General features: G+C 29.5%; 4 non-coding genes across 4 annotated transcripts; all 4 read left to right on the forward strand.

Moving 5' to 3' along the window:
- Window positions 1-16,164: 16,164 nt before the first annotated feature.
- Trnah-gug (transfer RNA histidin (anticodon GUG)) lies at window positions 16,165-16,236 on the forward strand. The gene has a single exon. It is a non-coding gene; the product is annotated as a tRNA-His (tRNA).
- A 7,252-nt stretch (window positions 16,237-23,488) lies between these two features.
- On the forward strand, window positions 23,489-23,560 carry Trnah-gug (transfer RNA histidin (anticodon GUG)). The gene has a single exon. It is a non-coding gene; the product is annotated as a tRNA-His (tRNA).
- A 3,107-nt stretch (window positions 23,561-26,667) lies between these two features.
- Window positions 26,668-26,739, forward strand: Trnah-gug (transfer RNA histidin (anticodon GUG)). Its single transcript has one exon. It is a non-coding gene; the product is annotated as a tRNA-His (tRNA).
- Window positions 26,740-49,384: 22,645 nt separating this feature from the next.
- Trnah-gug (transfer RNA histidin (anticodon GUG)) lies at window positions 49,385-49,456 on the forward strand. The gene has a single exon. It is a non-coding gene; the product is annotated as a tRNA-His (tRNA).
- Window positions 49,457-72,089: the final 22,633 nt, after the last annotated feature.

The raw sequence follows: 72,089 nt of genomic DNA on the forward strand, positions 1-72,089 counted from the left end.
AATTTTTATCTTTATGTATCGATTCACATGTTTTATCCTCAAACTAATTGCTCTTTTATGTTTGATTATATTATTTTCAATATATAAAACTAGGGTTTCAAACCTTATGGGTAGACATATAAAAATCTGTGTACATATAGTATCTTCATGTAGAATTTATTCGTTTTCTTATCAAAATTATTTAGATGCATCGAATCAGAGATTTCAAAACGGTTTGTATATCCTTTGCTGTTGAGCCATAAAATAGATTTGTCATAGTTAATTGCTATCCAAGAGCACACACGTGTATCACGTGACAAAAAGTCGGGTTATGAAGGTTTTATCAAATATATAAACAATTACACTTTTCCTTTTGCTAACAGTACATCTTTTGATATTTTAGATTCAGTCAACATTTATCTATTTTCATGTATTTAATTTGTAAAAGGGTAAACCGAAGTTTAGAATAAGAATGTCGTTTTTTCCCTTTTAATTAACGCACAATGGCTTTTCTGGCTTCATATTTCATATTTTGTGTATCCATATTACTTAATGTTGTTTAGATATGGTCTTCACCTGACACCTAATCATAGTAGAAAATTGTTCTGAGTTCTATTTTGATACATCTTTGAAACTGGATGTTGTTGTGTACAATGTTAAGGTTAAGCAATTTAACGTCAATTCAAGTTTTTTTTTTGCATCAGCTTAGAGTTACTGTTAATATTCAAATATTGTCAATCGTTGACATAATTTTATAAGTCCAATTTGCCATGGTAAATGCAAGCATTGCATGCATTTTTACACAGAATAAAATAGGTAAAAAATAGGAGAGATCGAAACATGAAACACATAAACGTGTAATCTTTTCGGATAAATTAACAATTTTAGATGATTTTTATTTTTGAAAGTGCTGAAAATATGGGTTGAATTTGTAAAAAATTGAATGGCAAAAAGAATCCGGCAGCTACTTAAATATATGAATTTTTAATCTTTTTTGTTTTTTTCTTATCCTTGAAAATGGATAAATAAATATTCTTTATTGTCTCGAGTGCATGTATATAATTATACGATTCGAACACAATTAAATGTATTTAGTTTTTGGTCAATTTTGAGTGTTCTCTTACAACTGCAAAAATAATTATGAATATTGTAGTGCAAAAATATATATGACAAACGTGTCGAAAAAAACGTCATAGAAATATATTTTATAGAAACAGTAGCACAATTTTTATTTATTTTTTGCAATTACAAGTAATATGTTGGCCTTTTATACATTCTTAAAACTTTGTCGTTTTGATCAGCACCAAAAACAACATTAAACTGCATTAAAAGGTAAAAATAGTATGGTTAAAATTGTCATTGGATTTCAAATGCATGCATTTTTTTGTTTTTTTTAACTGTTGTTTTCCATTACAACACAAATATGAGTTTTGAAATGACTTTTGGGTTCATATAACAAACCGAAACATTACAGATGACGCAATACCTGTAGCAATAATTAGATAAGTATTCATACTAAGCCTTAAATAATAGAAATGAAACGTTAACTATTTGCTATAACTTTGAAATAATCAAATCATAATGATATTGATGTTTTAATGGAAAATTAAAAAAATAACTGAAATAAAGAAGTTCATACGTAATATGACATTTTCAATTTGATGGCTAGGTTTTGATATTATTGCTTATTCGTCTCTGACAATAAGCGATGCTATTACATTTTGTTTTGCTTTCATAAATAAGTTTGCATTGTATAATAAACTAAAATAAATGTTGATGTTTCATGTAAGACATTAGATCTTATTATTTCAAGTACAAAATAAACGAAGCACATTTCATTTATTTTGTATGAAAGCAGTTGAACCTATATTGTATGGAGAAACACTGAGTTTTAAAACAGAATTTAATAATGAGGCAACATGACTTAACATGTAATAATAGGTGACACATACTGTTCAATGCATTATGATTCCATTGACAGCGTAGTTTTAAAGTATACCTATAGTTACGGTCGGTAAAATAGAGAGGTTTGTGGTATGAGCACCACTGTTGTCATTGTTTTTCACATTCATATTGTATGTTAATGGATATGTCATAGTATTTGCAACAATATGGTTTAGACACGGATGAAAAGCAGTTCAAATACCCTGTCTGTGTCACGTTTTTGTATTATATCAAAAAGAATTGAATTGATGAAATTGTAAGATATATACAGTTTTTGTATTCTTAAAAGTTGGTATAATTATTTAAAAAGTGCATAAACATTCCCAATACGTGCACAACATATTATAATAAATAATAAAACATAAAATAATCAATTATGTTTCGTTGTGTTTTGTCAAGTAAAACAAATCGATGCAATAAAATAGTTCACTTGGTTATATCACGAGGTCGTTTTCTTGAGTATTGTCATTTTTTCCTTATTTGTAAATTAAACCTATTTGTTCCAGATTTGTGGCTTCATTCTATACTTTCTATAATGAAATTTATGCCCCGAAGGAGGATAAAAGCAGTTTTTAAGTCCTTTATTTATGGCCAATATCATTACTCGACACAGAGGTGAAAGTATTTATGGAGATCTAGAATATTGAATCATTGTTACATTTTTGTTCGTTAATTAACTACAAAAGAAATACGTGATGTGATTTGGTCTTAACTGAAATGGACAATAGAAAATGACACAATATTCTATGTACTTTTATAATTGGAACAAAGATCAGTTAATCATTTTGTGTTTCTATAATAATTTTTTTTATTTAAGTTGATATATTTTAAAATCTCTTTTCTTGACTTTTTTTCTTAGTATCAAATCATTTTAAAACTGGGTTTAGGAATCGTATCAAACACAAATGTAACTTTTGTTGTTAAATTCTAACAAAAAGAAAACATTTTAAATCAATTTTTTTTCTGCCTAGTATGTATCAGCCTTTACAAACACAAAGGCCGTCAAGAACGAAACAATTCAACTGATTAATAAAAAAGGTTTATCGACATGACATATTTCTATTAAAAAGAGATTTTTAAATCATTGATTAAGATCCATATGAAACATAGAGTAACTTATTATTATCATTGATTGTGTGAACAAATTTTGTAATTTGACATGTTTCAGGCATGCTTAATAGGAATGTTCATTAAGTAAGAAGTTATATTAACCGAAGTGTAAAATACAGATATCATAAACTTTTGTTCGTGAGTTTAATTTTAAGGTACATAGTATAACATTCTCAGTTCATGTTTTTTGTCAGTATATCAATTCAGAGGAGAAAGCCATGGTCGTATGGTAATGAGCTCTTTGCGTTGAAACTGTGACAACCTAGGATCGAATCTTATCCTTAAGTTTAACAACTTTTTTTCTACGTTGGTTTCAAATCTCGGGTTTTTCATGGGTAATTGTAGATTCTGTGTCAGTTCCTGACCGATCATTTACCTGAGATCTGAGTATGAGCTTGGAGAATTTCCTTATATGCTTGACCCATTGTCACAGTGTTAACAGACGCTGTGGATTTATTCAGATACACATATATGAGTGGAGAATTTTCTTCCTCTTTTCTTGCTTAATTAATTTGTTTTGTCTTTTAATGTATACTGTTCAGGTACTACTTTATGCCAGTAATCATCCGCCGAATTTATACGTGCCATTGGGTGTTCAATTATAATAGACGAAAAAGGAAGATCTTATTTTTTTCACACATGAATATATTTAACGGAGTCTTTTTCAAGCAAATTAATATTTTCTGGTATGCACAAATACTTATCAATTTCAGTACTGAATGGTTTGACTTGATATTAATCTGTTACAAAAATATACAAGTTCAATTAAACGTTGGAAAACTAATAACTAATCATAAAGAATTTGAGACTATTCCACATTTTACAGGGACAACATAACTGTTTGCCATCCACAAGACATAATGGAAAGTGATTTATTTCTAAAAATTAGCGATTACGTTTCTGAACGGAACGTTTGTTACGGTTCATTATCATTTAGATATTTGATCGTTTAATTTGCGTCCTAAAATATGCCACAGGGAAATTATTGGTTAGAGTTTCATCACGTATCTTCTTAAATAGTTAGACTAAACAAAAATATATTCTTATTTATACCAAACACACGTTATGGTGAATTAAAATTCTGGACACTCATCCTTTGATCATGGTATAGTGGCATACAGCTTGATTTAGTAGAACACCTAATGATCAAATGTAACGCTAGAAAATTGTTTTATTTTCATGAAGCCCATGGCCTTTACATCCAGTAATCAATCGCTTTGATGCTGGCATTTAAGTCACACACCAACAAATCACATTTTCTTGAGGTTAAATGACTTCTTCCGTTTTGTGTCCCTACGGACCGTAACTACAAGTAACTACCCTTGGAAGTGGCTGTCTCTACAAAAATTCTTAAAAATTGCAATCACTCAAAATAAGGATATATCGTCTTTTTAGGGCCCATTATGACCCAGAAATAGTTTTATTATTATTACTCAAATGCTTTTCAAATTTATTTACAGTTACAGTTTTATAAAAGTAACTCATTGGCCAATTACTTGGACCCTCTTTTGCTCCCGTTGCTTTCACCTATAATGACAGTGATTTGATATTTTGTATGGAAGTCAAACTATGATCTTCTTTACAATTTTCTTCTTTAACGAAACAAAAGTACTTATTAAGCACTAATTTTTTCAGGTGATAACGGTCCAACATGACTTAAAACCATTATTTAAACGTTATAAAACTCGTGTATGCATTTTTAAAGAAGAAAATATTCAATCGTTGCTAATGTATATTGTGCCTTTAAGAAAATAAAGCTGACAAAGAAAGTTTATACGTAGCTTTTAAGTTATAGCTACAATGAAGTAAAGTCATCATGTTGTTTAATAGCTATGATCAAATTTAAGAAGATATCCGAATTTGTTCCTTGCCTGAGATATGGTGTTATGTATCACGAAGAGTTTTAAATGTCGCTCTCAGCCACAATCAGGTTATTATAAGAATCAGTATAACGTGATTGAGAATGCTGGCGGACTAGTGTGACATAAATACAAGTAGGAATATGTAATTAGTTTTCTCCGACTTAACTTAAACTTATTTAAAGAACTGTTAACCTATTTTTCATGAGACAATATCTGTTGGTATTTTAGATAAATAAATGGATTATTTTGTAATTTTACGGGTATATGTATTAAATAATTTTGTTCATTTCTCCAAATTTAATGTAACTAGATGCGTTTTCAAATACAATGTTGGTATGAAAATAGTTCTTAAATTTAACTTGCCAATATTTTAACAGTTAACAGTAACTTGTTATGTTCTCTTACCGCAAAAGAAATCGGAATGTATTGTCAATTTTAAATTATATACACAAACGAGTTGTATAATTGAAACCTACACAGTTATGTTAATAAGACAGATCCCTGACTTTAAACATTTTACTTACACGCAATTTAAAAACGTTAAATAATGTTTATCGAAACCTTGATGATTAAGGCGTTAAGAAATGTGTATACAGGAACATTGTTTCCCATTTCATAAAATACAAGTTCAACCATTTCATAACATACAAGTTCAACTGAGACATTTAAAAAGCTACCATCGTTCAGTAATTTTCTTTAATTTCAATACAACTTGCTGCTGAGTCAAACGCCTGTCATTATATATAGAATAGTGTGTATTAATTAGCATTTACAAATTTGAATAGGCCCAGAACGGCACAACTGTTCGACCAATTTGATTTAGTAAATGCGTACTTATAAACACTATCCAATTTAGTGTTTGAAATGATTTTTATAAATGATTTAATAGACTATGTAGACTTTCCAAATTTATTCGATGTACCAAAGCAAGTGTGTTATGATTCATTTGAAACACTGCAATTTTGTCACAGGATAATGAAAACTGATATGCATGTCACAGACAGATAATTATAATTGTTTAAGTTTTGTCACAAAAAAAAATTAAAAGTGTTGTTAAAGTCAGTCTTTTGAGTGAAAATGATATGTGATCTAAAACTTGCACAATTAGTAATTTTTTAATGATATACAGCTGAAAGTGTTATAAATTTTTGAAATGCGTTATAAAAAGTTCCATTTGTTTGTTTTTGTGTATTTGTTTTAGTTGTCTTTTTATCAATAGCGATAAGGGCATATGTTTTCAGTACAATAGTAACTTACAAATAAGACATTTAATACATTGAGGTTTGACTTAAAATTATTAATCATATTTTTGCAAATAATACACTATTATATGCAGTTTTAAATGATTTGTCGTATAAATGTATATAATTCAAAAGAAATATACGTTATGTGGCATAAATATTTAAACAGTTGTGACAAAAAAGTTCAGCTGTGCCGTAACAGCGACTGTCACAACCAATGCCGTGACCAGGATTCGAACCTGGGTTGTCGCGGCCACAACGCGAAGTACTAACGATACGATCACGGCTATCACCGCTGAACTGACAGATTTGGTCTAACCTCTTTATTTCTACTTATAATAGCCATATCTTAACATTGTAAAGTACTTGAGACACTCACTATAGCATTGTACTGATAAGTGGTCTAGAACGCAGATTAAATGATAATTATTCTTTTTAAGATATTTGGCATTGTTAATTTGGTTTGTAAGTGATAAATTAAATCATTTATTAAAAGGTATAAAATATTTGAAATTTATTTATAGGATATATTTTACAATCAGTTGAGTTTTCATCTTTTATAATTCCAATGACATTATTACTCCTTAAATTGTTGTGTTAAATTGTACAACATAACAACATGGATAACGGAAGGAAAATTTCAATCAGAACATTATCTTTTGAACTGTTACTGCATACGCTGTTACAGTTTTTTTTATGCCATTCTGCTACAAATCCTTATGAAAACAATGATCTTAATGAGTGTATGGGACAACACAAAACGTTTCAAATTTGACCAAAGATCGATGAACACCCATGTCCATTTAGGATAAATTGTAGAATTGTATAGTCAGCATCAACTTTATTTTTATTTTAATATTGTGTTATTACATAGCATGATTATTGTATGAAATAAAGACGAAACAAAAAATGGACCAAAAGTGTTTAAATACGTATGCATCTAAGCACGTAAAAATTTATTTAACGATTTATCTTATATGTCCGAAATAAGGTTTTTATAAGAATAAGTCAGAATAATGCGATTAAGAATAGATTTCATTTGTTCCTCATGAAGTTGTATGGCACAAATAGGAACAGCATAGGGAAATGTTAATGATTAAGCAGACTTTTGATACTTAATTACAAACATGAGAAACTACCTACTGGTTTTGTAAAATTTAAAATAAAAAATTTGAAATTTTCTAATGTTTGATTCTTTATAACGATCTAGAAAATCACTTTACATGCATTTCCATGCTTCTATTGTTGACAATTGGTCAAATATAAAACCTTTTTTGTTGTGACATTGACTCATTGTCATCTTTGTTTTCATAAGAATTTGTAGCAGAATGCCATAAGGGACATTGATAACATTAAATTGCAGCTCAAAAATTGAAATTGATGTTATGACATGTATGAGTAAAACTTTCCTTCCGTTACTCATGTTGTTCAATTAAAAACGTAAAAAAATCATTGAAAGTAGCAGTTGTGTATAAAAGATTTAGACTCAGTTGATGTGAAATATTTCTTTTTAAAAACTTTTACACAATTTAAAACTATTTAATAAATAATATAATTCATCACATACAGACCAAATTAGCAATGCCAAATATCTTAAAAAAAGAATAATTATCATTTAAACTGTGTTCTAGACCTCTTACATGTATCAGTTCAATGGTATATTCATTGTCTCAAGTACTTTATTGTGAAATCTGACTTAAGTTTAGATCTATTTATTTATTTTATGTAGATATGATCACGACCGTATATGTTTCTTTTTCTTTATAATTCGGATTTCCCGAGAAACCCCTTTTTAGCCATGCAATCAAACCAGGTTTTACATAAGCATTAGAAAAAGTATCGAAATAATGTTATCCGTGGAAGTGAAGCAAATTGATGATTTTTGTTAAAAAATGGTTTTAAGTATTTTTTTTTACAAATTAACTTGAAATGATTGAGTCATTCTTTTATGGACAAGATTGTTTTGCCAGTTTACATGCAACGCCATGTTTGTTCTCGGAAAACTATCTACTCTGTATTGGTTTTACCAGGATTGAAAATAGAAACCACATCGCTTTATAAATTATGAAAGTTCTCCGATGATTGGCTGTGTGTAAGGTCACCAGAAATGATTTTGTATTTTGTCACGGTCAGATCTAAAAGCGGAGCGTTATTTAGAGTTCATTTAAATCAGATTCAGATGTGGTTATAAAGAGGTTATGAACTCTGTCAGTTCAGCAGTGATAGCCGTGATCGTATAGTGGCTAGTACTTCGCGTTGTGGCCGTGACAACCCAGGTTCGAATCCTGGTCACGGCATTTGTCAAACTATTTAATAACATTTATGCAATAAAAGAGATATCATATGTACATGTATATTAATTTGGCTGATCAATTGAGATTGCATTTATATAGAAAACACTGCACTTTTTGTTCTTTTCATCTATTTTCTTTAAGAGACAGTTACATTTAGTTTCAAATTTTGTAATTGGAAAGAAAGCTACAAAGAAATTCAGAATACTCTATGTTAAAGCAAAAATATTGATGAATTATTTGTAGACAAACCTCAATATATTAAATTTCTAATTCTTGTAATGCAGCATTATTTGTTACCATTACACACTGTGGAAGGTTTTTCCATACTTTACTTGTCTTTATAATTTACATTATAAATATAATGCGGACAAACTTTTAACTCCAAGAATCCATCATTCGTATACACTACGGAAACTGCATATTATATATTGCATGTCACTAATTCTTTTATCTAAATACACAATTATAAAATGAAAAAAAAACAACTAACAATCTTCTTTGTAATAACTTAATGTTTAGATATTACTTCATGGGTCATTGCAACTGCAAGCTGAGAACAAATAAATCATGCGCATAAAATATTGGTACATTGCATCCATCAACCCTCATACCATATTTAAATAGAAGATAATATATATGTCTCGACATATTTAATCGCGTACCTTTTAGCTATCCATACATACAATTAATTTATCAGTTATTTCTTTTTTAACGAACACCACGGATGGTCACATGAATCCATGTTTACCAGTCGCATGTTATTATCATAACATTTAACAGTTAAAATAACATGCGACAAATTACTTAAGAACACAACTGGTTGCATTCTGATTTAGAAAAAGCCCACATTCCTGATAGACATAAGTAACAAAAAAGCAACTTAAATATTAAAACATCATTTAACTATCGTCTTTACAAAAATATCACATAATGACACAAATGTGTTTCGTAGGAAGTCAGAGATATGTGGAAGCAGTTAATTTGTATTGCTGTGATTATTCATTGTAATAAATAGCAGGAAGATTGGACAAATATGTTCCAAAAAGCGGTAAAAGGAAAAATGGTTTCGGAAGTCTACGCTTTACAGTTAGCAGCCACGATAGAGGATGTGATACTTTCTTTCCCAGGATGCTAATTCATTTTTTTTCTATTATTGCGATATTTAAATAAAAAGTTGAGCTGTGCCGAAACAGTGACTGTCACAACCCATGCCGTGACCAGGATTCGAACCTTGGTTGTCGCGGCCACAACGCGAAGTACTAAGCACTATACGATCACAGCTATCACCACTGAACTGGGAGGTTTGGTTTAAGTTTTAACCTCTTTATTTCTACTTATAATAGCCATATCTTAAAATTGTAAAGAACTTGAGGCACTCACTATAGCGTTGTACTGATAGGTGGTCTAGAACGCAGTTTTCGTGATAATTAGTCTTTTTAAGATATTTCGCATTGTTAATTAGGTTTGTAAGTGATAAATTATATCATTTATTAAAAGGTAATAAATGTTTAAAATTTATTTACAGGACATATTATACAATCAATTGAGTTTTCATCTTTTATATTGTTTGGTTTTATTAACCTGTCAATTACATACTGATTACACGGTCGATGCACACAGTATATTAATCTTCGGTAGATGTTCGGTAAGGTCCGTGAGATGTACGCTGTACGATGGAATTTAATTTACTTTGCATCTCTAAACTAAGTGTACTCAGCGTTATAGCGCAATAGGGTAAATCACGAGTTTATAATCTAAGTGCCACACGTGTTTTAAGTTCGAGGCCGCGTTGGTCCATGTTTTTTTTCTTATTAATACTTACAACATTATTGAATCTATATATGATTATTGTATGTTGTTCGTTTTGTTTGATTATGTTTTACTTAATTTTGTTATGTATATACACTTTTTAAGTAACATGTTTTTAAAGAATTCATGTTTAAAATTAAAACGGATTAAAATCAATAAATATCTTTTCAATGCCGTGAAACACACTACAAATCTGTTCCATTAAAATATACTGCAAAAATAAAGAAAGAGTACTAAAACAATGGCAACAGTAAGGATCAAACCACAGACCTCTCAATTATCAAGCATTCTCTTTACCGACTGTCCTATTGTGAATTAACGAAAACCTTCACATTAAGCTGGCGTGACTTTCAATCCATGACTAATATAAGCCACATTAATTCTCGTAAACTACACGGACCAAACCGAAGTGGGATCGAATATTTAAATGAGTCCTATGATGTATTCATAATTGACAGGTCAATAAAATCAGACTATAATTCAAATGACATTATATTCCTTACATTTGTGTGTTAAATTGTACAACATAACAACATGGATAACAGAAGAAAAAAAATCAATCAGAACATTATCTTTTAACCTGTAACTGCATATGAAATCATAGTTCATCATGACATTCTGCTGCAAACCATATGAAAACAATGATCTCAATGAGTGTATGTTACAACACAACACGATTCAAATTTGACCAATTATCGATGAAAACCAATGTCCATTTAGGATACATTGTAGAATCGTACAGTCAGCAAGCACTATAGAAACTGTGATACACCCCAAGGACGCTAAATCAACTTTATTTTTATTATTGTGTTTTCACATAGCATGAATATTGTATAAAATAAAGACGAAACATAAAATGGACCAGAAGTGCTCAAATATGTATGCATCTAAGTACGTAAAATTTGATATGTCCGAATAAGGTTTCTATAAGAATAAGTCAGGGTAATGCGATTAAGAATAGTTTTCATTTGTTCCTTGTGAAGTTGTATGACACAAATAAGAAAAGCTTAGGGATATGTAAATGATTAAGCAGGCATTCGATATTTAATGAATATTTCAGTTAACAAAAATGAGAAACTAACTATTGGTTTTGTAAAATATAAAATCATTTTTTTTAACTTTCTAATGTTTGATTCTTTGCAACGATCTAGAAAATCACTTTACATGCATTTCCATGCTTCTTTTGTTGACAATTGGTCAAATATAAAACAAAACTTTTTTCGTTGTTACATTGACTCATTGCCATCTTTGTTTGTAAGGGGATGTGTAGCAGAATGTCATAAGGAACTATGATAACATATTAAAGTGTAGCTCAAAAAGTTAACATTTATGTTATGATTAAAGCTTCACTTCATGTTGATCAATTTAAAACGTAATAATTTCATTAAAAGTAGTAGTTATTTATAAAAGATTGAGACTCAGTTAATGTGAAATCTTTCCTTTTAATGAATTTTACACATTTTAAAACTATTTAATAAATAATATAATTCATCACTTACAGACCAAATTAGCAATGCCAAATATCTAAATAAGAATAATTAATATTTAAACTGTGTTCTAGACATCTTATCAGTTTAATGGTATATTCATTGTCTCAAGTACTTTATTGTGAAATCTGACTTAAGTTCATATCTATTTGTTTATTGTATCATAGTTTGGGGACCTTTCTGTTGAAAAAGTGTCAGAGTTAAATCGTATACATATACATGCACAGTGCGGTAACTGGAGTGCAGGTATCAGTTACCCGCACTCCAGATCATGCCCGTTGATTGGCTCATTTTTGCTGGGGTTTACATATTGTGACGGCAGAGAAAGGGAAAGCGGCAGAAATATCATATTCAGATGCTCGATCATTGGTTACTTTTTCCCGGGGTTTAAAATTGTGACAACAGGGAACGTGTTTTTATGTTTGACTATAATACAAAAGAGAAAGAACACCAAAACACTCGGCAATCTTATTTATACTCGGGGGCTACGCCCCCTCGTACAAATCAGATAGCCTCGTGTTTCGGTGCTCTTTCTATTACTTATATCTAGATATGATCACGACCGTATATGTTTCATTTTCATTATAATTCCAATTTCCCGAGAAACCTCTTTTTAGCAGTGCAATCAAACCGGGTTCTACATAAGCATTAGAAAAAGTATCGAAATACCGTTATCCGTGGAAGTTAAGCAAATTTTTGATTTGTGTTACAAAAAATGTTTAAAGTATTTTTTTTACAAATTAAGTTGAAATGATATAGTCAACTTTTTATGGGCGAATTATTTTGCCAGTTTACCTGCAACGCAATGTTTGTTCTCGAACCTTACTGAATAATAAAAAACGCTAAAACGTGTCGTGATTTAGCACAAGTAACATATTGGCAGTAACAAAGGTTATCATAAGAACTCCGGGTCATATTTTGAGTTATCACAAGAACTCTAGGACATTTGAAAACTCGGGTATAAATGTGTTTGCCGGGGCATTACGTTTGCAATTTTGCATCATAATTAGGAACTTATGTATGGCAAGGATGAAGACTTGAAATAAACAGGTCAATACTTGCGAAATGGCAAATAATTTGAACATTTTACTCAAAACTACCAGATTTTAAGCAAGAGGCGATGAAAAATGGACTATGAATTAGTTTTTGACACAAAATACAATATGTAAGGCAAGCTTAATCATTGAAGATTAATTTAGCACCTAAAACTCACTTTGTGTTTTTGCAGTATATACAATAGTTTTCCGACGAACTTCGTGACAGTTATCACAAGAACTCCTTAACAAGTTATCATAAGAACTCCATCCCTCGTGTAACACTTCCTCCCCCGTGGTTTAGTTTCCGAAAATTCTGTCTTGAAAAATGTTGCATTAATATAATTTATGTGCTTTTCGAATCGAAGCGGAATGACAGGATCATAAGTTGTAAAGAAAATAATATACGTCATCTTCTTTATGCTGATTGTCCTTTTTGCAATGAATGGTCTTTTGCCCAACTTGTTTGGTTGTTTTCGTGACGACGCTTTGTAATTGTGATATTGTCTAAGCAACAACTAAGCGCATTAAACGAGAGCCTTTTCCTGCGCGTGTTCCATCAAATGATCCATCTACCACAGATCTTTCTCATTTCAAAACATTTTTGTGAATGTCATAACATAATGATAAGTTGCATATAATTTAATACCAACGATACTTGATTAAACTAGAGATTTTTCAACATAAAGGTACTAAGTATATTAGGCAATGAAAACGTGACTAAAATATGATAAAAAAGATCCACAAGGAAAGACGGCGTTCATTGAACGCAACCCCTACACAACCCAGCAACAAGAACCAGTGGCAAGGAGCCCAGGCCGACCGCAAACAAAAACAGGACAGGGCACGGACAGTTAAATCACTAAAATAATACATAATTTGTAACAGATAAGGAATTCAAAGAAAACAAATAAATGATCGAACAACAGGCCCACAAAGTCAAAGGGCACATTGGAAGGGACAGGAGACCGGGGGGGGGGGGGGGTAATCAAAGAAATAAAAACTAGGCACAAGGGGAAGATACTTAGCGTAGACAAGAAAACAACAAGGGACACAAGAAAAAGTTTAACCAAAACAGTATGAAACAACATAGACATACATATGAGGAACACAGAGGGGCGCCGCCTTGGAACGGTCAGCTAAATTAAATTATAAAATCTTGATCAAATCAACAAATTGTTATACCCGACCTTATGCTATGTAATAACTTATGACTCAAATACGCACTGAGAACTTTTCTTTATGAAGTCCTTGTTCCCATAACAATGGGGATATTCATATATTCAAAATTATATTTATTATAATCAATGAAATATTTTCTGTATGTGCACAATATTTAAAGAAAATAAAAAAATGGGTTAGTTTCAGCAGAAGATGCACGTACCACAATAAATGCAAGGAAGGTTCTTCATGATTTACTTTTATTAAGTTGCAAAAATACTATGTCAAACAAGTCCTTGGAGAATTATCGAAAATCGTTTTAATCCCATTTTACATTATCTGATGGGAAGATAATTCTACTATAGTGTGCTGTTCTAATTTGATTTGTTAAATTCACGATATTCTATGCATGCAGCAATTTCATTCTTTGAAACGAATTCGTTTTGTTGATTCTTTAAAGGTAATTTTAGATAACAAAATAAAATACAAATGCATGACATTGTCCTTCTACTTTAGGTTTTGATTTTACATGTGCACACTATACAATGTTCTACATCATTCTTCTTTGCCATGAAGAGGAAAACTGTTCATCTGTGCAGAAACAGAAATCGACATAGATAATACCGTGATCAATATTCGAACCTCGTTTGTCGGGGATAAACCGCGAAGAACTATAAACTATACGATCACGGCTGTCAAAGATGAACTGACAGAAAGTTGTGAATCAACTGCTTTATTTATACTTATTATGAATCTATTTCAAAGTAAAACATTGCTAACTGCTTGTTAAAGGAGTTAAATATATCAACATTTGCTCACAAGATAATAGAAAGCATTAGTTTGCTAGGGATTCTTTTACACTGAGCAACAAACCTTTTATTTACTATAATAATTTATATACAAAACGTGTACAATTGCTTTCTTACCACAGATAGAAAAGAAGGAGTTTAAAACCGTTTCATTGCATATGAACTGCGCACGCCCCGTGGGCTCGAGCTTTTAATACGTTCACCTGCTTGATGCATCGATAACGTTATATTGGTAACGTTCATGTTGTTTTTATACCACACTAATTAAAACTCGTTGACTTTATCGTTAATTCATTTCTGATGCATAATATGCCTTTTATTCAAAACTAACGTATGAAGTAAACCCCATTTTAATTTTCAACACATTCAAAAAAATTCAAATTAAAAATGAATCAATTTATTTCATCGCTCTTTCATTGCCAATTACATTAATTAAAACTCAGTGTTATGTGATTGGGAATATTTTCAAGTTTTTCTTTGTGGACATGTGCCATATAAATGCCAGTGGAAATATGTTATTATATTAATTCGACTTAATATTAATCTTATTCAGTGAACGTTTTCCCTGTATTCCATGGGCAAGAAGATTTCTAAAAATTGTATACACCTCAAATATTGCTTTAGCATTTACAAAGAGTCTTCAATGTCGCTCTAGGCCAAAATAATGTTTCTTTAAGAATAAGTGTAATGCGATTAAGATTATTTTTCATTTGTTCTTGTATGACAAAAACGAGAACAGCTTAAGAATATATGATTTATTTAAGCAGGCATACGTGACAGTTATTTAATAAACACAAATCAATGAGAACCTAGTCAATGGTATTGCAAACTATACCATAATAAATTTTAGAACATACTAATAAGTGATTAAAAAACGATGCAGAAAACACGTTCAATGGATATAAATGAGCTTCTATTATTCACACCATATAAATGAAATTGGTCCAGAAAAAATCGTTTTGTTGATACATTCACTCATTTCTTTGTTGTCAAAATATCGTAAGGAATTATGATAAAATATGACGTTTCTTTTCACATCTATAAAACTGATATGTTGTGATCAAAATAATTTATTCCTATATATTTATGTTTAAATTTAGTACAAGAGAACACACCAATGTCAGGAATTATAATTTCTTTGAAACTAAGGTTGGTTTTTGAAACTTTAAGTTTAGGAAGAAAACTCATTCAATTTATTTAGATTCAATAAATTTTAAAATATATTATTCAATGAATGATATAATTTATCATGTAAATACCGCCTTATCAATGTCAAATCTCTTAAATCTATGTCATTATATAAAGAACAATTATTGTGCAGACCTTTATCAGAACAGTGCTAGATTAAGTGCCACAATTATTCTTACGTTAAGCTATGATTATAGTAGGTAGAAGTATAGAAGTTTATCAAAAACTGTCAGTTCAGCGGTGATAGCCGTGATCGTATAGTGGTTAGTACTTCGCGTTGTGGCTGCGACAACCCAGGTTCGAATCCTGGTCACGGCATTAACTGTGACAGTCGCTGTCGCGGCACAGCTGAACACTTTTGTCAAAATATTTAGATATTTATGCAACAAAACATAGATTTATTTATATAGATTATAAAAAGGTACATGATGAAAGAGACTGAACTTCTTGTTCATTTTATGTAATCACTTTTAGAGGCAGTATATATTTATTCTTAAATTAAAAAATGTATTGACTTTTAAACAATATAGTATATTCTATGTTCATGTACAATTATGGATACATCATCTGTAATTTAACCAAAGTGTATTTCTATAGTTACTGTTAATTTCTATTTATACTGAAAATGAATGTTACTTTCGCTTTTGATAAAATCATCCGACAATGACAAACATACAAAGTAAACTTTTGTAACAAATTCACACTTTCAGCTACATGTCATTAAACATTTTGTTGTTGTTTTGTTTAGATTAAAGTCATATACGCATCATTTCTCCTCTAGAGTATCTTTCTTTTGTAACAAAACGGTAACAATTATAATTATCAGAGATGCATAGAAATGTTCAATATCTTTTGAGGAAATACTGTTTTGATTATTTTACTGCATACATTTAAATCACTAAAACACTGCCTTCAGACAAACCATTCGTGATAATTCAAATAATTTACATTGTAAATGCCAATAGCTTGGAACAATTAAAACTTCAATTAAATCACAGATATGAAACACATTTTATTTAAAAAGAAAAAAATAACAGCAACACAATTTACTCTGAGAACAAATCAGAACACTAATATACAGAGCACGACATGTTTATTATATACAGCATATAAATAACACTCTAATACATGTTTAAGAACATAATTTAAACATGATGTTAAAAAGTTTAGTAACACTAGGTTTAGAACTTCTTTACAAGACTATTACTAGTTAAAAGTTAATGCATCACTGCATCTGGAAAAAACACGTTCTTGAAATAATGGTAAAAATGCATCTATTCACACAATTCAAACATGAACTAAAATGCTTGAAATTAAAGTACATGTAACACTACGTTAGAACGTATATGCAAACAGTGGTTAAAATTAAGCGATCATTGAAGCTGTAAAGTTAGAATAAAACATCAATTATAGTAAAAATAAAACTGTTCACCTGCATAAATAAATGAATTAAACAGAGCATAATGTATATCGCATAAAACCGTGAAGAAATATCATGTATATATATGCTGCTTTAAAGGAAAAAACGTAATGTTGTCAAGAAAATTTAATTTCTTTATTAAAGTGTTGTTTTATGTTTTAGATAAGCTTTTTCAAATTCGAAAAATGTGTCGACTCTCAGATTGAAAATGTATTTTTGATCTTTCAATTCACATTTGTGAATGTAAAACAAAATAATAATAAGACTGTCTTAATAATAATACTAAAAATCACACGCGGACTTCACACAGATAAGTTATTATCATATTTATTTATCTTTCATGTTTATAATATTTGGATATAAATATGATTTTTGTTTCAAACGTAAAGGTTTTGGAAATATAAATAGCTTCATTTTGATATAGAAACAACGATTGGCTATTTTTGAAACACACAGGTGATTGTAAATAACGTTTAGATATATCTGATTTTATCGCGTAGCGTTTAACAACTTGAAGCCGTCCATACAAATCTTTTATCAATTTCTTTTTTTTTCAACGAATATCATGGGTGGGCGCTCATTTCGTACCATACTACTTGTTGATGATAATCATATGCTACAAATTACTTGTTCAGTGTATGAGAACCATAATTGGTTGTAAAATACATGTACTTAAAAAAATATGCACACAACTTATAGACATAAGTTACAAAAACAACTTATCAAATTGCATGTGTATATCAACGTTACAATAGAATAACCATTAAAGCACAAAACGTGTTACGTGGGTAGTGTAATACTGCGTCAATAATATAGTTATCAGTACTTTTTAACTTAATCATAGTAATAAACAGCAAGAATATTGGCCATAAACAGTGAAAAGAAACATGATATTGACAGTCTTATCACACAGTGTTAAAGACAATGTTAAAGCATTAAAGAGACTTTGATATTTTTCAAAAGAATTATTTGTGAAGCTATGCTCTCGTCATGATAAGCTATACTAATCTAAAAGATGGTTTTCAATAAACCGCAATAAAAAGATACTAAAACTACCGGACGCATTCTCAAAATGTACGGTAGTCCGCCTTCTGAACAACCTTGATCCAAACACAATCGACAAATTATGGACTATAATACTAGCAACATTTCGTTTTGATCAATTTAAAAAAAAATATTGTAAACATTACACATTTTTAGACCGAATATGAACAATGTTCCTTAAATATTTGAATATTTTCTCAAGTTTGATTTTAAAAAAAATAGATTGGCTCATCCAGCCAAACCATAATTCGTCTGCCACCAAATCAACAAATAACACTTGAAATGAATCACCAATTACGGTACCATAAATACTTGCATGGTACATGATTTGTGCAGAAAGTCATTGTGTTATTCTTATCATTGAGAATAATTTAAGGACAAGTCTTATTTCCCTTCACTTTATCAACAACGATGTAATTAAAGAACCAAAACTTCTTAGTGTTATAAATAATGAGACATATATTCTAATGGTTATATTTATTAAACTGTAGAGTTGATGTAGAATGATTTTTAAGCAAAAAGATGATTTGAAACGTATCATCTAAACTCACGGCCTCTTAACAGACCGGTGCTTTATTAAGGGCCTCAAGTGCCAAAAGCTATATTTTGATTACAAGTAGAAATATGCAGTGATAGCCGTGATCGTATAGTGGTAAGTACTTTGCGTAGTTGCCGCGACTACTGATTACAGCATTGACTCTGACAGTCGCTGTTTCAGTGCAGTTGAACACTGTTAATTTAGAACGAAATAATAATATACCAAATCAATAAATAATAAAAAGAAAACAACCATTTTGAAAGTAATCTATTTATCGCTTTAATAATAGCTTTAAATCGATTTAGAGTGATGGCAAACCACTTCCACATTTCATGTAAACATATGAATTTGTATTATGTTTGTGGTTAAGAAACGGTATGTATGTCATGGAAATATAAACAGTAATTTTAATTGGAGATGTCATCAGACCTCTCCACAGTGTTCAGAATGATTGCTGGCGGCATCCATTTTTGCGTATCTCATTGTAGATAATGAATCTCATTTAGAGCGTAAATCATTTGGAGCAGTATACAAAAAATTGTTTTGCGCATGCTCCGTTTCAAAATACGAAAAATTAACATCGAAGTGAACAAAACGGTACATAGAAAAATCGGAAAATATCATTAACGTTACTTGGCGCCACGTGGATGTTTCATACCGTTTTTATATTTTAAACGGTATAAGTCGATTACCGTATTGTTTTCTGAATTATAGTGTTTTACTTTTTCGTGTTCCGATAAATAGTAGCAGTGAACATTATAGCTACAGTATCACCCTGCACTATTATATGACCGAGTGAACCGTGTACCGAAATTTTGCTGCTCCTTAAACTTTTGAACTGGTATAACTAAATAACGTAACGGAGATTGTTTTGGCGCAAATGGCACACATTTTACTCAAATTTGATTTTCATCAAATATTGTGGTTGGAGGCAAGTATCTTTATATACTGTTTATTCCAGTCAAATGATATAAACATTTTCTATGTAAATCCTGGACTTAAAATTGTTTTATTAAAATACTCTATGCCCGTTTTGAAAAATGTAGAAGAAATGTTTCCATATATTTCCCGAAACATCAACCAAAAATTTGCTTATTGAATTTCACAAGAAACTTTAATTTTGAAACTACTTTTTACATATTTATTAATATATCATTTACTTTAAATTTAGTAATAGAAAGAGCATCGAAACATGAGGCTATTTGATTTGTATGAGGGTCGTAGCTCCCAAGTATTAATCAGACTCCCGTTTTGATGTTCTTTCTCTTTTGTATCATAGTCAAATATAAAACACGTTCCCTATTGTCACAATATGAAACCCCAGAAAAAAGGAACCAATGAACGAGCATCTGAATATGATATTTTTGTCGCTTTCCCTTTCTCTGCTGTCACAATAAGTAAACCCCAGCAAAAATGAGCCAATCAATGGGCATGCTCTGGAGTGCGGGTAACTGATACCTGCACTCCAGTTAATTCACTGTGCATGTATATGTAAGTGATTTAACTCTCACACATTTTCAACAGAAAGGTCCCCAAACTATGATAATTGTAATTTATAAAAAAATAATATCATCAAATATTTTCGAACCACAGCAGCAAAAAGACCTCTCGCATGCTTCTATTTAAAGAAGCAAACCTGTTAATTTAGAATTGATTGAACGCAACTTATTTTGGCATTATCCTTAAATGTACACAGACGATTAAAATCACCACTTAGTCTAATAAAAAGACTCAGTCATTCAAAATACGTTATACCTAATCATGGTAATTGGAAAAATACTGTGTCATTGTCTTTTCACTTTTTTATATCAATAAAGTACTATGAAGCATTGTTATAAACACTAACATGATAATATCATTTTGATTTTTAATGTTATACGGAATGCTTACATATAATCATATTATTTTTAAACATGAAGGCAAGAAAAAAATAAGCACGGCATTTGGTAAGGATAAAATAACATAATATTGTTTCAAACTAACATGAAACATTCTCTTACGGTTTTGTACAAACTTTCGTTAACACTAAACTAAAGAAAAAATTATTAAATTACATATCGAAATATATTCCTTTCCTGAAAAGATGAAAACAAGAAAAAGGCTAATTTGTTTTTTATAAATATATTTAGATGACCCGGCAATAATTGATACGATTTGTTTTTAACCTGAATAAACAAATTACTGTTTCCAAAGTGGTATGTATTTAATACTACAGACAATTTAAATGCAGCACTGCTATTTATACGACGAAGGATTAGAAAATATCTTTGCTTCTTTAGATAGAGTGCAAATTTGACAAACTTGTATCTTATTTGATCAGCATTTGTGTTAAAAAATTCTGAGAACAGTGTTTATTCTGATAAATGATTTACACGTATTTGTTGATCAAGTTTAAAAATATTTTCAAATGCTTAGTCTGTAGGTTGACAAGAGTCCATCCTACCAGTGCAGATCAAAGCATCAGGCATATAAAAGAAGCTTACAATGTACGCTTTTCAGTCGGTAAATTGTATATGTTGTCAACGTCTCTAAGTGATTTTAACCAGATTGAAAATTTGGCAAACCCGTTCAATAAATTCTGTGTTGTTATGTTATTTCCGCTCACATACCAATGCCTAAAATAATTAATAACTAAAATTACAGTTGCAATTACAAAAATAAAAGTAACTATATAATTTACTGATTACAAATCAACTTATGGTTTGGTTCGATTGATTCACCACAGTCGGATAATTTCTTCCACTTGCAAAAATCTCTTGAAGGCATTATGCCATATGTAAGTATAACTGTTATACGTTATTCACAAGTGATGACAGTCATCAGTCTGAAATCCAAAAGATATGTAAATAACCTAGCGATCGCAATAAACCTTTTAAACGATATAAAGGGTTTTTAAATTCTTGGTGACCTATTGAACAATGGCATAGTCGTTTTATGTTGTTGTGTTGTTTTTTTTTTGCATATAACATTTATTTTCGTCTAATTCCATTGCCCATTAGCCATTGTGTAAGTCTGGAGGATTTCCGTTTTAGCAATATAAGGTACGAAGCTTTAATCCTAGGAAAGCGGCAACGAGGGATTGTAGTTTTAGATATGTAATAGTGAGATTTCCGAAAAATACACCAATTCCTGGAGCCAATCGTTCGACACTATTCGCCTGATTCTGTTGCGGATTGACCATTGTATTAAGTCTGATTTACCCTTTTACAGGACTATTAAAACTCTTACCGCGAGAAGTTTACATATTATGGTCAAGTTTCGGATACACGATTTGTTCTGTTCTGTGTATAAAGTTTTGGAAGTTTCCCAAAAAGTACAATTTTTAGGAACCATACGTTCAGACATCATTCGTCTATTTCCGTTGCTGATTAGATATTGCATCATTTTGGAGGTTCATTGGTACAGCAGTAAAAGTTGCAAAGATATTACCAAAGAAGAAGGGCCACCAAAAGCCTACATGGCATGGTCGATTTTTTAAATGAAGAATAGTTTTTATGTTTATTTCTGAAATTGAGGCTGAAAGTCGGAAAACAGAATATTGAAAGAAAGAGAAGTTAACAATATATTTTATAATATTAAAAATATATAAGATCCCTGTAGAAAAATGATTAAAGTATAATTGCAAAGCACATGTATGATAACATATATCTCACAGACATGTCTTTACTATAGGATATAAATAGGTATAATTTTTTCCTGAGGCAAGAAATAACCTTTTAAGATTGCTTTAAAATACTACTTTCATCCTTTCATGTATATCTTTCAAGTTTAAATTCGTTGAGAAACCATGACGCACATCGAAATGATAATACTTTTAACTTTTTTTTTTAATAATAGAATGAGAAGAAAACAAATATATACTTGATAACATTTATTTGAAATACATTGATACCCGTGCACAATTGCTTATTCGACCATAGAAATTCGTAATTTGAAGCTTACTCTCTAACATTCATTTCAATTTGACCTGACATAAAGTTTTTTTATGTAAATGACCAGTTTGGATTTGTCTAGACCTTTTGTGGATACTGGCAGGTAATTTTCACATTTAAATATCCTGAGAGAGAAAAAAATGTTGACGTATTCAAATTACATCGACCTGCTATGTAAATTTCATAATTGTGTTATTGAGGCGACTTTGTGATTATTTGAATTATAATAATTTGATAAAATGTTTTTCTATATTTTACAATATTTAACATGTTAAGGGATTTTGGCGTCTACCGTTTAACACATAGATCATCATAAATGTGTTGAAATTTCATTGAAAGGTGTAGTTTTTTTAACTTTAAGTTTAAGATGAAAACGCATTCAATCTATTTAAGATATTTCCTCCTCTATAAATTTAAGACAATATAATTCATTACGTACAGACCACCTTGTGAATGTCAAGCATCTTAAATTTATGTCATTGAAGAAAGAATAATTATTATACAAACATTGTTCGGGACCTCTTATCAGTGCAGTGCTAAAATAAGTGCCACAAGTATTTCTTATGACTGTTACGATCTAATTATGATAAGTAAAAATATAGAGGTTTATGTATTCATGTCAGTTCAGCGATGATAGCCGTGATCGTATAGTGGTTAGTACTTCGCGTTGTGGCCGCGACAACCCAGGTTCGAATCCTGGTCACGGCATTATCTGTGACAGTCGCTGTCTCGGCACAGCTGAACTTCTTTTTTGTCACAACTATTTAAATTTTTATGTCACAGAACATAGATTTCTTTTGAATTATATAAAATTATAAGACAGATCCTTTAAAACTCTATATAAAAGTGTATTGTCTTGCAAAAAAATGATGAATAATTTTTAGTAAAACCTCAATGTATATGTATTTTGGCAAAATTTCTAGATATTCATGCAAGCAAGCATAGATTTCTTAATATAAATACATTACGATTGAATATAAATAAAACTGCATGTAATTATTGTTCTATTAAAAACAGTTTTGTTTATTATAAACTATAATTAAAACATATTTTAACAAGTCATTATATTCTATGTTCATGTAAATTTGTTGATAAATTATCTTTAGTGAAACCTCAATGTTTTTTTCATATTACTGTTAAGTTATATTATAATGAACATTTAAAAAAAGGAAAAGAAACTAGCAAAAATACGCTTGAAATTACCGTTTGAAACAAATACCATTTTATATTACTCTTTTAGCTATATTTCATTAAAGTAAAATTGCGTTATTTCCTGTGTTTTTTTAGTTTAATGTCATACATGTATATCATTTCCCCTCAAGAGGATGATTTAAACAACAAGTCTTTTGTATGTGTAACAAAGCTTGAACAATTATAATTATCAGACATGCATATCAATTTCAATTTCCTGTGACGATATACAGTTTTAAAAATTTTAAGATATAACTATTAAGATATACAAATATTAACAAATGTTAAAACATTTACTACAGATCACGATTCGTGATAATTCAAATAATTTACATTGTAAATGACAATAGCTTGGAACAATTGAATTATATCTTTAAATTATCTTTGAATTATATATTATATTTTATTTAATAAACAACATCAACAAATTAAGTTTGATAATGCACAATGCTGGAGAAGTCCGAGAATAAATCATTAGCATAAATATTACTACAGAACACTGCTTGTTTATATACAACATATCACTAACACTCTTATGCATGCATATGAACTATATTAAACATGTTAAAAGGTTTAGTAACTCTATGTTTAGAATCATTACAATTGCAGCTTTAAATCCGGACAAAACACGTGCCTGAAATTATGGTAAAAAATCCATCTATTCAAACTACAGCTCGACACCAAATATTCGACAACCCTTTATTCGAATACCTGGTATTATTCGAAGTAGTTCGGCGGTCCCGTTTATAAATTAATATAAATACGAACGTATCATTCGAAATGCATTATCCGAATCCCCCTATTTTTGGAAGTAAAATTTCGTCCCGATTATACATTCATGAAAGGATTTCGCATCTATTATTCGAAGCCAGACTTAATGGTGCTGATCATCTCGCTGACCGTTCTGACTTGTGAAAATGTTCTTAAACACATGCGTTTATTTAGACAATTGTGATAATTACAGTACATATTGCATGCTCTTTTTTTACAGAATTACTTGTATGCCGGTGACTTTGTATCAATTATATGACGGTTAAAAGGGTTCAATTTAGTAATGATAATTAAAGAATAAAAACAAGCAATTCAAAGTAAAAGAAAGCAAATTAACACTACTGTTTATTTTTACATAAAAAAAACATAGGACAAACAATTGTCAATGGTAAAATCTAAGAAAAAAAATTTTCTATCTCAAATTATTATGTCTATGCTTACACAAGATTTCCTTACATTGCTTGTATAAATTTCTATGATTAAATGTCTGCATCCACCGTGTCCGATGCTGTTACTTTAAATGCTTGAAAATTACAGCGATATCATAACTTTTATGTATACTGTATTTGTGCGGCATAATTTGGTATAAAATGCTAACTTTTACAGCGATATCATAGTTTTCATATCTTTGACACCGATAACTTTACTTTTTTACAATATATATTAATTTTTTTAAACAAGAGACAACTGGACACTTTTAAATGAAGTACGGAAAGACATGGACTATAATACTAGTAACATTTCCATTTGATCAAATGTTGAAAATAAATATGATTATTTGCATTAAATTAAAGTGAATATAAACTTAAAATTTTCTAAAAATATTGTTGAATTTGACATGTCTAGTAAACAAATTAGACACAGAATATAAAACAAGTGGGATACCCAACAGTTGGTCATATTTTTAAATAAATATTATAAACATTAAAAATAGGTGCATGCTTCAAATATTGTTTAATCATTTACAAAGAGTTTTCAGTGTCGCTCTAGGCCAAATTAAGGTTTCTACAAGAATAAGAGTAATGCCATTAAGAATATTTTTTTCATTTGTACTTGTAAGCACAAATAAGAACAGCTTACGGCTATGTAATTTGTTTAAGCAAGCATTCGTTATCAGGTGATTTTCTTTGGTATTGTAAAATATAGTAAAGTTAATTATGTTGGAACATACTAATGTTTAATTCTTAATAATGATGTATTAAAAACGCTTTTCATGCATTTCCATGCACTTTTGTCATAAATGGTTACATTGTTAAACCGACACGGTCATCTTTGTTTTCAAAAGGATTTATGACATGATGTCGTGAAGAAATACAGTAACTTGCAAAGTAACAGTTCTCAAATTTAAAAGTTATGATTAAATTTTCCTTACTCATGTGGATATGTTGTTCAATATAACACAAATTATGTATAATCCTTTCTTCTTTTGATAGATAAATACCATTTAATAAATGATATAATTCATCACTTACAGACAAAATTAACAATGCCAAATATCTAAGTAAATCTATGTCATTAATGAAAGATTCTTACACTCCTCATTATTTTGTTACTATAGACAAAGAAGAAAAAAACCGGTGTTAAACTGCCATTAAACACTGTTTATGGAAAACTTGTATATGCGGTTGTTATGTTATTCTCCCACGATTATAAAGTTTAAAAAGCCTTTAAAAGCAACAAAAAAGGCATTTTGGTTATATTTTAGGTTCTTATAAAGTTTTCTTTTCACACAATTCTTATCAGTACAGTGCTATATTAAGTGCTATAAGTACTTTATAATGCCAATAAATTGTTATGATTTTAAGTAGAAATACAAACTAGGTAAAACAAAATCTGTCAGTTCAGTGGTGATAGCCGTGATCGTATAGTGGTTAGTACTTCGCGTTGTGGCCGCGACAACCCAGGTTCGAATCCTGGTCACGGCATTGACTGTGACAGTCGCTGTCTCGGCACAGCTGAACATTTTTGTGAACTATGTGAATATCTATGCAACAAAATATATATTTTATTAATACATGTATATAGATTTATACGACTGATCAATTAAGATTACATAAATCAAAATGATGGTACTTTTGCTCTTTTCACTTTATCAATTTAAGAAACAGTTATATTACGTTTTAAAATTGTATTTAAATAAATTCTGTATTTTCTTTGTTCGTGTAAAATTATTAATGAATGTTGTTTAGACAAACCTCCAAGTGTTAAATTTCGAATTTGTTGATCACTATTGCGCTGAAAATCTATGACATAATCGCTGTTGATAAAAATACCACTTAATTAAATACAAATATTCAACAAACAGATTCAACTTTTTTGTAACACATACCACTTTCAGCTGCATTTTATTAAAATACAATTACGTATTTTGCGACTTCATATATTATTTTCATTCAAAAGACTTAGTTTACTAACATGCTTATTTTTGAAACAAATTTTAAACATTGATATTGGTCAGTCTGCGATATGCCTATCAATTTTCAGTATCCTTTGACGAACTATTTTTCTTCCAAAACTTTAAATTCTTAAAACAGTAACTAGAGACATCGGTTCATGATAACTAAGTAAATTCTAATGTAAATGTCAATTATTGTTTTGAAAAATTAGGTTTTAATTTTATCACACAAATGAAACACATTTGTTGGCATTTGTTTCAAATATTTTTATTTTCAACTCATCTCATTGTACATCTACACATAACATTGATTTTTTTAAACATATCACTAACACTCTTATCTAAATACATAATTTTGAAATTCAACTAACAGGCTTATTTGTACTAACTACAGGTTTTGAAATAACATAACTAGTCATTGCAGCTGTACGTCCGGACAAATAAATCACGTGCATAAATTATTGATAAATTGGATCCATCCGGCTTCATATCATATAAAAAAAGAATATATATATATTTTGTCTTGACATATTTTATCCAGTACATACATTTGATTTATCAATTATTTCCTTTTTAAACGAATACACATAACATAACAAAACATAACTTTTGTTCGACATTAAAAATGTAACAACACAATCATTGTCGATTTTCATCAAATAGTGCAAACGTGAGACACGTGATTTCTTTTATATGTGTGTGTTTACCGACAAGCTCATTGCATGACGGATGCTAATCACATTTAAAAAAATATGTATTTGATATTTTATATTACCATGTTTACCATTCGCATTTTATTATAACTCTTGACGATGCTTATAGCAAGCGACAAATTATTGAGAACACATTTGGTTGCATTCTCATTTAGAAAAGCTCACACACAAGATAGACAAAAGTAACAAAAACAACTTATTTAATCATACCATTCTATTTTCGTCTTTACAATGATATCATAAAATGCCACAACATTTGTTACGTAGGAAGTGTTATATTACGTCAGAGATACGTGCAAACAATAAAATTCTGTTCTACTTCTTACTGCTTGAAATAAATAGCAGGAATATTGGACAAATATATGTTCCATAAAACAGTTTAAGGAGACACATCGTATTGGAAGACTACACTTTACATAAACAAGCACCATAGCAACTTTCCCAGGACGGAGAATCACATTTTTTATTATTGTGTTAAAACATAAGCATGAATATTTTAGGAGATAAATATAAACATAAAAATGACCAGAAGAAAATAATATTCTCTCATTGGTACTAAATGTCTCAAATCTTACGATATTGAGTCATAACTACATATAAAAAAGAAAATCCTCTCGCAGTAAACTATAAATTAAATCGTGTGTTATCATGTTGAACATTGATGCGTTAAAAGTGAGTTTTAGAGTCATTTCCTTTATATTTGATGTTTTCTTCATTTTGAAGTAGATATATTATATTATTATGTTAGTATGAGAAATGTAATGATGATATCTTACATCCAAAAGCTGTAGAAATAGATTCGCATACTATATCATATTCAGACAGAACCCAATACATGGTATTGCAAAATATACTATAAAATATTTTAGAATAAACTTAAATTTTTAAATAAATCATTTAGAAAAATAACCTTGATAAATTATCTAAATAACGATGTTTAAAACATGTTCTAAATGAGCTCCTATTATTCATAATAAATGTACATCTCAGAAATGTGTCCAATGTTTAAACATTTTCTTGATATATTCGCAGCATACGTCATGAGAAACTATGATAACATATGAAGTCAGTCACTTTTCACGGCTCTAAAATTTAAATTTTGTGATTAAAACATTTATTCCAAAATAATTGTTGATATGTTATATAAAAATATAAGTTTATTGTTTTGAACTTTAAGTTCAAGATAAATATTCACTTAATTTATTTAAGGCATTTCCTTTCAATAGACCTTCAGACCTTTTATCAGTACAGTGTTAAATTAAGAGCCACAAATACTTTATTATATTACGATATGATTATGATAAGTAGAAATATAGGAGCTTTTCTAATTTTGTTAGTTCAGCGGTGATAGCCGTGATCGTATAGTACGGAATGCCGTTAGGGCCATCGCCTATGAATGTGTTGTTCTGAAACGCGATAGTCGATAGTACGATGGTGAAAACGCGAAATCACGAAACTACGATGGTGAAAACGCGAAAGTACGATGATGAAAACGCGATAGTACGATGATGAAGACGCGACAGTACGATACTACGATGATGAAAACGCGATCAACTATCGTGTTTTCACCATCGTACTGTCGCGTTTTCACCATCGTAGTTTCGTTATTTCGCGTTTTCACCATCGTACTGTCGAGTATCGCGTTTCAGATCAAACCATTCATAGGCGATGGCCCTAACGGCATTCCGGAATGCCGTTAGGGCCATCGCCTATGAATGTGTTGATCTGAAACGCGATAGTCGATAGTACGATGGTGAAAACGCGAAATCACGAAACTACGATGGTGAAAACGCGATAGTACGATGATGAAAACGCGATAGTACGATGATGAAAACACGACAGTACGATAATGAAAACACGACAGTACGATGAGGAAAACGCGATAGTACGATGGTGAAAACGCGATAGTACGATGATGAAAACACGACAGTACGATGATGAAAACGCGAAATCACGATATTACGATGGTGAAAACGCGAAAGTACGATGATGAAAACACGATAGTTTATCGTATTATCATCATCGTACTGTCGTATTATCGCGTTTTCGTTATCGTACTGTCGTGTTTTCATCATCGTACTGTCGCGTTTTCACCATCGTAGTTTCGTGATTTCGCGTTTTCATCATCGTACTGTCGAGTATCGCGTTTCAGATCAAACCATTCATAGGCGATGGCCCTAACGGCATTCCGTAGTATAGTGGTTAGTACTTCGCGTTGTGGCCGCGACAACCCAGGTTCGAATCCTGGTCACTGCATTGACTGTGAAAGCTGAATAGTTTTGTCAAAATATTTAGACATTTAGACAACAAAGCATAGATTTATTTCTATAGATTATAGAAAAAAGGTACATTACGATTTAATAAAGATAAAAAGTGATTGTACTTAGTGTTCTCTTCATTTATAATAATCACTTTTAGAAACAGTTATATTCATTCTTAAACTAAAATTAAAATAACAATATATATATATTGCTTTAAAACAATTATTCTATGTTCACGTACAATTGTAGATACATTATATTTTTGTTAAACCTATGTGTATTTATTTTTACTATTAATTTCTATTATACTGAAAATGTATCATGATCGTTAATGATGAAAAGCAATGGTCAAAAACAAACGTACAAACATAAAGGTTAACTTTTTAACAAATACCAAACTTATTTCAGCTACATGTCATTAAAATGTGTTTTTTTAGATTAAAGTCATATACGCATCATTTCTCCCTAACAAATTTATATTTGTAACAAAACAATAACATTTATAATCATCAGACATGCGTATAAATTTTCAAATTTAGGAGAAGTTTCCTACTCCGAGAATAAAGCATACGTATAAATTATAATACAGAACACTGCTTGTTTATATCATACAAAATATCAATAACACTCATATATGGACAGATGTTAAAAATATTGAGTAACACTAGGTTTGGAACCTCTTGACAAGAACTTGTAACATGTTCAAGGAATATTGCAGCTGTAAATTCAGGACAAAACATATGCCTGAAATTATGGCTAAATGTATCTTTTCACACAATTTAAACATGAATTGTTTGAAATTTCAATACATGTAACATGAGGTTTAGAACTTCGTTATAAACAGTGGTTAAAGTTAATGGAATATTGTACCTGAAAAAAAATTTGGAAACAAAGTGATTCCTCGGAAAAATTAATCACAACAGAATTACGGTTTGAATGAGTCTGTACATGAGGGATAATGAATACGTGCAACATCCCTTACGCCCCCTAGCACCGGGGAGGTCAGGATAAAACACGTCCCTAGAATCCTATAACCAATGCCTATTCGCCTGCATACATCATTTTAACAGAACATATTGTTCATCGCACGACATTGTGAGCAAATATTACGCATATATGTAACTTTGTTTTTAGGAAACTAAAAAAAAACGTAACAGTCTTGCACAAATCATCTTCATTTAATTCCTGTATTAAAGTTTTTTCTTTATGTTTTAGATAGTGAAAAATTTATATTCGAAAAATGTGTCAACTCTGAGGCTGAAAATGCAATTAACTTTCTGTCCTTGAAATTCTCATGTAAAACAATAACAATTAAACACATAGACGGACTTAAAACATATTTCTAATTATACTGCCTTTCATGTAATAATGTTGAATATAAATATGGTTTTAGTTTCAATAAATAAAAAATTAAGGTTTTGGACAGGTAAATAGCCTCGTTTTCATACCTTAACAACGTTTGGCTATTTGAAAACACAGATGTGTTTGAAAAAATAACTAGTTATTTTGCGTAGTTTTGAACAAGCAGTAGATACAAATAATTTATCCATTTCCCTTTTTCCAACGAATATCATTGATGGTCACAATTAATTTATAGTTAATATCTTACCATTATAGTACTTCATGATGATAATAATATGCTACAAATTACTTGTGCAGTGTATGATAACCTTACTTGGTTATGTAACATTTAAAAAATACGCACACACCTTATAGACAAAAGTTATAAAGACAACATATCAAATTACATTTGTAACAACATTTAACTTTCGCCTTAACAATAATATCATGATATTAGCACAAAACATTTTACGTGGGAAGTGTATAACTGCGTCAGAGATACAGCTAACTGTTCAGTTATGTTTCCACATAATCATTGTTATTGTAATATATAATCCGAATATATATAAGATAAATGTCGATCAAAAAGCGCTCAAGAGAAACATGATATAGTCACACAGTGATAAAGACAAGGATAAGGCGTTATAGAGACTGTGATACTTTTCAAGGACGATAAACCAACTTTATTCATGTTTTATTGCATAGTATGAATAATATATTAGATAGAAATGAACTATAAAACGGCCAAGAATACAATAAGCAAATGTTTATATATTTCAGACATTAAACACACAATAAGATTTGATGAATTAAGAAATCAAATCATAACATAACAAAGAAATATAGAAATCATTTCATAACTTTCAGTTCAACAGTGATAGCCGAATGACACTGACATGTTGCAGTACTTTATTGTTACCCTTAAAATAATTAACAAAACGGTTTGGTTACAACAGATCTGTTATTGTAAAAGTTGATAGAGTATTTAAAGAATTGTTCTGTTGCATGCAAAGATTATCTTGAATTTAACATATCGAATTACAGGAAGAACAGCACATTAAACTAGAATTTTGTTTCCATCAGATAATGTGATTATTCTCCACGATTATATATGTGTAGCTTTAGTAAAATCCATTGTAAATGTGGAAAAACCCTTGCATTTATTGTGGCGCATTTGCTGGAACAAGCCTAAGTTTTAAGTTTCTTAGTTTGAATATATGAATATCCCCATTGTCATTGAAACGTTAACATCCTAATGAAAAGTTTTTGGTGCTTATTTCACAGTCAGTCATGAGTTGATTCATAAAATAGTCTTTTATAACTGTGTTTGGTTCGATCAAAATTGATATTTTAATCTATTCACTTCTCTTTATTTGTATTTTGCAATTCCAGCAAACGATAATATACAATGAACCTATATTGTTTTTAGCCGAAGCAGACAATGGTATACTTACATTATTTCAAACTACAAAAATGTATTATAAACTAACGTTCTATTAGAAAGATGTTTTATGCGCTGTCTGAAATCCATAATTTAAATAATAATAAACGTATGTTTCCCCTTTTAATGAAGGAATTATTTATCTATAATTGCTGAGGCATAACATGCCTTTAATTTAAGAATAACGTATGGAGTAAAACTCATGTTGACTTTTTCATGGTTGTTACATAGTTCAACAAAATGACATAAAAAATATCACTCTTGCGTTGTTATTTACGTGTATTTAAGTACGAATGAGAAGAACTACAGTTTCAGTTAGTTATAAATATAAAGGTTTATGAATATTAAATAAATTCACTAATGTGACCTTAATACAAGGACCACATTATTATCCCGCATTCAAACAACATTGCAAACATTTTAATCATTCGATTCTCTTTAAAAAAAAACAACATTATTTTAAAATCTTTTATTACGAGCCATTATCATTAAGATGTTTAACTTGATTCGAAATCGATTCCATAGTGGAATGTTTTGTGACGCAATGTTCTCGTCATGATATAAACTGTACTCATATAATTAGATGTTTCAGAATATTAAAAAAGGCAAACAAATGCTTATATTAAAAACATTAATAATATAATGAATATAATATATGAGTTTTCTGAGGGTATTGATGAATGTATAATGACATAAAATGTACTCATATAATGTCTTAACAAATTAGATTGTATAAGTGGAGCATCCGAAAAGGAAAGGAAAGGTAGAGCGTATAGGTAAGAAGAGATGAACCTTGAACGGCAGTATCTTTGTTTGTTCTGGAACCTTTGACTGACACAAAAGAAAACATCATCAACGTTTTTATATCATACTCATTTGTATTTACCTACATATTTAAAGATATTATTAAGTTGATTAATCCTTAAGATGCTGGAACCGATGCTTAGCCTTTATCACTAGGATTATGCAAGTGTAAGGCTGCGCTTCAGTGCAGTCTGACTATGTGATAATTTGACAATCTATGATAGATCAATTTAATATTTTTAGTTTTTTGAATATATTCTGATATCAAGAAGAATATGACTGGTAGTTTATCGGTGATAGCCGTGATCGTATAGTGGTTACGACAACCAATGTTCGCGTCCTGGCAACAGCATTGATTGTCGTTGTTTTTGCACAGCTGAACGCTTTGTTTAAGCTAGAACTGATTATGAAAGATGGATGAAAACTAAATTAAAACATGATATAGTTACACAGTGTTAAAGACAATGATAAAGCGTTATAGAGACAGTGATACTTTTCAAGGACGATAAACCAACTTTATCCGTGTTTTATTGCATAGTATGAATCATAATTATATTCGATAGAAATGAACTATAAAACGGCCAAGAATACAATAAGCAAATGTTTATATATTTCAGACATTAAACATACAATAAGATTTGATGAATTAAGAAATCAAATCATAACATAAAAAAGAAATATAGAAATCATTTCATAACTTTCAGTTCAACAGTGATAGCCGAATGACACTGACATGTTGCAGTACTTTTTTGTTACCCTTAAATAATTAACAAAACGGTTTGGTTACAGCAGATCTGTTATTGTAAAAGTTGATAGAGTATTTAAAGAATTGTTCTGTTGCATGCAAAGATTATCTTGAATTTAACATATCGAATTACAGGAAGAACAGCCCATTAAACTACAATTTTGTTTCCATGAGATAATGTGATTATTCTCCACGATTATATGTGTGTAGCTTTAGTAAAATCCATTGTAAATGTGGAAAAACCCTTGCATTTATTGTGGCGCATTTGCTGGAACAAGCCTAAGTTTTAAGTTTCTTAGTTTGAATATATGAATATCCTCATTGTCATTGAAACGTTAACATCTTAATGAAAAGTTTTTGGTGCTTATTTCACAGTCAGTCATGAGTTGATTCATAAAATAGTCTTTTATAACTGTGTTTGGTTCGATCAAAATTGATATTTTAATCTATTCACTTCTCTTTATTTGCCTTTTGCAATTCTAGCAAACGATAATATACAATGAACCTATATTGTTTTTAGCCGAAGCAGACAATGGTATACTTACTTAATTTCAAACTACAAAAATGTATTATAAACTAACGTCCTATTAGAAAGATATTTTTTGAGGTGTCTCAAATCCATAATTTAAATAATAAAAAACGTATGTTTCCTCTTTAATGAAGGAATTATTTAACTATAATTGCTGAGGCATAACATGCCTTTAATTTAAGAATAACGTATGGAGTAAAACTCATGTTGACTTTTACATGGTTGTTATATAGTTCAACAAAATGACACAAAAAATATCACTATTGCGTTTTATTTAGGTGTATTTAAGTACGAATGAGAAGAACTACAGTTTCAGCTAGTTATGAATATAAAGGTTTATGGATATTTAATGAATTCACTAATGTGACCTTAGTACAAGGACCACATTATTATCCCTCATTCAAAAAACATTGCAAACATTTTTAATCATTCGATTCTCTTTAAAAAAAAACAACAACATTATTGTAAAATCTTTTATTACGAGCCATTATCATAAAGATGTTTAATTTGATTCGAAATCGATTCCATAGTGGAATGTTTTGTGACGCAATGTTCTCGCCATGATATAAACTGTACTCATATAACTAGATGTTTCAGAATATTAAAAAAGGCAAACAAATGCTGATATTAAAAACATTAATATTATAATGAATATAAGATATGAGTTTTCTGAGGGTATTTATGAATGTATAATGTTAATAATAGAATTACGTATTTTGTGTCTTCATAACTCATTTTCACTCAAAAGACTTAGAATACCAACATGCTTATTTTTTAGAAAAAAAACAAAACAACATTGATATTGGCCAGTGTGCGATATGCCTATCAATTTTAATATCATTTGACGAAATATTATTCTTGCAAAACTTTAAAATTCTTAGAACACTAACTAGAGACAACGCTTCGTGATAACTTAATTATATTCCATTGTAAATGTCAATAATTGTTTTGAACAATTAAATTTTAATTTTATCACAAAAGTGAAACAAACTTGTTGGCATTTGTTTCAATTCTTTATTATTTCAATTGACCTCATTGACAATCTACATAACATTTGATTTTTATATACAACATATCTCTTACTCTCTTCTCTAAATACACAATTTTTAAATGAAATGAAAACAAGCTTATTTGTACTAACTTCAGGTTTTAAAATTACATAATAAGTCAGTGCAGCTGTAAGTCCAGGACAAATGAATCACGTGCATAAAATATTGATAAATTGGATCCATCCGCCTTCATACCATATAAACAAAAGACATATATATTTTGTCTTGCCAGATTTTATCCGGTACATACGTTTAATTTATCAATTATTGCTTTTAAAATGAATAAACATAACATAACAAAACATATCTTTTATTAGACATTAAAAATGTAACAACATGACAATCATAGTCGATTTACATCAAATAGTGCAAATGTGAGACACGTGATTTCTTATATGTTGTGTGTTTACCGAGAAGCTCAGTGCATGACGAATGTCAATCACATTAAAAAAATATATATTTGATAACAATTATAAGACCATGTTTAACATTTGCATTTTATTATAAACTCCTGACGATGCTTATAGCATACGACAAATTATTATAAACACCAATTGGTTGCATTCTCATTTAGAACAGCTCACACACCAGATAGACAAAAGTAACAAAAACAACTTATTTAATTATATCATTTTATTTTCGTCTTTACAATAATATCACAAAATGCCACAACATTTGTTACGTAGGAAGTGTTATATTACGTCAGAGATACGTGGAAACAATATTATTCTGTTGTACTTCTTATTGCTTGAAATAAATAGCAGGAATATTGGACAAAAATGTTCCATAAAACAGTCAAAAGAGACATTGTATTGGAAGTCTACTCTTTACATACACAAGCACCATAGAAACTTTCCAAGGACGGAGAATCAAATTTATTTTATTATTGTGTTATAACATTATCATGAATATTATATGAGAGAAATATAAAACATAAAATGGACGAGAAGAAAATAATATTTCTCTCATTGGACTAAATGTCTCAAATCCTACGTCATTGAGTCATACCTACATATTAAATAGAAAATCCTCTCGCAGTAAACTATAAATTAAATCGTGTGTTATCATATTGAACATTGATGCGTTAAAAGTACGTTGTACAGTTATTTCCTTTATATTTGATGTTTTCTTTCTTTTTTGAAGTAGATATATTATATTATTATATATTAGTATGAGAAATGTAATGACGGTATCTTACATCCAAAAGCTGTAGACTTAGATTCGCATACTGAAATATATCCTATTCAGACAGAACCCAATCAATGGTATTGCAAAATATACTATAAAAATTTTAGAATAAACTTAATTTTTTAAATAAATCATTTAGAAAAATAACCTTGATAAATTATCTAAATAACGATGTTTAAAAACATGTTCTAAATGAGCTCCTATTATTCATAATAAATGTACATCTCAGAAATGTGTCCAATGTTTAAACATTTTCTTGATATATTCGCAGCCATTACGTCATGAGAAACTATGATAACATATGAAGTCAGTCACTTTTCACTTCTCTAAAATTTAAATTTTGTGATTAAAACATTTATTCCAAAATAATTGTTGATATGTTTTGTGCAATATAATACACTAATATCAGGAGTTATAATTTCATTAAAAATATAAGTTGTTTTTTTTGTACTTTAAGTTCAAGATAAATATTCACTTAATTTATTTAAGGCATTTCCTTTCAATAGACCTTCAGACCTTTTATCAGTACAGTGTTAAATTAAGAGCCACAAATACTTTATTATATTACAATATGATTATGATAAGTAAAAATATAGGAGCTTTTCTAATTTTGTTAACCTCTCGTATAGAGGTTAGTACTTCGCGTTGTGGCCGCGACAACCCAGGTTCGAATCCTGGTCACGGCATTGACTGTGAAAGCTGAATATTTTTGTCAAAATATTTAGATATTTAGACAACAAAGCATATTAGATTTATTTCTATAGATTATAGAAAAAAGGTACATTACGATTGTATAAAGATAAAAGTGATTGTACATATTGTTCTCTTCATTTATAATAATCACTTTTAGAAACAGTTATTCATTCTTAAACTAAAATTAAAATAACAATATATATATATATATATATTGCTTTAAAACAATTATTCTATGTTCACGTAGAATTGTGGATACATTATATTTTAGTTAAACCTATGTGTATTTATTTTTACTATAATTAATTTCTATTATACTGAAAATGTATCGTGATCGTTAATGATGAAAAACAATCGTCAAAAACAAACGTACAAAAATAAAGGTTAACTTTTTAACAAATACCAAACTTGTTTCAGCTACATGTCATTAAAATGTGTTTTTTGTTAGATTAAAGTCATATACGCATCATTTCTCCCTAGCAAATTTATATTTGTAACAAAACAATTACATTTATAATCATCAGACATGCGTATAAATTTTCAAATTTAGGAGAAGTTTCCTACTCCGAGAATAAAGCATACGTATAAATTATAATACAGAACACTGCTTGTTTATATCACTTTTAGGAAACTAAAAAACCGTAACAGTCTTGCACAAATCATCTTCATTTAATTCCTGTATTAAAGTTTTTTTCTTTATGTTTTAGATAGTGAAAAATTTATATTCGAAAAATGCCTCAACTCTGAGGCTGAAAATGCAATTAACTTTCTGTCCTTGAAATTCTCATGTAAAACAATAACAATTAAAAACATAGGCGGACTTAAAACATATTTCTAATTATTCTGCCTTTCATGTAATAATGTTGAATATAAATATGGTTTTAGTTTCAATAAATAAAAAAATAAGGTTTTGGACAGATTAATAGCCTCGTTTTCATACCTTAACAACGTTTGGCTATTTGAAAACACAGATGTGTTTGAAAAAATAACTAGTTTTATTGCGTAGTTTTGAACAAGCAGTAGATACAAATAATTTATCCATTTCCCCTTTTCCAACGAATATCATTGATGGTCACAATTAATTTATAGTTCATATCTTACCATTATAGTACTTCATGATGATAATACGTAATATGCTACAAATTACTTGTGCAGTGTATGATAACCTTACTTGGTAATGTAACATTTAAAAAATACGCACACACCTTATAGACAAAAGTTATAAAGACAACATATCAAATTACATTTGTAACATCATTTAACTTTCGCCTTAACAATAATATCATGATATTAGCACAAAACATGTTACGTGGGATGTGTATAATTGCGTCAGAGATACAGCTAACTGTTCAGTTATGTTTCCACATAATCATTGTTATTGTAATATATAATCCGAATATATATAAGATAAATGTCGATAAAAAGCTCTCAAGAGAAACATGATATAGTTACACAGTGTTAAAGACAATGATAAAGCGTTATAGAGACTGTGATACTTTTCAAGGACGATAAACCAACTTTATTCATGTTTTATTGCATAGTATGAATAATATTTTAGATAGAAATGAACTATAAAACGGCCAAGAATACAATAAGCAAATGTTTATATATTTCAGACATTAAACATACAATAAGATTTGATGAATTAAGAAATCAAATCATAACATAAAAAAGAAATATAGAAATCATTTCATAACTTTCAGTTCAACAGTGATAGCCGAATGACACTGACATGTTGCAGTACTTTATTGTTACCCTTAAAATAATTAACAAAACGGTTTGGTTACAGCAGATCTGTTATTGTAAAAGTTGATAGAGTATTTAAAGAATTGTTCTGTTGCATGCAAAGATTATCGTGAATTTAACATATCGAATTACATGAAGAACAGCACATTTAACTAGAATTTTGTTTCCATGACATAATGTGATTATTCTCGACGATAATATGTGTGTAGCTTTAGTAAAATCCATTGTAAATGTGGAAAAACCCTTGCATTTATTGTGGCGCATTTGCTGGAACAAGCCTAAGTTTTAAGATTCTTAAACAGGACATTTTTATTTATAATAAAAATGAGTTTGAATATATGAATATCCCCATTGTCATTGAAACGTTAACATCCTAATGAAAAGTGTTTGGTGCTTCTTTCACAGGCTTCATAAAATAGTCTTTTACAACAGTGTTTGGTTCGATCAAAATTGATATTTTAATCTATTCACTTCTCTTTATTTGCCTTTTGCAATTCTAGCAAACGATAATATACAATGAGCCTATATTGTTTTTAGCCGAAGCAGACAATGGTATACTTACTTTATTTCAAACTACAAAAATGTATTATAAACTAACGTCCTATTAGAAAGATATTTTTGAGGTGTCTCAAATCCATAATTTAAATAATATTATTACATGCTTTTCGGTGGTTTATAGAAATATATCAGTGATATAAAACTGGTAATTTAACTGTTTGAAACAGTGAAATTACCACTTTGATAATTTCACTGTTTTGAATTTAAGCCCCTTACGTTGTTTCAGTGAAATACCAGCGTACACAGTACTGGGTACAATATTAATGCCGTGACGTCGTAAATGACGTCACGTTGTATTATTATTTGGCGCACTTTTCATTCAGTGATAGGTTTAATGCCTTTTTACAACGTTTTTTGCATATAATAAAAAGAAAATTTATTTAGTTCAGTGTAAGATCAAAATATATTTCACCTTGTGAACACCAAAAGTTCATATTTCACTCGTGGCTGCGCCACTCGTGAAATATACCTTTTGGTGCTCACTCGGTGAAATATATTCCGATCTTACACTGAACTAAACAAATATCCTCTATTTAAACGTATGTTTCCCCTATTAAGAAGGTATTATTTATCTATAGTTGCTGAGGCATAACATGCCTTTAATTTAAGAATAACGTATGGTGTAAACTCATGTTGACTTTTTCATGGTTGTTATATAGTTCAACAAAATGACATGAAAAATATCACTCTTGAGTTGTTATTTACGTGTATTTAAGTACGAATGAGAAGAACTACAGTTTCAGTTAGTTATGAATATAAAGGTTATGAATATTAAATGAATTCACTAATGTGACCTTAATACAAGGACCACATTATTATCCCTCATTCAAAAAACATTGCAAACATTTTTAATCATTCGATTCTCTTTAAAAAAAAAAACATTATTGTAAAATCTTTTATTACGAGCCATTATCATTAAGATGTTTAATTTGATTCGAAATCGATTCCATAGTTGAATGTTTTGTGACGCAATGTACTGGTCATGATATAAACTGTACTCATATAATTAGATGTTTCAGAATATTAAAAAAGGCAAACAAATGCTTATATTAAAAACATTAATATTATAATGAATATAAGATATGAGTTTTCTGAGGGTATTGATGAATGTATAATGACATAAAATGTACTCACATAATGTCTTAACAAATTAGATTGAATAAGTGGAGCATCCGAAAAGGAAAGGAAAGGTAGAGCGTTGAGGTAAGAAGAGATGAACCTTGAAGGGCAGTATCTTTGTTTGTTCTGGAACCTTTGACTGATACAAAAAAAAACATCATCAACGTTTTTATATCATACTCATTAGTATTTACCTAGATATTTAGCGATATAAAATATTATTAAGTTGATTAAGTTGCTGGAACAGATGCTTAGCCTTTATCACTAGGATTATGCAAGTGTAAGGCTGCGCTTCAGTGCAGTCTGACTATGTGATAATTTGACATTAATCTTTGATAGATCAATTTAATATTTATTTTTTCAAAAAATATATTCTGATATCAAGAAGAATATGACTGGTAGTTTATCGGTGATAGCCGTGATCGTATAGTGGTTACGACAACCAATGTTCGCGTCCTGGCAACAGCATTGATTGTCGTTGTTTTTTCACAGCTGAACGCTTTTTTTTAAGCTAGAAATGATTATGAAAGATGGATGTAAACTAAATTAAAAAGAAAATGAATAGATGCAAATATAATAGATACATAAAATGATAAAACAACGCTTTTACCATATTTATCTATCGCTTTAAAATGCAGCTTTAAATCGCTTTAGTTTATAAATAAGTAATAGCCAATGTCACCTTTCTTATAAACATATGTAATTTTATCAGGTTTATTTGTGTATCATTGAAATATAAACACTTATTTCAAATATTTAGAATTTATTAAACGCAACTCATTTTGATACACCCTATAATGTCGACCGACGATTAATGACATAAATCTCACGTAATTAAATGAAAGTGATCCCTCATATGCATTAATAACAACAAAACTACATGAAAATTGTAATATCAATTTGATTGAGTCTGTGCATAAAGGTAATGAAAAATTGCAACATCTCTCACGCTCCTAGCACCGGCTTGAGCGGTACCCAAATGTTCAACACTTAAAAGGTGTTGAAATCAATGACCCTTAAGGACCAGAAAAATATAACAACACTGAAAAAAGCAAGGGCAACCTTTTTTGCAGCTGCCACACTGCACTTGACACCCGCTGTCGTGAAATATAAAAAGCTTGACAAATTGTAATCCCTCGGAAACATTTATCACAACAAAACTACATAACATTAAATACAACCTTTAAAACAATATCTAAGATTTAAATTCCTAGTGACGACTTGAATCATTGCATAGTTTTTTTCGGTATATATAGTAATGTTTGTCTGATTCCATTGAACATTAGCCATTGTATTTGTCTGGAGGATTTCCTTATCAGCAACATAAGCAATATAAGGTACGATTTGTTCCTTCTATGTATAAAGTCTTAAACCATTCGTCTGTTTCCCATTGCACTAGTTTGAAGTTTTTTCTCTACAGCAGTATAAGATGCAAAGTTTCAATGTGGCTCGCATGACATGGTCAATTTAGTCGGCCACACATAGTTGTCATGTTCTTATGAAAAAGTCGTTGCGTCCACAAAGTCCACAAAGTCAGGATATGGTATAATGAAAATAATGACTTTACTTGTTAACAAACTTAAGTATTTTATAGTATTAAAATATAGATCCCTGTAGAATAATGAAACAAGTATAAATGTAAAGACCGTGTATGATATTATATATTTCACAAAAGGATATAACTAAATGTTCGATTTCCCTAGGCAAAAATTAACCTTTACAGTTATAAGATTGCTTTAAAATAATTTTCTTCTTTTCATTTATATCTTTCAAGTTTAAACTCGTTGGGAAACTGAGACTCTCATCGTAATCTTAACCCTTTTATATATTTAAAACCAAACTGATTAAAAGAAAACAAATATTTATTTAATAACACGTTTTAAAGAAATGGAGACGCGTGTTTATTGAACCATGATTTTTTTTTATCTGTAGCTTACTATGAAACATTTTTTTTCAATTATTAAACCTAGAATAAATTTTGTTATGTAAATGACAATTTTTGAATTCGTCTAGACCTTTTGTGGATACTTGTATGTAATTCATGCATTTAAATATATTGAGGGAGAAAACTGTTGACTTATTCGACCTGCTAGTGCAATAAGGGCGACTTTGTGAATTTCTGACGTTTATATTTCAGAAAAAAAAATGTTTTTCAGTATTTTTCCGTTAATTATTATAAGTAATATGAATCGTCTGTTGCACAAGTATAAGTTAGTTCCACGAACGAATACAAAATACGTACATTTAAATGATATATACACTGCTAAATAAGAGTACTTAATTCATTGCACAAGTCGAAGAAATCATTTGATTACAATTTATAGAATATAAGTAAATGAGATTACTATTTTATTGAAGAAATTGGTGTAAGAATTTAACAAAAACGTTTGCTAACACATGCCTGAAAGGCAGTTAAAAACAAAAAGAAAGAAAAAAAAACAAACAAATCATTTTCCAAACAAAAGAAGTCATTTTAAATTGTATATTTTAAGTGGCATATAGATTCTTTTGCAAAATTGCAATGATGTAGATTAATAAAACCAAAGAAAATTAGATTTTATTTCAATTGTTTTGCTCTTTACAACCCTGTGTGTAACTGTTAAATAAACACTTTCTTACTTCGCCTGTGTTAAAATGACCTATCCTTGTTAGCCAATTGCCTATCAGTAAACAACTCAGCAAGACAGTGCTATACTACTTGATTAATCAGAATTTAACTTTAGCATTTTTCTTATTTCATCAGCCATTATAAGCAAAAATGCTACGGTAACAACAAACATCCTGGTCAAAAATAGCATTTCGGCAGGTTAAATGGTTTTAACCTTCTCACAAAAAAGCATTGTGTGAAAATATTTAAATAGCTCAACTCTTTAAAACGATTGTCCACGCCGTTGCAGTGCACTCTTGTTTTCTATATCATTATACTTAAAAAAAATATTTTCATAAATGCAGTTGGACAACTTAAAGTATAAAAAATATATAGTTCCTTAATACAGTTTAATACTATAGTTTTTAAGTTTTCAATTTGCGAAATTTCCTTGAACACAAATAGCTGGAAAGAAATGTAAACGGTAATAATTTTTTTTTCGGAAAAGGTGTGTGCCAGGAGCTAAATCTTAACGCATCACTCGATTTTCCATTTCTACTTAAAATATTAAAACATAAGTAGCAATTTGAGACTGCGTTTCGAAGCGTATAAATGTGGAGTGTCGTGTTTTTTTCCTCCTCGATAAGAACTATATCTATGTCATCTTATCGGCAAGATTATATGTTTATATGTTTATTACAAGTGGAACTTTACCTGTCGCTTTGTTATGTTAAGATCAGAGATGACAGCCTGGTAAAAACTTCATGCTGTTGCCGACAAAACACAGGTGCCAATCCTTCTCATGGCATTTATACTGACAGCTGAGCAGCTGCACTTTTTTGTATGATCATGGTAAAATCCATGCTCTTTGTTTTCGTTTAGAAAAATGCAAGGCACTAATATGTTACTTGAAATAACTAACAACTGCTGAAATCTCTTTTCTCACGTCTTTTATTCATTTTTCGAATTACAAACAAATAGTTAAGTGTTGAAATATATATTTATGACATATAAATGAATTTCACTAATCTCCGATGGTCGGAAATTATTCAATGGCCACTCTAGTTGCTTCATTAAATGATTATGAAACGAACTAAACAGTAACAAAACACAAAGTAAAGTTACGAAACTATAAATTACAAATAATGACGCTCAAAGTGACTTAAAGGTTGGATATTTACGTTCTTTTGTGATAATTAAATATTTGATTTCATAATATTAATTTAAAACAGGTATGGGGCATATTTCACAAAGTAATATGACTATTTACCCTGATTTATTCAACATGCTTTCATACAGACATATACTTATAAAGATATTTTTCTGTTTCAAATTTCAAAATTGTATTTTAATAAAAATTACTGTAATTCTATAAAAAAATGATATAAAGCACCAAATTATCAGTTGTCATTCTCAACACATTTTGATTTTATCGTGATCATTAGATTTTTTTTATTAATAATACCAGCATAAGGCAGTGATAAATTTTCATAATCATTATTATTTCTTAAATCAATTTATTTAAACAATTTCTATGTAAGTGACATATGCTTGGAAATAATATATTTTTTCATATTTCATGGCATGGAAAATATACAAAGGCGGTTTGAAGAGATTAATCAACCGTAATATCGCTTCGCAAAATCTTTCTAGACGATATATTTAAACGAATCTCTTCTGCACATTTGACAGAGTATTATTTATTTGATCAGCTTGTTCGCCAAGAAATGTCGAAAACCGTTAAAACACTTACATACATAAGCTTACAAATAATTTTTTGGAGCTTATGCATTGGATGCTGTCAGCATTTTCAAGACATTTGCTTTTTACATGGGTGGTTTTCTGATTAAAAATATGTGCCTTAGTATTTTCATAAACCTTTTGTTTTCTTTAAAATCAACTTTATTTCAAACTAAGTCAAACAAATATTGCTGTGTAATAAGTGATTCTATGTTTTTTCTTGAGTTTATACCGTAATCGACATGATAAAATGTGTTATTTCTTTAAAGTGGGATTATGCTAATTTATATAATATGTGATCAGATGAAGGTCCAAATAACTACAATAAGTATACAAGTTTCCATAATTGATATCAATTTTATGATTAGCCTCACATAAATGATAATTAACTCAAATGGGTCAAGAACATTTTCACGAAAGTCCATCTGAATTTACCGATAGCGTTCAATTTATAAAAAGAGTGGACCAGTCTTTTTATATTTTAGGCAGATTTATATTGTATCCACAACCTCTTTTAATATCAGCTATAAATCAAGATAAATCAAGATAACAACAGTCAAAATTTTTAAGATGTATAGTCAATTCAGCTCAATTTGACAATGAAAAAATGAGCATATGTTACTCTAATAAAGACATTCACTAAGGGCTCCTGACTTGTTAGTACAAGTGAGCCTTGCATCTTGAAATTGTCTTAAATGTTTTCGCCAAAAGAAATAAAATGATTTTAAATTGAATTTTGATAGGGTCAATTTTAATTGTTAACAATGTAACTATTTGATAAGATAAAGATGTTACGAGATCTCTGTAGGGCACTGATAAAAGTATAATGGTAAATAACTTGTATTTTACAAATATCTATTTGTTCGTTCGTTTGTTTGGTTGATTGGGGTTGTTACGTCACACCGACACATTATAGGTCATATGGCGACGTTCCAGCTTTACTGGTGGAGGAAGACCTCAGGTGCCCTTCCGTGCATTATTTCAGGCACGAACGGCACTAAGTAGAACCACCGACATTCCGTAAGCTAGCTGGATAGCTTCCTGAAATGAAAGAATCCAAAGTCCCTGTGGGGATTCGAACCCACAGCGTTGAGGGGCAAGTGGTTTTAAGTCAACGACCTTAACCACGCGGCCACGGACGCCTTTAAATATCTGTTTGCTGTAAGACATATCATATGTATGTGATATATAACTGTGTTTTTCCTGAAGTTATATTTAGTTACCTTTAAGTGTTTGCTATTAAACATTATTTACCTTTCTTTATTTTGAGTTTCAATGCATGAAAAGACGAAACACTAGATGGATTGCTTATGCATTTATTTCATATACTATTTTCATTACAAGTAACACATAACTTGATAAATTATTGTATAGCTTCTGCAAGAAAGTTAAGAAAAGAAATAGTTATTTGTAAACCTTGGACAAATCACTGTTATTCGCAATTTCTTGAATTCTAATTTAATCAAAATATATAATTGAAGGTAAGAACATGCATGTTTCATAGGAGTCTAAATGAGATACTCCAGAACTCGACAAATAAGAGCTTTCCTATGTATTTCCGGGTAATTAAAAACTTAAGTAGTTTCAAATTTTTTGAAAGATATCTAGAAAAAAATGCATGCATTGATCACTTTAATTGGAATAGTAGTAATTCGTGAAACAGTGGCAGTTGCTTTGTACTCCGCGATAAGATGGGGTAAAACCCACATTTAAATACCGGATGACATCTATTAATTTCGTCTGTAATATATATATATATATATATATATATATATATTATCTATTACGGCGCTCACATGTTTTTTTATTATACTCACATACAAAATGAATATATCAATAATTTCTGTTTTCAAGGAATACACATTACCATGTTTACCATTTGTATCTTGTCATAACTCATGACTATGATAGCATGAGACAAATTACTTAAGAACACAATTGGTTGTATTTTCATTCCTGAATTAGAAATACGTAATGAAAACAACCTTTGAAATAACATCATTAAACTCTCGTCTTTACAATAATATCACAAAATGACACAAAATGTGCTATGTAGGAATTGTTATATTGCGTCAGAGATACGTAGTATCAGTAAAGGTATATTGATTTTCTTATTTATTGTAATAAATAGCAGAAATATTGGACAAATATGTACAATAAAACAGTTAAAAGAAGCATGGTTTTGGGACGGCTACGCTATACAGTCAGCAAGCACTTTCTTTTTATTATTGCGTTATGATATAACATGAATATTATATGAAATAGATATAACACATGAAATGGATCAGACGAAAACAATATTCTCTCAATGGTACTTAACGTCTCAAATCTTACGTTATTGAGTCAAAACTGCATATAAGATAGAAAATCATATCGCAGTGAAATATAAATTAAATTTTATTATGATTTAACTTGATGCGTTAACAGTTATAAGTAAGTTGTATAGCCTTATTTATTTTTCTATATTTGAGACATTTTCTTTTCCATTTTTAAAGAAAGAATAATATACTAGTTTGACATTTTTTAAGACTATATCTTTCATTCAAAATGCTGCATAATAAAACAATCCTATTTAGGCAATATATGTTGATTATACGAGGAGTGTTCAAATATGAATGCATTTTAACACGTCAAAATTTATAATTTAAATGATTCATTTTCCTTGAAGTATTCACCTCCAAAAGATATACAAAGTTTAGTCTCTGAATCCAATCTTCGAAGGCATTATCATAATACTCGTTTTAGGTAAGCTACGAAAACAAGGAATAATTGCAGAACCGAGGTGTTTGCGTGGTAAATATACTACCTGAAAGGTATTCTTTTAGCCTTGGAAAGACAAATAGGTCACTAGGGGCTAGGTTAAGAAAACGGAAGATGAGGTTGCACAACGATTTTTTCCTGCTTCCGAAAGTTTTCTCTGTTGATACCTTTGTATGACGCTTTGTAATGCAGCAGTTGACACATCAACCTGATGTGGGTAATCGTTTCCGAAAGTCTTTGTTTAGTTTTCGAGGAACTTTAAAGTCTGTCGTTTAACATTTTGCATAAGTATATGCACCTTTACGAACTGCAACCTAAATGACAGGATCATGAGTTGTGAAGAAAATGGCATACATTATCTTCTATATGTTGATGTTCCTATGCATGGTCTTTTACCATGTATCTCAAATCTTGTTTAGCTGTTTCCGTGACAATGCAATCGTAACGATGTAGCTTTGATAGTTTGATTAACAACTAAGCGTATCACGGGATACAAACCCACTGTCACCGTTATAGCTTTAAGGTGCACTAACGTTCAAGCTTACATGTCAGCAAATGGGGAATCCATCTAGCAAAGATCATCTTCTCATTTTCGTAATGATCAAATCGTAGTTATTTTGGAAATTTAAGTTTAAGATGAAAACTCATTCAATTTATTTAAGATTGTGTCTTTAAATAAATTCTAAATGATATAATTTATCACATTCAGACCACCTTGTGAATGTCAAGCATTTTAAATTTATATCATTGAAGAAAGAATAATCATAATATAAACTTCGTTCGGGAGCTCTTATCAGTGCAGTGCTAAATTAAGTGCCACAAGTACTTTCTTATGTTACAGTATGATTATGATAAGTAGAAATATTGAGCTGTATGCTTTACTTTCAGTTCAGCGGTGATAGCCGTGATCGTATAGTGGTTAGTACTTCGCGTTGTGGCCGCGACAACCCAGGTTCGAATCCTGGTCACGGCAATGACTGTGACAGTCGCTGTCTCGGCACAGCTGAACATTTTTGTCAAAATATTTAGATATTCATGCAAGCAAGCAAAGATTTCTTAATATAAAATTATTGTTCTTATAAAACAGTTTTATTTATTATAAACTGTAATTAAAACATATTTTAACAAGTCATTATATTTTATGTTCATGTAAATTTATTGATAAATTATCATCAATGTCTTTCCTATTAACAGTTAAATTTTATGAAACTGAACATATTAAAAAACAAACAAACTAACACACTTTTGGCTATATTTCATTAAAAATAAAATTGTGTATTGTTCGTGTGCGTGTGTGTGTGTGTTTTTAGTTAAAGGTCGTATATCATTCAAGAGTTTAACACCAAGTTCTGTGTGTGTAACAAAGCTTTAACAATAATAATTATCAGACATGCATATCAATGTTCAATATCCTGTGAGGAAATACAATTCGATAACTTTCAAGATATGACTATTCTACAAACAAAAACATTCACTACAGAAAACAATGCGTGATAATTAAAAAAGAATTTACATTGTAAATATCAATAGCTGACTTAAAACAGATAATGTTGGATATTAATATGATGTTTGTTCCAATAATAAATTGTAATGGCAAACTGTAACCGTGCGTATAGGTGAAAGTTTATTAGTGCATATTAACAATATTGAATTGGTCAGGTGCGGCAAATTTGAACTTGCAAATACGTATTAATAAAATTTTAACCAGCTTATTCTTTTAAAGTATTTTCATAAACAGTCGATTTACTACACTGATTAACAGATTGCCAATTTACCACATAAATTGTGTTGCTATTCATTTGAAATACTGTAATCCTATTGGAAAAAAATATTTCATCAATAAAGATAAATTAGCTTCATTTTATACATAAACAACGATTGACTATTTCTTTAAACACACATTTTTTGTAAAAAATATTTGAAAATTTGAAAATTTGAAAATATCTTACTTTATCGCGTCTTCTTGAAAAAGCCGTAGGTACAAATGATTATCAACTTTCTAATTTCTTCAACGAATATCACGGATGGTTACAATTATTGTACCGTTCGTATCTTACCATTATAGTACTTCATGATGATAATAATATGCTACCAATTACTTGTATAGTATATAATAACTATTGTTAGTTTTATAATATTTAGTAAATGCGCACACGCCTAATGATCATACGTTTACAAAACAACTTATCAAATTACATTTGTTCAGCAATCAACTTTCTCATTCACAATAATATCATGATATTTACATAACACGTGTTACGTGGGAGGCGAAGTACTGTGTCAGAGATACAGTTCACTGTTTTATAATTTTTCCACTTCATCATTGTTCTTGTATAGCAGGAATATTAGATAAATGTGAATCAAAAACTGTCAAAAGAAACATGATATGGATAATCCTATACGCCAAACAATGCAAAAGCGTCAAAGAAACGCTAATACTTTCCAAGGACGATGAACCAATTTTATTTATGTTTTATAACAAAGAACGAAGATTATATTAGATAGATTTGAACCATAAACTGGTCAAGATAAAAATAAGCAAATGTTGATATTTGTCAGACATTATCAAACACTATAATTATTATGCTACGTAAGAAGTCAAATCTTAACATATTAAGTTGATTATCTTGCTGGAACAGAACATGCTAAGCCTTTGTCATTAGCAAGGCTGCTCTTCAGACCAATTTTTTTTATTTTGAAATTTCTTCAACTTCAAACGAACAATACCAAATTAAAAGCTCGGAAAACATTTTATAAATATACAAATTACCAGCCCGGGTAGTAAGTTTTTTATGTAGAAAGGTTGTAACGAGTAACGGACATTGGAACACTTGTGAATTATAAAATGAACGAACTCAATCAAACCGATTTCTCAATTTTCATTTTGATCCATCTTCAATATTTGTAGTTAAAATGTAAGCAATTTAGAAGGAATCTGTGATATTGCATTCTAATTCAACGAAATAATTTACATTAAGATTGACAATAATGTCAAAATAATATTTGGTATTAAAATTTAGTCATGCCTGTGGGCCTGAACAATGTTAATTGTCAGCTTAAATGGCTTCCCTTGTAGTTTAACTAAATGTTGTCGCTTTGGTAGGAAGTCATATCGTTGCTTTTTATCAAATGACTAACTTTATATTTCATCATGCGTATCTTTTTTGATATGCTTTGTAGAAATTAGAGCAGAATAATAACAAATATTTTAGTATATTTTTTTTTATTTTCGGAACATATACTTAAAGGTGCAATACTTTTTTTTGTTTCGCCTTCTTAAATATTATCTTTACATTTTGAATTGGTTTTTAGTCGTTAAGACAGACGTATTCAAAGAAAAAAGAAAGCGTCTCCGGTATAGAATTCATAATGATGTTGAATTTGATTCTGAATAACAAGAAAGCTGATTGTCATTTTTTGTTCTTATCTTTGAGAAGCAGTTTAGAATAAGTGTTTATGGTCACAATACTTCGTCAACAACGAAGAATTAATTTGAAGAGAATCAAAACTATAACAGACTAATATATGTAAATCTTTGATCTCTAAGTGTGACCTTGACCTTGGAGGTAGGGCTGCAAGTGTTGTACTTGACATATCATCGTATTATTGTGACTATTTGTGCCAAGTTGTTTCAAAATCCCTTGAACTATGAAGAAGTTCTAGATCGGACACAAAATATACCCTTTAACAGACTATGTTAATATTTGACCTCCAAGTGTGACCTTGACCTTGGAGGTAGGTGACCGCTTGTTGTGCATGATACATCGTCTCATTATTGTGAATAATTGTGGCAAGTATTTACAAAATCCCTTCAAAGATAAGAAAGTTATGGACCGGACACGACATATACCCTCAAATATGAAATGCTGACCTTGAATGAGCAAGTACGACCTTGACCCTGGAGGTAGAGGTCTGGTTGTTGCGCATGACACATCGTCTTATTATAACAAATATTTGTGCCAAGTTATTTTAAATTCCTTTGACAAATGACAAATGTGTGGACCGGACACGAAAGTGTGACGGACGGACGGACGTGCCACTTAAATGGACTAAAGGGCCATTTCTTTTGTTATTTTCTTTTGTTTAATAGAGAGCCATGGCCCCTTATTCTATTGTTACGACTGTTACAGAATGAACTCTTTTGTTCTCTTTTGTTCTGTTTACTGTTAGATGGCCCCCTAACCCTATTTGGTTGCTCGGAAGGACAGACGCATGGACAGACGGATGGACGCACAAGCGGAGTCTATTTCTAAATCCCCCTTTTTTCGAACCCACCTTTTATATCAATTTATGTGATTTTATTATGTTAATTGTTTAGAAATGGTATGTGTGTCATGGAAATGTAAACACTAATTTCAAGTCCTGAGAACTAATTAAAGGGAATTCAATTTGACACACACATTCTAAAATGTATACAGACGATATACATCAAGAAGAAGAAGAAGAAGTTTATTTCAAAATCCACATGTAAACAACAACAGTCTGGTTTAGGCTAATAAGCCCTTGACCTGACACAAAATACAAATTACAACATTCTCAGAAATACAATACATTACACAATACATTACAATACAATGACGGACATTGAATAATGATATTACTCACTTTCAACATATTGTTACATTCATATATTATCAAAACTATATGAAGTCATTTACATTTTAATTCATATCAATTATAATTTCATACATATTTATCTCTTTGATTATTTGGTTTGTCACCTTGTTCTGTATGTGTTCTTTTTACTAAACATCAATGGTTATCAAATATTTACTTGTTTTATCATAATATGCTCATATATAAATATTTATAATATTTGGTATCAAATGTATACATAAACATATAATTATGTAACATAATGCCTTGTATCGAAAATGAAATTACAAGACCATTATTTTTACTACTAAAACTCTAAAGCATGACATGCTTTTATGTCAGATATGAATCAAGCGTAATGAAATTATTCAATAATTCAAAATACAAACATTTTCTTAATACAGATATTAAAGGGAAAAATACTGAATGTAAAATATCTGCATATTATTGCATTTTCACTTTATTTATATCAATAAAGTAATATGTAACATTGACATAACCTCTTCCAAGATAATCAATATGATATTTAATGATTTACGTTATTCTGATATATTAACATATTATTTTTATAGTTGAAGACAAAAATAAACACATCATATGGGATTAAACAACGTTATATTGTTCATTAACTGAAATAAACAAATCTCTAACGGTGCTTAACAAAAAGTACACACATAGGTTCAAACGTTATTAAAATCGAACGTAATGAATTACATATCGAAATATATTCCTATTCTGAAAAGATTTAAATGACAAATTATCTTATTTGTTGAAATGCATTTAGACGACACGCAATAATTTAAGAAAAAATGTTTCATTTTAACCTGAATCAACAAATTTGTGTGGATAAATCACTGTTGAAGCAAAGTAATATTTATTTAATCTTGTAGACCATTTAAATGCAGAACTGCTATTTACGGAAACGATAATGATATATCTTTGCTTCTTTAGATGGAGTGCACATTTGACAAACTTTATCTTATTTGATCAGCATTTGTGTTAAAACAGAACATTGTTTATTCTGATAAATGATTTACACGTATTTGTTGCAGAAGTTCACAAATAGTCTCAAACTTTTCATGTTACCAGTTCAGATAAAATACAGCAGGCACACCTGTGCTTTCATTGTACGCCATCCAGCTGGTAAATGTTAAATGTATATTTTCAAATTACTCTAAGTGATTTTGTCCAGATTAAAAAGTTTGAAAGTCCATTTGATAAATGTTAAGTTGTTTGCTGAGATGCATCCATCTAAAAATGTTTTTTTCAGTTTGAAGTGGCACCTGATACAAAATATTTTTGATTGCATAGTACTGTTTTAACAAACTTTACTTGGATGGGTGCAAATATGTTGCAGTCATGTTATATGAACTGTTAGTTAAAGAGTTGTTTATAATCTCGAATTTAAGTTCCATAAAATACTTTAATCCAAAGGGCATGCCCTTACAACCGAACACATAATATAACATATAGTCTTATTTGGTTTTTTTTAAATTTATTCCTAATTGGCGCAATATTTGTTTTATTTTTACGTACAGGTATATTACTAAATCCATAAAATTATATTTGATATATTAATGAGGAAAGTTATCAATATATAATTTCACTTTTTCCAATAAAAAAGACATGTTTTAAAGAAATAAATGTCTGCATCTGTTACTTCAAATTTATTTCCGCTCACAAAACAATCCTTAGAGTAAATAATAACAAAAATACAGGTGCAATAACAAAGAAAAAAGTAACTATACATTTTTATGATCACAAAATACTGTCTCCTTAGTTTTTGATTCGATTCATGACAGTCTGATTACTGTAATTAAATAAAACGAATCAAAAAATTGTCCATTTCTGCTTAAAGTATGACTAACATTAGGTAAAACATAGATTAAAATTTAAGTATTAGATAAAGCGTATAATTGGCCATCTTAAGGTGTAAAAACAGTACAACTTACCAATTGTCATTCCAAACGCATTTTGATTTTATAGTTTGACAATGTGGTTTTTTTATCATCTTGATCAGCATGTTTGTCAAGAAATTTCGAATTTCGAAGTTTTCTGAGAAGCGTTTAAATACTCTTCAATGTTAATAGTACATATATTTGCTTAAATATAATTTTTGTAGGAACTTAAACTTAGGATGCTGTCCTGTCAGTAAAAAATTCTACTAAAGCGACCAGTGTAGGCAATAATCAACTGGCATATCTATGCAGCATCCATCCAGTCTGAAAATGGTCCTTACGGTTCGTTAACAACATTTAACAATAAAATCAAACGATTATGAAATAAGATTAGCCACCGTTTAAGCATCAGATAAAGCTATTTTAGATACATCTTATTTAGCGGATGAATTTAGAATCTAAGACATGTGTTTTTTTAGTTATTGTATACATCAAAATATCACGTGTTTTGTCACGTCTTTAACTTAGATGTCGTTTATCGAAATACTTATACATTATATCTGGATTTCAAGCATTATTCAAAAGTTTTCATGGTAACAGATGATCAAGGAAAGGTTTTAGGAAGCATATATTGAGGAGCCCGTAGGAAAATTATTTTATTTTAATTGACATGATTAAATGTGTTATAAGAAATTGACTAAGCGCCCATGACTTTTTGTACAGACAATTGCATTTTGTAATTGTCTTAATGACTTAGGCAAAAGAAAATAATTTTAATTCAAGAGAATCGATTATAATTGTTAACACTGTATTTGATATGAAAAAGGTGTTATAAGATGTCTGTAGGATACTGATTAATGTATAAAAAGTTATTCCACAGATATTTATTTGTGAAAGAAATAGTTTTTTATAAGCTATTGTGAGCTTTTAAACTTTGTTGTTCTTTGTTCATTTTAAGTTTCAATTGATAAAAAGCCGACGCACTCGGAATGTTAATGCAGTTATTTCATACAATACTTCGCCGAGAGTAAAACCTATTATTTGATAACATATCGTATACATGTGGATGTATGTCTGATGCACTTAGGAAGTCGAGAAACAAACAAAAAGTAATTAGTTAACCTCAGTAAAATATATATGAAATTAACAATATGTTGTATTTAGATATCTAAGCAAAAGCAAAGAGTTTAACTTCTGGTATGAAATACGCAATTATCATAGGGGTCCAAATGAGATACACCAGAATCGGACAGATATGAACGTTTCCATCTATACCCGGAGTATTAACAAACTGTCACTGTTACACCTGTTACAAAAGATATTCATGCATTGAACACTCTAATGTGAACGGCTGTATAACGTGAAGCTATAACGGTGAAAGTGGGTTTGTACCCATATTTTAGTACTAGATACAATCTTTTAGCTTCGTCTGAACTAAAATCATATTTATACATGCCGCCGTATTTGTTGGAATATGATCCTCAGAGGGACTAACACACATTTTTATTTCCTTTTCAGAACAAACTGTTTCAGATGGTAAAATGAAAGATCTTAACATATCTAGTTAGTAACAAATATATACTTAATAATATATAATTTAAAGAAATAAAGACGCGTGCTTATTGAACCATAGGAATTCGAAATGTGTAGCTTACTATCTAACATTTATTTCAATTAAGCCTGGGATAATTTTGTTATGTAAATGGCCATTTTGAATTCGTCTAGACTTTTTGTGGACACTAGCATATAATTTGCACATTTATATATCGTTAGAGTGCAAATGTTGACGTATTCAAATAATATTGACCTGGTATGCAAATTGGTTTCATAATTGCGCAATAGAGGCAACTTTTTGACTTTCTGACGTTTATATTTAAAAATATGGTTTTCAGTATTTTATAATGTTGAAGATGTTATTGAATTTCGACATGAATGATAAACTAGACTTATATTATGTTGATAAATTGTATGCTTCGTCTGATACACCAGTTAAATTTAGTTTCACGAACAATAACTTATAACACTGCATTTGTAACATACGTAATGATATATATACTGTTTAATAACAAAATTTTATTAACTGCACGAGTCGAAATATTTGATTACATTGCACGGAATATTAGAAAATTAGAATACTATAATATTGAAGAAAATGGTGTGAAATAACCTTTGTTAATGCATGAAAGGCAGTTATTAAACGTCTGTTCCCATAGCGATAGTAAATTAGAGAGAAAAAAGACTCCCTATAGAAAGTCCATCAAGACAAAATTGGAAATGTTGAAAGCTCGGTTTGATAGAGTCATGGAGTCATGTTAAAGGAGGGTGATGGAAAGCGAAGTTACCGTCCACGCCCCCTAGCATTAAAGTCATTAAGCATAAATGAAAGGTAGGCTTAGTTGGCTTATGTGACACACTTTGATGATTTTTTTATTAAAAACAATTATTGAAAAACAAAACAAGAATAAAAAATCATTATTTATATTTTCCAAACAAAATTCATTTTTAAAAGGTATATAATTATTGGCATAAAGAATAATTGTCTTGCAAAATTTCAATTTCAATTGAACTGATTAAAACAACCCCAGAGAAAATGAAGATTTTATTTCAATTTTTAGCTTTACACTCTAGCCTGTGTGTATCTAAAAATATATATTGTTAAACCCCCTGTCTCTTAGACTGTTATGCGGGTGTTGAAAATTACCTATTCTTGTTAACCAATTGCCTATCAGTAAACATGCCGGCATGACAGTGTTATACTTCTTGGTGAATAAGAGTTTAACATTAGCATTTGTTCTTATTTCTTTCAGTTATGCCTTCGTATTATCATTTCAAATGATTACGTTAATTACTAGAAGTATATATATTATCAAATTCTTCATATCTTATCAACCAGAATGGGTGATTATGTGGAAACTATATGGGCACTTTTAATCTCCTTTTCATGATGGTAAAATGTTTGATCTTAACATATTTAATTGACATTAATATGAAGCCAGAAAGTGCATTATGATGGATTTACTAAATACAAGAAGTAACGTTTTTTGAATTAGCTAATGAGGTCATTACAACCCATTTCCAAAGTTTGCTACGACCTCTTTCATATACGTTATGTTTGTTATGTATCTCAGAACTTCCTTACAGGATTGTAAACAATATTAAGTGTGATTGATAGTATAGAGTTAACCAACTTTTTGCTAAATTACTAGGTTGGAATGACATATTGATGAATTACTGCTGTAAATTTGCCTATTCGTGAGCTGCGTATCATGCTATTTCCGTAGTGTGTTTAAACATTTTACTTTAACACGTCAATGTCTATACAGGTCTGTCATACATAATGTGCATAGATGATTTTTAATCATTTAAAGAAAGAAACAAAACGGTTGTGAACTACTAAAATGACAAACATCTTTCTTTCTTTATTTATTTATTTCTTTCTTTTTTCCTTCTACAAGAAATATCATACCAATTTTCTGTATATCATTGACTGATACAGTACAAAGACTGGTACTAAAGGTGCAAATAATTGTATAAAAGTTAAAACTGACATGCTACATGTAACAGAATTGTTTGTGGAATGTTTAGTAAATTTCATTTGATTTTCATATTGTTATGTGGCTCCACCATTTCTTCTTGAATATTGTATAGTTGCCTGCTTTTAAATTTGTCTTCTGGCGTAGATCAGATACATCTTTTTAAAAAACCTAATACTTTTTGAAAAGTACATTTTATTTAGAACAGCCCATCGTTTTTGTTTGTTTCTATTTGTTACGGGGCACGTATTACTTTACTTTAGTGTCATACACCATATGTAATGAATGACACACAAAAAGTCACAATGACAGCTCCATGATAACTGCACGACTTTCAGTTTAAATGTTGAATTGTTCTTAAGGCCGTGATAGGGAGGGGCTGCGCTGGCGTAGACCATATCATGCATTTTTTTCACTTCTTACGTTTAAATGCTTAAGTCAAACCGAACTATCTTAATAAAATTGAGTCTGCAATTTCCATGAAATTCTTCCGAGGGAACATTTTTTCTGCGCCCCTACATTTTGACGTCTGTCATGGTTTCTCTTGTAATTATCTAAGATACATCATCATGAAAATATCTGTAATGTACAATATTGAAATCTGAAAAATGAATATGCCTCGACAGCACGGAAAATAAATTTTAAACGTGAAAATTTATGTCTAAAATTGATTTTGGTAATTTGATAGATGAATTTAGAAATGTTAAGATGTTAACATATTTAACCCCTCCTAAGTATTTGTTATCGACAATAATTGCTTTATTTTCAGTTTGCAAATTTAGATCAAAATCCACCATAAAAACTATATACATTACTCCTCTACCAAAATATCACGCAAACAATGGGCAAGTGGTATTTCTTACTGAATGGTAAGTTTCGATCTTTACAAAATGATGAAACATGATCTGTTTATTTGAACAAAAAGTTGACACTTGAGCCATTGCTTATTTTAAGTAATGAAATTGTGTGATTTGTATCCTTTCACTTAATATTTATTTAAAGTAAACTTGCGATATCGCACTCCTTTTAAAACTGATGTAATACAAATGGTCATTTGGAATGCGTCTAGACTATTTTGCATATTTGTTTTTGCGCATTTAAATATCTTGATTTATCCAATTTATTTTGAGTTGTTATGCAAATTATTTCTGAATTGTGTTGCTGAGTCGACCTTCTGACTTTTCTGATATTGTTATTAATTCATTAAAAACACGGTTCCGAGTATTTTACATTGTTGAACATGTTAAGAGATCTTTGATTTTACCTTTCAGGCATGTGATCATCAAATTTCCCTACATATATGATATATGGCGTCTCAACATACAAAGTCATAATCATTGTTTAGTTCTTTCTGATTACATTTTATGAAATTTAGGTATTAGATTCCCTCATTTTCCTACATGATTCCGCAGTCGGAAACTTCAGTCTGTCGTGTTCAATTGATATTTTAATAATATCTTACAAAAACATTTGTTGGTGTATTTTTTTATTTTATGTCTCTTAACAGTGTCTAATGTGTTTTTTATGTGTCTTAACTTTGTCTTATAAATCCTTTTATCGTACATGTTTTGGAGACTGTAAGTACAAAATTTAAACAGATTTTCTTTTAAATTTTGTAAGTTGTGCTTGGCAGTCGCAGATTAACAAAAATTTGTATAGATATTTATTATTTTTGTCAAGATGACTCAGTTTCGTCATGTTAAATAAAGTGGATAAGAACAAAATCTTATTTGCATAAACGCATAGCTATTTTATATACTTAGCAATGTTAAATGTCAAAACAATGCCCACAAACGAATAACAGGGAGAAATTATAGTCATTTCGGTGTCAAACTGGTATGGACATAAAACGACGATTTTCACAAACTGTCGTTAAAAGTTAAAATGTTTGAAATATTGGTGTTCGACAATGGAAGTAGTGTTTGATAAATTTGTTTGAGGAAAAGCATGAATTTTATGCGCACCTTATTCTAAATATACAAAGCTAAAATGAATTTTGGTTTTGGAAACCAGGTGTTGAAATAACTCTTCTTATACTATCGACGAATACAATTGTTTCATTGCGCATCCGAAACGTTTGGCCATACTGCCAATGAAAAGAGTAATATCATAATGAGTTTGTGCTCTTTGTTAGTTCGCATTTCAATGTCATTCCTAACAGGAGTATCAAAGAGTGATTTTTGGAAATTGAGTATTCTGCTGCTCATGAACAAATATCAATATTAATATTTGTTTGGTCGTACCAAAGCTTAACATATTTTTTTACCCCCGCTGCGTCTATTTCAAGTCATTTGTAGAGTATGTACAGTAGGCTGACAAAAATAACAACTTCCGGTCTATTGTCATCAGCTTTATTGAACATTGAAGAATATTTACCGAGCGTTTCATAGCAATAACTTTAAAATGCATCCGATAAAATATTGTTCGATTGAGCTTAAACATTCGCCGTAGTGGTTCAGTTAACTACGATATATGTTGTTCTTTAATACTGTGTTGATTGAACTAAACATTTATTCAAATTTCATTAGTGAAATATGTAATTTCAATTCATTTTGAAACACGTTTGCTGACCTTTTTATTTGTACAATTTCCGGTTTTAAAATTGAATATATTATTATAATCTTAATATAAAAGCCTTACAATGCATATTTGATTAAAAACCGGATGAGTGTCTTGCCAATGTTTGAATATAAGTAAAGAATTAAAATCATATATGACGGACTTATTTCATAAGACAGCAGTTGCCGCTTATGATATTTTATTAGATATATCGAAATATAATCTTAATTGATACGAACATCAGTTAGAATTTAACACCATACGATATAAAATATAGTTGCTGACATTTTATAACCTAAATCTCTTTCTGCCACACTCAATGACAGTGTGCAAGTATGAAATATGTTCAGTCATTTTCAGTCAAGCTCATAGGTCAGAAATCCTGTTAATAGACAGGCAGCGCAAGTATCGGTTAGTTTGCTTTTTTGACAAAATGTGTAAATTTGCAAAAACATTAATAATTGTAAACTTTGTAGAGGTATTTCATAAAATATCAGTTTAGGACATAACAATATCAACATTAATATTATTTATACATATTTTTTATATTTAAAGCAAAACTATTAAAATACAAGCAATGCAAATAAATATAATGCGTATGAAATTCTTACGATTTTTATAGTCAAAACCATTTTAATAAGATGAATATTAACTTTACGACAAATAAGGCCAACAAAAATGCAAGATTATAACGAACACACGTGATATAGATTGTTTACCTTTGAATCACTATTTTATCTTTTAACGATGAATATGCTTAACTTATTTTTCTTTACAATGCTCTTTTTGCTGAAAATAGTTTTGGTTAAATAAATGTCATTTTGAATTTGGCAACAATCTATTTTTTACTTTTAATTTTATCTTGAAACATTGATTAGAGTTCATTTGAAATACAATATCTCAACATAAATGGATCGCACAGTAATCAGAACATATTTACTTAATTTTAAGACTTTAACACAATCAATCTATTAGAATCAGTGATTATTACATAAAGTTCAGTTTAATTTATAGGTTTTAAAATCTGCGAAACAATAAGTTGCCAATTATGTTAATTTTTCATATAAGCACCTTATCCATAGTTAGTAAACAATTTGAAAGGAATGATAGGTTTCAAACAAGGAACACACATATCAATGACAAAAAAGTGCACCGTTTATCAATTAGTCAGAGGCAATTTATTAAGGAAGAATAGTCTTCTAACGGCTTTTTTGAGAACCAAAACATAAATAATCAGTTTGTTTATGAAAAGAAAACTGTACCAATGAACTTTTCATTATAACGATATAAGAAAATGGTGTCCAATATAAACTAAAGTCTAGCATCAAGTGTTTGTGTTGTTAGGTTGCAGTTTTGATGATTAATGATTTTCAATGTTTTTTACCATTTATAAAATAAATAAATTGTATCGTTATGTTACTTACATTATCTCAAAATTTTAGAATCATAATAATTATGAAAAAGAAATATCAATAACGATATTGATATAATAATGATGATTAAATATGATAATTGTTATAATAATTACAATGTGTATATTAATCATAATAAAGATGATAATTATAATGATGCTGATGAATCAAGGTTAATAAGTGTATATATGATTCGCACTGACTTTTTTATTTTTTAATGGCAGAAGTACAATAGTACTCAAGCAGAGAGGGGAAACTTACAAAAAGAGAGAAAAAGAAAACAGAAAACAGAAAAAAGTATGTTCCCACACAAAAAGAAAGTGCACTGTGAAGGAAATGTAGAGAGAAGACAACATGAAACATTATAACAATACAACAAATGTGTAAAACAGACATAAATAAAGCAAATAGTAAAAATATAATATTTTGTTTTCCATAACATATGTTCCGTAACGGACATCTTTTCTTGCGCTGCTCACTTAATTAAACTGTTGGTGTGTTTTTGAACTGATTTGAGTTTTTTTAAAGAAAATTTTATGCTGTTTTCTTTAAAAACCACAGTAAAATTTATTAAAGAATTTCAAAGTGTGGGAAAAAGTTCAGTTATAAATCTTTTTTATCAATTATTTCCCCCAAATTTTTTACCCATGTTCAATAACAGAACGTAAGGACTGTTTGACGAACATTTGTGCAGTGAAATTTGTTTGGTAACGATATACCGATTAATACTTATGATTCACTTGTTGTCTATTTTTAGATATAGTACGATAACTTTTATGTCAGTTTTTGTTTGTGCATTGTATCGAAACAATGGCAATATTAAGTAATTAAAATATTTGCCTATACGAGTTTTTCAAATTCAAAGTATACAAGTTTCAAAAAAATATAATGCCATACAAATACAAATACAAATACAAGACATTTATATAGCGCAAAAATGTATTAAATATTCGATTGCGCTGTACATTATTAAGACTATATACACATATGCTTGATCAAGACACTCCCAAACCCAGTCTCGATGGCACAGCCAATCTACAACTCTAGTTGAAAAACAGTCCAAACAAGTATGTTTTAAGTTTGGCCTTAAACTGATTTTCATTGGTAATGTCCTTCAGATAGCCTGGCAATGAATTCCACCATTTAGGTCCCACAATGGCCAAGGATCTATCAATAAGTTTTGAATTTGTTGATGGTATATCAAACCGAATGTGGCTAGATGATGAGGATCTCAGTCTTTTCCTGTACTGACGCTGGCATTTAGTGAACAATTTACGAAGATACAATGGAGCGGTGCCATTTTCAACACGAAACACAGCCACAATAACTTTGTACATGATTCTTGCTCGAATTGGAAGCCAGTGGAGTGATTTAAGAATTTCAGCACTGGATAGATAGTAAGCAGCTCCAGTGACAATTCTAGCAGCATAATTTTGCACACGTTGTAATTTATCAAGTTGATAGGCTGGAATATCAGCGAATAATCCATTGCAAAAGTCTAAATGTGAATGAATCAAACCGTGAACAAGGATTTCCGCAGATTTCTGAGTGAGATGTTTTCTGATTGCTTTCAATATAATAATGTTGCTTAATTTAGTCATTGGCCTTCAACTTACTAGTGCCTATTTTTTGGGATTGTTCAATCTAAATTATTAGTAAAACAATACCTCCAAAGTTATTCCGATGGTTAATACATATATTGCGTTACAACATATTTCAGTAACTTACTTAAAAAGCTTTCAAAATACAAAGGCAGCGGATGGTGTGTGTAAAGCTACCCCACAATTTGTCAAAAGTATTGAAAATTTAAAGCAAACTATAAAACCAGTTGTTTAATTAAGTCAGATTTTTTATATGGTTTACAAAAATGATTCATTTATGGCAGAATGGCTGTTGATAATTGATAAGAATTTCAAAATATAATGCCATTGACCCGATATTCTAAATCATTTTGAAATATTTGAGAAAATAAAAACTCAGTAGCGAGCAGCAAAACATATTGATAAAGTTTTTTTTTCTTTATCATGAACTTTTACATTCATTACCATAATGAATCAATGGTTTATTTTAATAATCTATGGCTAATTTCATGTTGCCGAGTAATCACAACAAATTCTTTGAAATAAGAAGATGTTCTCAATTTTCCAACTTTAAGCCATCAATATGAATCCTTATTTACAGGGACATTTTCTTTCATAAAATCCGTTTAACCATAGAATCAACCGGTATTATGAAGTTTTATTTCCACTGAAAACTGATTGTTTTCAAATTGAAATGACTTTATGACTTAAGATTAAAAAATATTGAATTTCGTACCTTATTACAAAATTTGAGTATGTCTATGACTTGATTGTAATATACCACTGAAAACGCACGAATTCAGAAAGATATAATGTGCAAATTTATAATGCTGCTCATTTGTAACGTTGATTTGTATCCGTTCATTATTATATTAATGTTTTCTTTATACTCGGCTGCTGGACATTTTGTTAATCGCGTTGAATCATTTAATCAAATATTGCAAATGCGTTATACAATCGAGTCCTTTTTTATGACCTTTAATGGGGTTTTGAAATGTGTTTCACTTAAATTAAATTCCATCTCTACTAGCGTTGACCAAATTACATATCAAAATCTTTAAAACTTAAAATTTAAATGACAAAAACATTTTTTTTTCGATCAGTTGATAATCTCTTTCAATGGCTGTTTAATATAATTGTTCCTAAATAAAAAATAACAAAAGTGTAAGTTATAAAAACACATTTATACATTGAACCGTATGCATGCTACATTATCATTCAGCACAATGATATCAATATTAGACATATTATACTTTATTACAGGTGCAATTTCACCAGCAATAAAGTTACAGGTGAAAGGACGGAAGCTTTCGTCATTACAGAAGCTCTTTATTCCCATCCAGACATCACAAGACAGTAAGATACCGACTTGTACGGTGGATCTTTCGCCATCAACAACATGAAAAAAACAGGCATGTGCCGGCTTCGACAATGAGTAAAAAGCGGCTCAGTAAATGACACTTTAGATGTTTTAAAGTTATAACGTGCACAGGATCGCTTTATATGTATACATGTCATTAACGGTATAACTTGTTTTATTTCTTTTTTTATTGTTTTTGTTGTTTTTGTTGTTCTTGTTGTTGTTGACGATGTTTTCCTTCTTGTATAATTTAGGGGAAAGATTCCGATTTATTTTCCGAGTATTTTTTATTTAAATACAATTAACAGGTTAATAATCATCAATTACATCTGGTTAATTTTGTATTATCCCTCGTACAGCTTACATTATTGGACATTTAATCTTGTCACTGATAAAATGATATTTGAATTCAACTTATTTATTTGTTTTTCCAAAACATAGAAACATTAAAAGCAAAATGATTTTAACAAAATGTTTTATTTTTCAAATTGCCAAATACACGATTTTAATAATAAAAGAAATCGTATTCTATGGATAATTTAAAATGAGAATTGAAATAACATTGCAATTCAAAAGTAATTCTATAGAATATATTATAACAGCAAATTAAACTTCAAATTTCAGGTTTGCTTTCATACGATGCTAAAAGTAGGTAATCAATCTTAATTTTCATATATTTTGAAAGATTTTAGGTGACTCAGCGTTGATTAGAAATATCAGGACTTAATTTCTGAATTGTATTTGACAATACTTATTATTGAAGAACTATCTCACAAGCTCAAATATCAAAACTGAATATATTTTTTACAAGTTTTCTCAGCAAAGGTCAAACGAAACGTGGTGAGTGACGGGCTTGAATTAGAGGGTAAATGAATGCACAAAACATATTCACCAGTTCATCTGCATGTTTATAAAATTTTATAATTACAACAAGACTCATTTAAGAAATACGCATTGTATCTTTTGTAAAGTTTAATGACACAACATACCAAATGTAACAATAAAATTATATATTTTACAAAATAATCATAATTAAGTCAACTTTTATAAAATTGCAAAATGTCTGATTGAAAGACACAAATGAATTACTTTCAACAGAAATGAAATGATATTAAAAGTGAGTGTATATGAATATTTGTTTATTTCTGAAACTGTTCTAATTGCTCAAACAAAAGAAAAGTTTGAATTGAAAAAAAGTATTGACATTTATTGTTAACGATGTGTTTAATAAGGTTAAATACGATATGTAAGATCTTTAGGATATTGATTAAAACATAATTACGAAGAACGTGCATGATAATATATTTCACAAATAAAACATGAAAGTAGCTGTTTGTTTTTCCTAAGGAAAGAAGTAACCTTTCAATGATTGCTTTGAAAAATATTTTATCGTGAAACATTTTATGTTTTAATAGACTGAAATCCCGAGACACAAATCAAAATGTTATTGTTTTCTTCTTTCTTATATTTATACATGAACTTTTATAATTGGAAAAAATATATGTCTTTGTAATATATTCTAATAGCTTCTACGTGTAGATGTATGTCTGATACAATTCGTTATTCACGAAATGAAATACTTATTTGTAAACATCAGTAAAAAAGAAATTGTGACAAATGTTGTACTGGTCTGAAAAGAAATTGAAATACATGCATTTATGGTCTGTCAAAAGGGTAACACGTGGGTGGCGTGCATAATTAATCTCAAGGAAATGGAAACTTATGAGGACACGTGAACTACTGATTTGAAATAATGGAGAAGTGCAACAAAGTGAACATGTTTGCAGTCTAAGTCTGCGTTAAATTTCGACACGTTACGACCGATCAGAACAACTTGAGAGAAACGCATAATGATAAACCGAAAAAATTGATACTTTGTGAAAATTTGCCCCATTGATTCTGATTCTGAAAGAAACCGAGTAATCGAGTAACATGCATTATTGACCTCAGGGTAATTGAGGCACGTGTACATCTGATCTGAAAAAACAGAGACACTACTTATCTGAACAAAATGGAGGGTAATAAAAGCCATGGAAATTAGTAATTTGTGGGGGAATTATTAATCTAGCATTTTCTTACATTTCAAGCTGATTGCCTCTTGATGAGCCAACATATTTTTTTTATTAATCAAAATTGAGAAAATTGTACCAAGACTGTAAGAAATGTGTATACATTCACAATAAAAGAAATAATTTACATGTCATAAATCATAAATGATTGATCTTGTAGTATTTATCACCATATCTTTGCTGCGTAACTAACGCTGTAAGTACCAATTTAGCCTATTTTTACCAATATTTTTTGGTAATTATCTTAGATTTTAGATGCTGTCAAACCAATTTAAAATTACTTTCTATATACATTGATCATTTGACAATATTGTACTGTTTTTATATATTGTTAAATGTTCATTAAACCTAGCTTGAATCTGAAGAAAGCTTCAATCTAAGAATCGTCCATTTCTTCTCCCAATGTGGTAATTTCAATGCCTTGTTTAAGCCTTGTTTAAAAATCGCAATGTTTTAAGATCAAATTTATCATTATTGTTAAGGCTCTTCAGCCACCGGCCGCGCGGTCAATAATATATATATTCATGTCGTTGTTACACAATGTTTGTAACTTTGAATTGTTATAAGTACATATTTACACTAAATCAATACTTGTAATATGCTGATTTTTTTTTCGGTAATATGTTTACAATGTAACACATACACATGTCAAACAAACTCAAGGGAATAATATGATATACAGAAATAATATTGAAATACATAGTACATGTATATATTGTTTTTCAATTTTCAAACATTTCCATGAAACAACATTGTTATTAAGTTTTGAATGCTATTAAAACGATCTCAAATGCAAAGGACACACATTTAGAGACAAGAAGTGTTCATTAAATGTCACAGACAGTATTTTATATACAAAAGCGGTACGTTTTTATCCCCTGCGGTCTAAAAAAAAGTCTGAAGACCGCAGGGTATTGGTACGCGTTTAACTTTTGAGGCATGGAGGAGCACGTGACCTGTTTTCGGTACATGGAGGAGCATGTGATCTGTAAACCGTACATGATTGGTAAATTGACCTTTTCAAAAACGTAGCTAAATACCGTTTGCCGGTACGAATTACATTTAATTAACAGCAAAAAACTATTACGTGATATTTCTAATTTTTTATAATTATTTTACCGTTTAAGGTGGAAAAACTTGAATGATGTGTTTGAAAATTATCAATGTTTTTTAATATCTATCTCAAATATTACAAACAATAAATTGTTCTATAATTTATTCTACAAAATTAAAATATTCGTAGTGGCATCTGCCATACTAAATAGAGATATTACTCGTGCGTAAACTTGTTGGTTTACTTTAATTTTTTTGCTCGGGATTATTCAGAAAATGGTATTTAATCATTTTCTTCAAAAGAAATAATTGTTTTATGTTCGACCTTCTCCGGTCTCAGGTCTTCAACGGTCACCAGTTTCCAAAGACCTTCTTCTATATTGATCGATTATTGTCAACTATATTCCTGATACAAACCTTTATTTACCCCCCCCCCAAACAATGTTTAAAATAGTTAAATGAAATATCTTTATATCATTAAAAATGTTCCCCGCAGGAAACAATTTTACTTGTTATATTGTTTGTAAGGAAACAATAAATATATACTGTTGCATGAAAATATGACTCTTCGAAATTTCATTTCCTGTAAACAAATGTGTTATTTGTAAACGTGTGTATTCATAAATTAGGGCGTAATGGATTTAATATCTTATTTAGATATCGACATTATGCTGTTATCAAGTGAAGACGTCATCGTTTGAAGGAACAAAAACATTGAAATAAAGGTGTGTCAATGTAAAATATTGCGACATAAAGCCTTGCATTTTGCAATCTTTTGTATAATTTAAAAAAACACACACTTCTGAATACACACGAATTGGAATATTGTTTTAAATAATACTTAAGTATTTACTTTAAAAGATGAAGTTGGAAAAATTGTCATCAACAGTTTAACTGTGACTACTTGTATAAGGCACTTATTAATAACATCAAAGAAATGTATTCTTATATTAACTATTTGAAGCTTATGAACAATTGTCAATATTTGTTTGGTAAATAATTTACTGTCGCACACAGGTTAGACATATTGTCTGACTTCCGATGCTTCTTTTTAAGTAATGTCAGGCTTTTTATTTTGACTACCGTGCAATAGCAATATAAACAATGATTAGTGTTATTTTACTAGAATCGTTATCGAGTGCTTTATAACAATATCGTTATTTCCTTGAGCAAGAAACTTTACATTCATTTTTACGTACTGTTTAGTTCCAGGAACGGTTTCACGAGTGTTTCAATAGGCTTAGAGCTTCATACATAGTTGAACTAAAATAAATTCGTATAAAAAAACATTTGAATAAATATTTGCTTTTAATCAATTTTGAAACGAGTTGCTCCCTGCTTTTGCTATGAATTGTACCGGATTTTTTTTTAAGATTTGATAATATAATATTTCATAATGCTTTATGTTATGAAATTGCGACAATAATTATTTTTCAAGCAAACTTATTAAAAATCTAAAGATATCCGAATGTGTAAGAATATCGTACGTATAAGTGCAAGGAGGGACTAGAACTTTATTAGAAAACTCAATTTATAAAATTAATTAACTTATAACCAACTTATGATACACCTTTTACAGATAGAATTTGGAGCTAAACAGAGTAGTTCTTGCTGAAGAAAATAAAAGATGAATGCCACTCCAACTGATAAGTAAGGCAGAAGTAAGATACAAATTTACATGAAAGGGACACACCCATTTGAAACATCGTATATATGGTTGGAAGCTATTTAATGCGTGTTCACAATATGAAAATAACTAAAACAAAAACTCAATTTATAAAATTAATTAACTTATAACCAACACACTTGAACTTGCTCGGAAATCTTTGCCTCATATTATGAATATGTTGACATAATCTTTTTGAGGTAAATGCATAATATCAGACGATTTAGTGACGTCCGGAAACACACAATTTACATATAATTACATATATATATCGAACAAAGAAACATTTAGACAAAGTTTCGTTTTCAATTATTACCTTGAAGCTAATTTCACAGACTAGCTATGATAAATTATTTCTTTTAAATTTCTTTGACAATCTTGAGGTCTTCACGTACTCCGCAACAAATAATCCTCCTTTTTAACTTGATAACTCACAATGTTTGCAACTTTCCAACTTTAAGCCTTCGGTATTAATCTTAATTTACAGGAACATTTTCTTTCATTAAAACCGTTTTATCATGAAATTAAAATATATTGCGAAATTTAATTTTGCTTGAATATGAATTGTTCTAAAATTGAAAAAGACGTTATGACTCTAGATTAGAAAAGTGCTGATACCTAATGGCAAACATTCTAGCTAGTCTTTGACTTATCTATGATCTACAATAGAAAACACAAGAATTACCAAACTTGGATAATATATAAATATTTAAAGTGCACATTTTGTGACGTCGATTTTCATTTGTTACTTATGATTTATTATTAACAATGCTGTTTTTTTTTTTTTTTTTTTTTTTTTTTTTTTTTTTTTTTTTTTTTTTTTTTTTTTTTTTTTTTTTTTTTTTTTTTTTTTTTTTTTTTTTTTTTTTTTTTTTTTTTTTTTTTTTATTTTTTTTTTTTTTTTTTTTTTTTTTTTTTTTTTTTTTTTTTTTTTTTTTTTTCCAACAAAATTTGTTTATAAGTCCTATATTGTTTTGGGGTGTTGTTTGATGCTTATTAAAAAGATAACTGATAATTTTTATATAATAACACAAATATCATCATTAAAATTCAATAACATAATAAATGTTAAATACAATGCTTAATATTGTCGAAGACATAGGAAGAGGAAAAATACAGAGGAACAATACATGATTCACATGTTAAAAATGAAAGAGTGAAAGCAGCTTTAAGAATATTTAGTTAACTCAGATTGTGATTCAAGTCTCTACCTTCTTAGCATCAGACAATGATTATAGTTAAAACAAACAATTGTGCACTTGTTTCTACAACATCCTCCACAAGGAATATCATTTAAGTTATCAACTTCAATTACGCTTTCATCAATCACCCTAAATGTCATGTATTTTATATTTAATTATCCTGAAAATGACAATTTAATTATGTAACTAAACGAACCGAAATCGGATCTATATTTTTATATACTATGAAATATAGAATATATTATTCTCATAAAATGTTTGTGTGGCGTATTATGGCTACATGAAAATCTAAATTCGTAGAAAATCTTATTCTAAATTCATTGACGTTCTTTACAAAATAGTCAAATGACGTTATGTAATACGAATAATAAAAATAGCATCGACTATTTACTTTCTGTCAGTTATTGTGTGATTTAAACATTATACCTTTTTATTAATGAATGCATGATATCATCTACATCATCTGTTTCTATGATCATTACATTGATTGCTGGCGGTTATAAAGATTGCCATCTAAATTATCAACAAAATAAAGATAAAAGTAATGAAAATCATATCAAATTCAACATGAAATATTGAGTTAGAAATAGCACATGTATTTGTGATTAATAAAAATGTAATTGGCCTCTGAAAATATAAGACATACATTGGACCATAAGAAAATAAAAACAAGAGTGA

This window comes from Ruditapes philippinarum, unplaced genomic scaffold, assembly GCF_026571515.1.
Source record: "Ruditapes philippinarum isolate M1 unplaced genomic scaffold, ASM2657151v2 ctg1826_1_1_1_1, whole genome shotgun sequence".
In the NCBI taxonomy this organism is placed as follows: Eukaryota; Metazoa; Mollusca; class Bivalvia; order Venerida; family Veneridae; genus Ruditapes; species Ruditapes philippinarum.